The sequence below is a fragment of the Epithele typhae genome (genome assembly GCF_022376455.1).
Source record: "Epithele typhae strain CBS 203.58 chromosome Unknown BXZ73scaffold_47, whole genome shotgun sequence".
Taxonomy (NCBI): domain Eukaryota; kingdom Fungi; phylum Basidiomycota; class Agaricomycetes; order Polyporales; family Epitheliaceae; genus Epithele; species Epithele typhae.
In genome coordinates, this window is record NW_025954238.1 from 1 (window position 1) to 65,054 (window position 65,054).

Below are 65,054 nucleotides of genomic sequence, written 5' to 3' on the forward strand. Positions count from 1 at the left end.
CCGACCGTCCCAGTACTTTTGTGAACGCAGATGCACGTTAAGCCACTCTGTTAATGCCGACGTCAACACGGTCTCTATCATTATGACAGAAGTTCTGACCGAAACACGGAGTCGGTTTGGTGAAGTAAGTGTTGCGAAGGATGGCGTGCATCTCCACCGCCCAGTTGAGCGCCTGAAAAACACAGTCCAACGGCTCATGAGCGCACGGACAGATATGCACAACGGAAGTCTAACCTGCACATAGTCCCCGGTCGCGCGGTAGCACTCGACGAACAGGTTCGAGCACAGCATGATGTTGAGCTTGCACTCCACGTCCATGTCGATGTAGATGGGCGATTGCATGCCCCCACCATTGTGCGACGAGAGCGGGATGAGCTGCGCGACCTGGTGGCCGACGAGGGCTTCGACCGTCTCGTGCAGCTTTGCGATTGCCGCCTGGTAGTGGTGTTCCTTTACGAGCCTTGTGGCTTCTTCCAAGAGGTACGAGCCTTCAATCAAGGACTTCACGAGTGCTCCTGACACGAATCGTGAGTTGTCAGTAGCCTCGTCACTTGAAACGCAGATGGACACCCACCGGTGAAGTTGCGAGTAATGTCATACTCACACAGTGCACATTTGGAGGCATGTATATAGTAGGTCCTTTTCAGATGGAGAGCGCGAGCGATAGAAAGCAACACTCGCCTGAGCAAGACGCCGCGCACGCCCTCGTTGGGCGTCTAGTAATGCCGGCTAACTCGGTAAAATGTTCAGGCATCCACTAGTGCGACGCTACTTATAGTCGTTGGGCGTATGAGTATCCATCACTTGTTTCTGTTACACCTCAGGCCTCAGTGTTGAAGTGGAGCTGAGTGAAACTGCTGAGTCGGGCTTCGGCAATCGCTCTCACTGCTTCGCTCAATACAATGTTGGCGCTTCCCACGAGATATCATAAGCGCAGCAAATCTGAAGCTTGACTGAACACGTCGCACCAATGCAGGAGAGCCAAGATATAATGTTGCTGAGATACGAGTTTCTCTACAACGGTTTTACTCTGTCCCAGTGGCTAGCAATACATTTATGATGTAGATAGACTGGCAATAACAGCAGATGTCCTCGCTCATCTAATTCCATCGCCCGAGTCGTGTGCGCGGAGAGCGGCAGGCGGCACATCCGAGCCTCTTGGATGCGCCCGCCTTTGTGCTCTGGCCCGAGGGTGCGTCGCGGACGCGAGCAGAAGACGGAGGCGTGACCTATCTCCGTCCTCGACGCGGACGCCCGCAACGCGCCAGCCTCCCACATCCAGCCCGGCGCCCCGTCACGTACCCGCGCCGCGGGCCAAGCTTCCTGCGTGCTACTAGCAGGAGGCGAGGCGCGAGAGAACGTGGGCGGTGGGAGACAGGCCGGCGGCGCACGCAGGGGTGGTCCTCCCGGCGCGTCGAGCGCGGCCGGGGAAAGGGGTACCCTCACGCGCGGACGACAGCGGCGGGGGCAGGGGCAGGGGCGGCGAGGCACCCGTGCGTCGCGCCGGTGCGGCATGCGCGCGAGCACCAGTCGTCGCCGCAGCGCGCGCACGTGGGGTAGTTCGCGCCCGCGCGCTTGCACCCGGTGCACACCGACGGCTTGCTGAAGCGCGACGTGCGCTCGATCTCTTCGAGGGCCGCGACGCTCGCGCTTGGCGATGGAGAGCTGCGGTCGCGGTGCTCGCCGACCCGTGCCTCGTCCAGGCCGACGAGGGACGCGCTCTTCGGCGTGGCGGGCGCCTCAGAGGAGGACGCGGTGGCGAGGGAGTCGACAGAGGAGCGACTGGAGGAGCGGCGGGTGGAACGGGAGCGGCTGGCGGAGGGCGAGTCGCGCGCGCGGGAGGCGAAGGGGAGGATCGAGGACGAGGCTTCGGAGAGCCTCGAAGCCACAGAAGTGGCCGCGGCGCGGGGGCGGGGGCGTGGCGGGGGTCGTGGAAGGCGCGCGTCAGGGCGCGAGAGCGGCGTTCTTCGGGTTCCACAGTGCTGATGGTGGAGAGGGGGGGCTCGGGCACCACGCCCATGCAGTTCAGGAGCGACTCGCGCGCGGAGAAATACCCGCGCGGAGCTTGCAAAGCCGCTTCGTGGGTTCCGAGGTCGATGATCGAGGCCGCTGGGCTCTTGAGAGGAAAGCCCGACATCTTCGAGCAGGACATGGTTCGCGACCTGCTCTCGGGGCGCAGTGAAGGGCCGGCGGCGGCCTTGATGGGCTCCTGCGACGGGGCGCGCGCCTTGTCGAGCTGCAGGGAAAGGGGAGGATAAGTTTCATGGCCTCGTGAAGGATCTGAGATCGTTACTCACCGCTGTCGAAGACGAGGCCTTTGCGCCTACACGGGAAGAAGACCTCTCTCGGCCGTGCGCGTGGGTGTGGACGTGCCCCGCAGCATCTAGTGATCGATGGATAAGACTTCGTGTCTTTGGGTGGCCACAAAGTTACTTACTTGGGCGAGGGACGCAGCAGACGCTTGCGAACTCGGTCTTGGCGCCAATCTCCGGAGGAAGTCCTCGAAGTGGCTCAAAGGCTGGATGGGTCCGTGCCCAGGCCAGGTGTGGCAAGCCCTCTGCATAGTCGCATTAGCTCAAGGGAGGGTCGGCATATCAGTGGTTGAGCGCACCTTGACAATGGGGCGAGGGACGGCTGGGGTGTTCGAGGTGGAAGGCATATTGAGGTCGGGGAGGAAGATGGATGAGACAGTTTGTTGGCCAGGAAGGCAGAGGAGGAGGTGGTGAGTACAGAAGGATGGGCCAGAGTTGGCGTCCTTATATACGTTGAAGTGCAGTGACGGAGGATTCGCGAACCTGGGCTGGGCACGGCGTAGGATCACACGAGTCGATAGAGCGTGTCCCTGTGGCCAGCGGAAGGCCCCGTCAGGCCACGGGGGCAATCGGCAGAACTGCGGCTGCCACATTGGGTGCGAGACGATAAGAAAGCACTGGAGGGCGCGCTGAACCAACGAAGGTCCTGCGGCGCGTCGCGAACCTCAGATCGTGACCGCCCCACAGAAAGATGCAAACTCATTGCAGGCGGGCCTCGATTACGAATCGCCCAGGCCCCAGAAGCAAGAGAGTCCGGGGTCTACACGGGGCGTGGTGAGGCTTTCGGCCACAATCGAAACCCCCTAGTGGAGATTGGTGTTCTCCGTCGCCGCTGTGTAAATGAGGAGTACCGTATCCAAAGCTCTATAAAAGAGTGTTTTGGAGGGCCTCGCAGCTGCTTTGGCGTCATGCGCCTGCGAGTTAGATTCGACTAGGGGAAGCCAACATGACTTGAGCTCTCAGTGGGCCACAGATTAGGTCGGGAACTCACTGCGAGACCCCGAAAAGCCCCAGATTTCTCCGACGATTGAGCATGATAAAGGGCGTCCGTTCGCGTTACGACGGTAAAAGGCCGAAAGGGAATCGGGCGACGGGGACCTTCGCGTACAAGGCTGTCGAGACGCCTTCATAGATGGCCGTCCGATGGGTGCGCTGTTGCTCAGTCCCCCGAGGAGGTGGTCGTCCGACCTGGAGCGTCGTGGTGGCGGAAGCAAACGAACGCCGCTCCGCCCGCAGTCACGGGCACTCTGTCACGGCGGGTGATCGCGCCCGCCGTGTCACTGTCACCTCCTGCGAGGCTTTCTCCGCTCTCCCATCGCTCCTCATCAGAATACCCACAGAGCCTTTTGGCTTGTGCTCGTCGATACTTCGGAAACCGGGTACCTTGGCCGACCTTTGTCATGCACAGAACACAGCCCAAAAATTTCCAGGTTCGTCGTCTTCTCGACCTAGCCATTTGAGCCACAACTACGTCTGCGACGCCTTCTCATGCACGGCTTATCTGTGCCATCCATCTCAGTCTTGTTACGTATGGACTGACTATGTCGCGATTTAGCTCGTGTGACTTCTCGCATATGACATATCTGCATTCGGCGGAGCGCAGAAACTCTCGACCACAAGCACACTACCAGTTCAACGACCGCCCCTCTCATCAGCATCGATCTTCCGGCCCCCGAGAGGCAAGCAACGATCCTCGTGACGGTCCAGACCTAGACTCGAGATGCCACTACCCCTTCTCTGTCAGGCAGGCTACATCCTAGAGCACCGCGTACGCACGCGCTCGGTAGCGCAAATCATGAGCCTTCCGAGCCTACGAACGGCCCTCCGAGGGCCAACTGCCTCCATGTTAACGGATCATTGCAATTCTTCTACCCTCCACCGCGCAATGTGGCATCCCATCTGACGCTCCACGCCGTCGTGTGCAGTGTACTGCCTGATGTGCGCCCTTCCGGGTTGGGCCTCTGGGAAGCTTGGCCGAGCCACGGCCCGCTCGACCTCCGCGTCGGAAAGCATGGGCCGCAGCTACGCCAACGAACGTTCGTAGGATCGTCGACGCATCCATTTGGCCACACATCTGCGGAGATGTACTCTTTGTTCCTCTGGTACTTGTTTCCTTCCCCATCTAATGGAATGCTTTGGCGGGGACACACGGTGGGGTACCTGAGGTCGTCTTGGTCTCTCACAATCCCTGGTGCGTCTGTCAGCCTGCGAACATCCTATGCTGATATGTTGCTTGTAGGGCAAGTACGGCATCTTGCTCGGATTGTGATCCACCCCAGGCACGCGTGTGGCTGATGACATGGCGCGTCTTGCGTCGAGGCCTGCTCAAAAGAAAGTCCGGTACAATTGGGGCAGATCACTCGTCATCCGCTCGTCACCCTTTTCGGCCACCGAGCAAACGTCAACGACCTCGAGTGCAGCGATCACGATGCTCTCAATGATCCCCCGCCTGTTCAGACATCTCCGCCCGCCGCTCGACATTGTCGACTCCCGTCCTAGAGCGTCGCTCGTCGTGCCCTGGGATCACCACGAACGTGCGCCGCCCTTTCCTCGGGTGCGTGCAACATTGGAGTAGGGTATGTCGCGCTTCACACCACGATGTGGAGCAAGAGCGAGACACAACAACGTTGCACTCGGCAAGCATCATGGGCCTCCAATGCTTTGTTCAGGTGCGTTTCACCTCCTCGCCTTCGTTTCGCCTGTCAGGGTTCGGCCCCGCCCACGAGTAGTTGATCCCCATCCCAATCATGCTCTAGACTCTCGGCATCCCCGTGAGTACATCGCTTGTGGTATGGGCGAAGTCAGTCAGCGCCCGGAGTTTGAAAAGCGCGTGCCTCGTGATCTATCCCCACGTCATGGTGTTTTGGACGTTCCGCCGCCTTCTCGTTTTCATTTCCGAGCTGGCGAGCGCGCAGCATGCACTAGCTGACAAGACATGCGCAGGAGATATGGCTACTATTAGCCGGCATTCTCGGTGCCTTCTAGATTGCTTGGAGAGCGCATAAGGTGAGTGCTTGCCTTAACCGGTGATCTAAGAAAGTAACTGACGTAAGATATGGACAGATGACAGAACGCAACCTGAACGGAGGCATTGACTGCTGTCGTCGCGAGTGTGGTGGCCATGTTCTCGTGCTGGGTTAGAGGCACAGCCTTTGGAGGGTTTCACGAGGAACCGTCCCCGAGGCTTCGAGCACGTCTACAAGCTGTGACCACCTCACCCGCCATTCGCTTCGGATGGACGCAAACGCAGCTGATGAACGCGAGAAGCGGATACACACGGACTACCGCTCGTGGAAGTTCGCCGCCCTGACACGAAGCGGCCCTGTGCGCGGCTGCAGGGTCATCGATGGCGGAAGCTTTACCTCAGACGTCGGAAACCGACCGCTTGGTGTCGCCATCGGAGGGAGTGGGCGTAGAGGAGGATGTGTTCGGGCTATTCTGCAACGAGGACCAGGATCGAGAGTGCTGAGGTCGTGTGCCATCAGGTTGAGGTGGCCAACATCCTCGTGCAGGGCACGCCTACTTCATAACCCCGCCCGCGCTGTCCGTTCATTGGCTCGGAGGCCTTCTGTCCCGAGGAAATAACCGTCACACGACCAGTATTGTGCACTGACTCGTCGAGGCATCGGTGTGAAGTGCTCGTCGCCGTCGCTCCCGCCAATCCTCAGCACATCCTGAGCACCAACGGGAGATCCGTTCGGAAGTTCTCTACACTCGATTGCCTGCCTTCCAGTCGTCGTGAGGAGGCCAAGACCCGACTTGTCCCGCACGACCGTGTTCGGCGCGTCCGATTGCAGCGCTCCCGATGCTTTCCTCCGCACAGATGTCGAGAGCCCGAGCCGCGGCAGAGAGCCAGTTGAAAACTTGAAGCTAGCGCCACCAACCCGCAGACCCGCGGAGCAACGAGATCACGTGCCTAGGAACACGCGACAAAGCCGTTCCTGATTGGGAAATCAACAGCGTCGGTGGCTGTCGACCTCCCGCCCGCCTCCCCGACGCCCACGCCGCCATGGACGACCGCCGCGGCCCCCGACGTTCAAACCGCCGCCCCCGCGCCCCCAGCTGATCACGCCCTCCGTATCTCCCCCCATCATCCGCCCCTGGCAGCACACCCGCGACATCCCACCCGCCGCGAAACGACGCCGGCTGTCTTCAACACCCTCCTCGTCCTCGATCCTCCGCGCGTCGACGTCCCGGCAGCCATCCGTCGCGCCCGCGCTCGAGTCGAGCAACCGGCTGTTCGAGTTCTGGGACTCGCTCGCGGTGCGGTACAACAAGCCCCTGGACGAGGATGACATCGTAGACCTCCGCGACCTCGCGCTGCTCAAGGACCGGGGCGTGACGCGTGCAGCCGTGGGTACGTACGAGATCGGGAGCCTCACGGCCCCGCCGGTGGAGGACGACGCGGCGAGCCACGCAGGCGAGGCGGAAGAGGAGGAGGATGAGGAAGGCGAGTCGGTGGACGAGTCCGCGGATGAGCTCGATCTGTTGGCCCAGGCGCCGCCGCCGCCGCCGGTGGCGACGAAGCTCGAGTATTACAAACGCTGGGTCGTGCCACCTGCGGACGCAGCGAACCCGGAGGACTTAGAGGCGTTCAGGGAGTTTGAGGAGGCAGAGAGGCAGAGGCGGGAGCTGGGTGGTTTGGACGTGGACTACGACGACGGGCCGGAAGACTCGGGCCCGCCGGCTTCGTTCAGCTCTGACCCGGGGCCGTTCTCTGCTCTCACAGATCTCGGCGATGACAAGGAGGAGGAACCCTTGGACCTGCTGCCGCCCCGTCGTCGGTCGCCGAACCCACCGCCCAAACCCCGTCGAAAATCGAGGCCGCCCCCAAAACGCGGCGACTCGTCCTCCGAGGACGAGCTCGCGGCCTGGAAGATCGACGACACGCCCATCCCCCGGCGCCGCTCCGCCCCGCCAAGCGATGTCATCGACTTGACCGGCTTGACACCCTCTTCTCCCGTCCAACCACCACCCACACATGGCCGGCCGTTGTTCCGTGCCCGTTCGCGCGCGCGGTCGAAGTCCAAACCACCTGCGCCGGCTCCTCAGAAGCGGCCGGAAACACCGGACCCTGACCCCGCGCCCCCGTCACCCATCGAGCCCGTGCAGCAGCTCCTGACCCCCCCGCGTTCGACCTCTGCCCCGGATAGCGCGCGGCCCGCCCAGGACGCTAACCCATTGCCCCGTGAGTCACCGAGCCCTCAGTTCCCCAAGGTCCGCGCGCGGTACACGCCTCGGCCTCGGCCTCGCACCCCCAGCGACGATGAAGACGTCCCTGCGGGTCCTAGTTCGAGGCCGTTCCCTGCACCGTTCCCCATTGGGCCCCCGAAAAAGGCGAAGAAAACGCCTCGAAGGCCCCGGTCGGAAGTGGAAGTGGTGATCACGACGTCTTCGAGAAAGCCAGGTACGAGCCGCGGCCAGCCCCCGGCCGAGCCACCGCAGCCCCCATCTACACCTCCTCCGAAGCGCAAAAGAGCGAAAGGGAAAGCGAAGGTCGCCGAGGCGCAACCGTCGCCCCCTGAAGATGCCCCAGTTGCCTCCAAGCCGAAAAGGCGCTCTCAATCGCAACCTAGGGCCCCGAGCAGTCGAGCCAAGACCCCCGAATCCCCTCAACCACTGTCACCATCGATTCCGAGGGGCAAGAAGCGTCGCAGGGTGTCTTCGCTGTCTGCCATGTCAGACATCTCTCCAGTCAGGGCACAGGTGGCATCGTCTCCTACCCACTCTGTCCGTAGTTCACTGCGCGGTCGGAACAATTTTCCTGCTGGTTCCCAAGATGGTTATTCCTCGGACATTCCTCCTCGGATATCGTCCGACCCGCCGGACGTGGAAGACGGTACGTTGTCACAGCTCTCGGATCGCCCTCAGATTCTAAGGAAGATTCCACGACCTTTTAGACGAAGACGAGGATCCCCTTCTGCATCTCATGCCCCCGGTCCGTGCTCCGTCTCGCGCGCGCAGCTCCGCGCCCCAAATACCCTTGGCTCCCGTATACCCCCACATGGCGCATCCGTACGCTTCACGGCACGGAGACCGCACTTCCTTTCCTGCTTCTGCGAGCGGCCACGGTCGCAACGGCAGCGTCCCCGACGCCCGACACATGTACTCGACCCCCGCCCCGCCGCTCCAGGATCCGCAGGCCCAATTCATGCTTGCCCAGGCGTGGCACAGCCTGTCGTACCTCATGGCGTCCGGCGCGCTCCCTCCGCCCCCGCCCTCGGGCCCTGGGTACAGCTTCCCCACCGTTGCGCCCCGGCCGCCGTACACGCCAAGCCACCAGCGCTACCGCACTCGCCCCGCGCACGGGCTGGACACACCCTCATCGTCGTCCGAGGCCGGGCCGTCGCGCGCGGGGCCCGCGTACGCGACGCCCACGCACCACGCCCACTCTTACGCCCACTCCCACCCGCACCCAGCGCACGGGTACTCGTACGGGTTCGGCTCTGGCTTCTCGGACGGCACGCTCCCGCCGTCGTCGCCGATCTCGTCCCTGCGTTCGTCGCCGATGCTGCGGCCCGCGTCGGTGCCCCCGGGGCAGCGGAGCCGGTCGCGCGGGCGAAGGGTGTCGTTCAGGCTCGACGCGGACGATCGCCCTCTTCCGCCGCCACCACCTTCGAGGCGCGAAGAAGAGGAAGAAGAAGAAGAAGACGCCGACGACGACGACGATAGCGAGCAAGGACCGCATTATGCGCGCCAGGCCCAGCCAAGGCCGCAGGCGAGGAGTAAAGGCAAAGCTCGGGCCGCGTTCGTTCCCGCAGAGGAGGAAGAGGAGAGCTGCGACGAGGACGTCCCGTCATCCGCGTACAGGAACGGACGGCCGCTCCCGGTCGCCGCACGCCCGCCGACGCCCGCGCGGGGAAGGGCGCCACAGAGGGCGCAGACTCCTGCTCCGCCGTCGTACCGCGACAAGGGCTCGTCGGCGCGGGGCGCGCAGTGGTGATGCTGGCGCCCCCTTCTTCCCTTCCGTGCGTCAGACATCCTTGGACCATGTCATCTTCTCGGACCATGTCCCGGCCCATGCCGGCCTTAAAGCGGCTCACGCATGCCAGTTACAAGCCAAAGAGTAGAGACTGTCAGCCCGCAATCGGTCTGACGTGAGGCAGCCCGGTGTTCAGAACACGGCTGCGCGTATTTGTACAAGATTGTAATGCTGCCATTTGTCGTTCCTAGTGTGACACTAATGCTGACATGTACGAGAGATGTAGCTGTACGATCTTCTTGCTAATATGAGTAGGTGTGTCGCCGTGACTGTCATGCGTGGGACTACGGAAATGCACACAATTGTCATCACCATCGTCGGGGCGTGCAGCAGGCTATACCTGTTTATCCTCGTCGTCCACGAAGAAGTCGATTTGACGTCGACCGATGGGGTCAGGCTCAGCCTTCCTGTGGCAGGGTACCATCGCATCTCCCATGCGTATTCTAACGGTGTCATGGTGACTTTTGTGCCGATATGTTTCTACACCGCCGATGGCAGTAATAGTCCTGACGAGCGACAACCTGCACGTCGGACGCGGTCTACCACACATTCTCATATCTCCTGCAGACAAACCACGCAGCGCACAGCGGACAGAACTTGCCGCGCTCTTCGTGCGCTCAGCCGACATCTACATGGGCCGGGGCAACCTCGTCATTTCTCCTCGTTGCCATATATTCAATCTTGATACCATCGCGGCACCCACGGCTCCGCATTATTCACGCGAGAGTTGTAGTTTAGTTGACGTTCTATCGTCAACGGCCAGAATGGACATGTCATCAACTACAGCGATCACTTACGAAGACAAACGTGTAGATGTCGCAACCAAAGCAGTACATGTCCCACGCATGTTGCAGTGGGTCCAGCGGCGATTCACCTTCTGCTGTGCAGCAGTTTGCTGTACCATCTACACTAATCTGCACTGCGCCTGAAAGTAGGCAAACGGCCTCAATGCGTGGGTGCTTCGCCATTTGGTGACTGCGGATGCTAAGCATTTTTCGAGCACCCACGTACTGTCATAGTCCGATCCCAGACTGGGCGCGATAGTACGGAAGGGGGAAAATGCGAGGAGAGCTGATAACAATATTAATGGGCTTATCTACATAACTTCGTGAATCGTACACAGCCTATGCGACGTCGTTCGCGGGCAGAACGTGGTCGGAGAACTTCGGACGCCATGTCGCCTAAGCGTAAGGGTCGGTGTCAGCATTAATAGGAAAGCCTGTGGATCCGTGCCCCAGCAGGTCGATGGGTCCGCCATGTCGCCGCAGCGGGCGGGTGATGGGCAGCCTGCTAGAACGGAGGGCCGCTGACGGCGGAAACTGTATATGCCGCGAATTGCAAGAACCTGCATGCACGGCAGCGTTGATAGAACGGCAGAATTCATCGAGGCGGGGAGGACGTGGCAGGTTGATTGACTGTGTCTGCGTGGGGTGGAGCGCTGGATCTTAGGCGCGCTGACTTGAAGGGTGACTGGGGCGAGACGGACGGCAATTGCTGAGTGGGTGCTTTCCGCGGCAGGCGGAGGAGGACTCGGAGAGAGCAATCAAGAGCAATGGGCGGAGGGGCCCAAAACAATGGGCGATCTTATCTGGCGATCCCGGCGGACGTGGGAGGACTGCCTAATCGGGGATCACCACCAGCGAGCAGGGAGAGATTTTGCTCCGCAAACAGCCGTCAACAGATCCCTGACTCGAGACACCACACGACACCTCCCACCTCTCCCCCGCACGCCTCGCCACGCCTCGCCAGCCCTCCGTTCACGCCCACGATCGCCACGACCAACGACCGCACCCCCCGCCACGCCTCCCCCGCCCCACGACTTTGAAAGATGGTGCGTGATTGTCTTCTGCGTCCTCGCCTGCCCCACCCTTATCCCTATGGCGAGCGCAGGGTCAGACACTCTCTATGCCGGGTACGCATCATATCTCGTGTCCCCACATCTGCCGCCCTGACTCCCCTTTTTTTGTCTTCAGCGACGGACAAGTCGACCGAACAGGGTGCAAATGACAAGTATCACTACGGAGTTTCGGAAATGCAGGGATGGAGAATAAGTGAGCATCTCGTTCTGATCTGCTGTCACTTCTGCGTCCATATCTGTGCTTGTGTTACGGATGCACTCGTACTCGTTGCGTCCCAATTACCACTTGGAACGCCCTTGTTCCAGGGAGCGTCCTCGGATTTTTGTTTCGTTCTATCACACATTCTGTATACACACTACGTGCACTGTTTATGCGCTCCGGAGTTGCTCCGAATATCGTTCCGAGTTGTGCCTGCTCGTGGCAAGTGGGCTAATCATGCCGTCCTACAGGCATGGAGGATGCGCACACCACTGTGCTTAATCTAGATGAAGATTCCCCGGATCCCAATACCTTCTTCGCTGTTTACGATGGCCACGGCGGTGCGTTTCAACCTTCTCTGTGTCTTCCCGTTGATCCTTATCGCTTGCTCTGTATAGGCTATGCAGTGGCGAAGTATGCTGGTCAGTTCGTGCACAAACGCCTTATTCAAGACGAGGCGTATCACAAGAAGGATTACGCTCTTGCTCTCAAGAACGCGTTCCTTGGGACTGATGCGGACATGAAGTCGAGTACGTTGCAGCGCATCTTTCCAACAAGATGCCAGTAACTGATTGAGCCACTTCCGCTGCGTTCCATGTTCAGGCCCTGAGTTCACTCGCGAGCCATCTGGATGCACGGCTGTTGCTGCACTAGTCACGAATGATGGCAGGATCCTTGTGGTACGTTCTTCGCGGATTAGACTCTTGAAGGCGATCTCATCGTTGGTTGTTGCCCTGCAGGCGAACGCTGGAGACTCACGTTCGGTAATCGGCGTCAAAGGCGATGCGAAGCCTCTGAGTTACGACCATAAACCCCAAAACGAGAGTGCGTCGTCATTTCTCTGTGCTTGCGATCTTTCTTCGAGCGTTTTTCGTTCTAGAGGAGAAAAGTCGTATTGTGGCTGCTGGTGGATACATTGAATATGGTCGGGTCAATGGTACGTGCATATAACCTACGCTTCCCCACGCTTGTTCCCATAGATATCACAGGTAACCTGGCTTTGGCCCGCGCCCTCGGCGATTTCGAGTACAAGAAGAACAACTCTCTTAGTGCCGAAGCTCAAATCATCACTTGTGACCCTGAGATTATCGAGCACCAGGTCACAGAGGAGGACGAGTTCCTCATCATTGCTTGTGATGGTACGTTCGTTCTACATTTCGCGAAGGCACACGTCCTAATACATTTCATCAGGTATCTGGGACTGCTTGTCATCTCAACAGGCTGTCAACGTTGTAAGATTGCTCATCTCCCAAGGCCGCCGTCTACCTCAAGTATGTGAGGACATCTGCGAGCTGTGCCTTGCCCCCGACACGGCCTCCGGCGCGGGAATTGGTTGCGACAACATGACGATCATGATAGTGGCTATTCTCAACGGCAAGTCCCAGGACCAGTGGTACAACTGGGTCACCGACCGCGTGAAGAATAAGATCGGCTTCCAAACACCCGAAAGCCTCCCACAGCTCTATTCCACGAGCCGGCTTATGTCGTTCAACGTGAAGCGCGAGGCGTATGAGAAGCGTCTAAAGGAGAGGCGAGAGCGTGAGGAGCGGGATCGGGAGAACGGTATTACCTCTGTTGGTGAAGGCTCAGCAACGTCACTCTTCGGTGGCTTCGCGAACATCCTCAGTGGCGATGGCTCCTTGGTCCTTCACCATTCCGATGTGGACGATGGGGACGACAGCGACGACGACGACATTGAGAGCCATGGGATCAGTAGTGCCGGATTCCTTGGCGCCGCCGGCATCGACGTAACGAAGAATCTTCGAGAACAGTTGCAAGAGCTCGACCAGATGGGCGCGTCTCCGGATCACGACGTCAACATGAATGACATCGAAGACGAGGAGTCAGGCCAGGAGGACGGCATGCATCACGATGGTGACGGCGAGCAAGACCCGGAGTCTCCAAGCTACACGCTCAAGAGTAGTGCGAACGGCATCTCCTCATCGGGCTTGTCAACTCTCGGCTCTCGCGGAGGCGAGACACCCCCACCCCCGCCTACGCCGCCAAACGGGAATGCCGCGGTCCCGGCGCAGCTCAAGCATCTACCCGACGGCGATGCTCCGAGCGCGGCGGTGAAGGCGGAGGGTCTCATGGACTCGAGCGAGAGCCCGCTCAAGGTCTAGAGTCGCGACGCGACGCTTGGTCTTGGTTAGTATAGCACTGTATTAATCTCGCTGTCCTCGCTCCTCGCACCCCGATGATTCATCCTCTCTCGCGACACGACACACCTCCCACTCACGTCTCACCCTCCCCACTGCCTCCCCCGATATCCGCACTCGTCGCCGCCTCTCCGCTTCTGCACTTCCTTCCTTTCACTTTCACCTCCACTATTGGTGTTCCTCGTTCGGGCTTTTGCGTCGGTGATCGCTTCCACGGACTCTCACAAGCTTCAGCTTCCCGTAAATATACGGCGGGTCCTCCTTCCTTCCTCACCTCTGTCCTTCACTGCGTCCCGCCCTCACTGCCTTCGTCTCTCTCTCTCACGCCCAAGTGTCGCAAACGCATGTGTCCATAGCGTCCATAGTGTCTGTCCTAGTCAACGGTCCCGGTGGTCCTCGCATGCATCGTCTGTATGTCTGTACATGTGTCCTGCTCCGTCTCGTGTCTCATAATCTGTGCCTCATAAACTGTTTCCCTCCTCCCTCCCCTTGGTATGCTGTTGGCCGCATTGCATCGCCCCGGCAGCGTCGTTGCGAGATGCCTATAGCCTTCAAGTTGGTGACTGGGCTCATCCTCGCCAATGGAGCGAATGGCAGTGAGCCTGAGTTTTCTCGGCGCTTCCACAAGCTTACTCCGATCACATCAACGGACCGCTCGCCATGGGGGACGAACCGCATTCCGCACTCCAGACCGAGTTACGCTCACTATATTTGCGGCCTCATGTTGTATCCGAGGCGATACAAACACTGGCATGCGGTCGTCAGTGCCTAGTATTCCGCATCTTCCGGCTTCTCCCTTGTCGCTGTTTCCACCATTCACACAAAGTCTCCCTTTCAAGCTAATCAAACGGAATGCCAGGTCGTCCATCGACATTGTCGGGGACTCTACCACCGGGCTCGAGCTGCTCAGAGAGACATTCGACCTCGTTCCATTCCTCGGGCCCCTCCACTTGGCGCTCCTGTACGCCATCGAGGTGCGTTCCTACTGATGATATCCATTCTCCTTGCTGAGTACTTTCTTTTGAGATACAGAAAACACAGAAGGTCTCACGAATTTCGCTCAGAGCGCTATCCTTCTGGTCAAAAGCCAAACAGTCCTCGAAGGTCAACACGCGCGTCAGCTCGATGACGAGCTCCAGACGTCGTCTGACGAGTCGATCAAGTGAGTACTTGGCCAGGTCCACTCCCGACCACACCCTTTTTGACACTTGGCTCTTTGCGTAGACCGTTCTCTGAAATGCAGCGCGACATAGACGTTGCGCTCAGCCGCTCGAAATGGCAGCGGTCCTTATGCCGCGCTTCGGTGGCTAGCACTCTCGATGAGCATACGGGCCCGATTGATCATGCACGGGGTCGGTTCGTGCCTCGTTAAATGTGATGCCCGATGCTCATTCGGACATTCGTATACAGATAGGACGCCTCGTCTGGTTGCAGAAAAAAGCGGACGCGCAAGCGGGCTATGATCCCAAACACCAGGTGAGCACGACCATGCCGCGACCCGTTGCTGATAGAAACCGACGCAATGCAATAAACCAGGTTCACCTTCCGAGATCGGCAGCTTCGGCCTGAAGCCCTGAGGAAAGTTTCGTCCCAGTGAAGCAATACATGAAGATAAATACTGGGGGACGTTCCTAGCGTCCTACTCCGTACTCTGAACTTTCGAGTCACCGACTTGGAGGTGTGTCATTTTTCAATATCCGAAGATGTATCCCGTTAACTTGCGATCTCTCAGCTCGAGGCCCTTGTGCCATATAGCCGTGACGAGGAAGCAACAGCCTGTGCTCTGCGACACGGAACCTATGTCTGAATCAAGGCTACCTTGGGCAGCAGACATGGATATATGACCACATCGCTCGGGTTCTTGCTTACGTCCACCCCAGCATGAAGCGGCAATTTTACGTCTTGGAGAACGATACGTTGTGTGAGCTTTCAAAACTCACTCCTACAGATGATTGCCATTGTCTGATCAAAGGATCCATGCAGTTGGTTTTCAGGTCGCTTCGCCTAGGGATGTCGGTGAAGGAGCGCAGTGTGATAGCAGCTCTTCGACACGTAAGCTCTCATTGGCCGTTCTCCAGACCAGATGGTGTGTATCTCTAGATATAAACTTCTTAGAACCTGACGACACTAATTGGGCGTATCGCAGAGTACACTGCAATGTGTGAAGGATCTATGTTTGCCCGTGGCAAATGTGAGCGGGCTCTCACTCTCGTGTGTCGGTTCGTGCAGTTGATGGGCTCTCATGCAGTACGGGACAGGTCATTACCATCATACCCCTCGTTGGTCGACCTCCCCCCCCCGACGAGACGCTCACCGCCGTTCCCGGTGCAGAGCTACGGTTACGGTCGGTAAAATCTTGAGTGCTGGCGGTGGTTCTGTACCCGACGTCTAATATATTTTCTACCCACTCCAGACGGCGCAGTCCCTACTCGTTCCTCCCACCATTCGAGAGTGACCGCGTGGTGTGCCTCAACAAACTGCGCCACCATGCTCTCATGCACAAAAACAATTAATCCAACGCTGCGCGATTCACGGAGGCGGCGTAGACTAGTAGACTATCTTGCCTAAGCATCGGTGTTGACCGGGACCACCAGAATCCGTGATTTCCTCCTTTGTTTTCAGTATTCTCGGAGAAGGTCGCATACAGATACATAGATCGATTGCTGTCGAGGTTCAGGCTACTTGAACATGTGTGACATCAGCGAGACACGCGCACCGGCACCACAACCGAATTCATACATGCTACACCACGCCATGCAAGACAGCGAGCTCACCCTCGCACAAGCAAAGCACCACCGTCTTCTCTGCGACCCTGACCACGCCGACTCCAAGCAGCGCTCCCGCCGCCCCGCCCCCGACGCGCACGACCGTCTGCTTCGCCCAGTTCTCGCGCGGGCCTGCCCCCCGATACACGTACGCGTTGCCGCCCGCGTCGGACCCGCCCCCGCCCCCGCTCTCGAACGCGACGACCGCGCCTGCGCCCGTGGCCGCCGACGGGGTGTGGTGCACGAAGCGCGTGTCGCGCTTGGACGCGAGCACGAACGCGAGCGCCGAGTACGTCGCGACGTGCTGCCACGCCGGCGGTGCCGCCGGGTCGCCGTCGGGGGCGGGCAGGAGGGCGAAGACGGGGCCGTCGAGCCCGTTCTTGGTGACGAGCGCGACCCCGTCGCCGCCCGCGTCTGTGCCCGGGAACGGCGTGGAGAGCACCTCGACGGGCGCGTCGTCCAGGTGCCCGTCGCCGCCCGCGCCCGGCGCAGCGGCGGGGGCGAGCGTCACGCACGTGGTCTTGCCCACCGAGAGGTCGATCTCGTCGTCCCGCTCGCCCTCCGCCAGGCTCGGGACCGCGCCGCCGATCCCCGCGCCCCCCGCGCCGGTCCTGCCCTCCTCGAGCGCCGCGGTGTACTTCTCCAGGGCCTCGCGGATCGCGTACAGCTCCGTCGGGTCCAGCGTCTCCGGGACCTCGTCTCCGCCCGCGCCGGCCGCGAACACCTGCGGCCAGCGCGTGCCCTCGTGCGCCTTGTCGAGGTGGAGCGCGAGCACGCCGTAGCGCGCCTCCGCCGCGCGGTCGAACGTCCACACGCTCGTCCCCGGGTGGACCGCGTCCCAGAGCGGGCGGAGCGTGAAGCGCGGGTGCGCGAGCGCCGCGGCGGCCGAGTCCGGGTCGTCGCCCGGCGCGGACGCGGGCGCGCTGTCGACGAGGACGGTGAGCGTGCGGGGCGCGAACGCGACCCGGATCCGCGCGGTGGGGGTGTCCGCGGGGAGCGGGATCGCGACCGTGACGGTGTCCGACGTCTGCGTCCAGGAGTAGGGCGGGGGCTTGGGGGCGTCGGGCGGCGCGCCGTCAAGGTTTTCTCCCGCGCGCGGGATGGGTGCGAGCTCGTCGGGAGAGGGGTCGTAGGCGGGAGCGGCGGCCGCAGCGACGGGTCGGTACGCGGAGCTGCCGAGGAGGACGAAGGAGGCGCGGGAGGGGTCGTACGCGGTGTAGAGTGGAACGTCTGCCCCGCGTCGGTGCCAGAGAACGGTCGCAGGAGAGGCCTCATTTGTGGACAACGAGGGAAGAGCGACCTCAACGGCCCAGATGTCGAATTCTACGGGAGGAGGATGCGAGCTCTTGGACAAAGCAGGAGCATGTTTCAAGTGGTGCTTGGCTGAAAGAAGGGCAACGGCCACGGTACCGTCTCTGCTGGCGACTTGGTGTAGTCGGAAGGGGATTTCGGCTTGCCCATGTTCGTCCAGATTTAGATCGATGGGCGCGGAAAGGGTTGGCGGAGCACCGTCGGGCAACGAGAGCGCATATAGCGAGCCGTAGCCATCGGCGACGAAAAGAGTCGTGCTGTTGAGAAACGCAAGAGATGGGTACTCTCGCTGCAACAATTCCGCACCGTCCGTCTGGATGGGTTTCGGGAGCTCGCAAAGGACCTGGAAGGAAGGCTGCAGAGTGCCCTACTTTCACAACATGCATGTCAGTCAATCACCCAGACGCATGGGGAAGTGTTGAAAACGGCAAAAGTACAAAGGCTCATGCCAGTGCCTCGGCGAAGGGAGGGTGATGGTAGCAGTCGAAACTCACCTCGTCCAGTTCTATTCCGATAACCCGCAAGTCCGCGTCGAAATACGCTGCACGCGTTCCATTGCTGCACACGGCGATATGGTTGTGTCTTACGCGACTCTGAACCTCCTGGAAAGAAAGTGGGGCACGACCAGAGACGTTCGCTTGCGAAGGACGGTGTTGAAGGGGGTAGTGCGATGTGACTTCGTCGTACTCGAGAGGCTGAAATTTGTAACCCTCGAAGCGCGGATTTAGCAGGGCACGGTTGGTGGAGAGAAAAGGCATGGTGAGTGCGAGAGCATAGCGAGAAGAGGAAAAGGAAGAGGATCAACTCCAGGCCCGAAACAGTCGGCCCTCCTATCGCACGTCCATTAACGCCCGTTGCATGCTGTCTTTGGGCCAACTTTGGGCGACATGCGACCAACGGCAGTCTCACAACTCAGCTTGAAGGAGAATATGCCCTCTCGTTTGAGCTCATCACCACCCAGTGAATTATCAGAAACTCCATGCCCATCAGCCAAGCCCATAGCACAAATGTGGTGAGTACGCGCATCATGCTCAGAACCGTTTCTACAATCAGCGCTCGGGGATCCTGGAGAGGCAGAACGATGATCTGCCTGTGCACGCGGCCATTGGAACTTTCCAAGCCCTGTGCGGTAGCATTCCGCAAGATTCCATCGAACTCTGCAGATAACTGCCTCGAGGTACGACCCCCGAGGCGGTGCGCATTGAATGCGCAAGTACATACACCCCCACAATATCGCGACGGAGCGTTTTCCCGGGCCTCCTGTAACGTTCAGCCTCGTCCCAGCGGTTCCGAAGGCCGCGCGCCGCCTGCGACGGTCAGACCAGTCTGATCACGCCGTCAACGCGTCCTCGCCGAGTCGCCCGCCGCGTCGTGGAAGAGAGCTAGTGCTACGCAGCCCGGCTCGCAAATCTCCGACTCCGCCCAGGTCCTCCGCCGGTGGGGTTTTTTGATTGATCGCGTGTTCTTGGGCGTGCGTGCCGAGCATGTGCTTGTGCATTTAGGTCGTGATCGCGCGGCTTTGGGCGGGCGTTGGGCGATGGGGGCTGTCAACGGTGCGGAAAACTGGTGGGATGTTGATCTGCTACGTGGGTCGGTATCAAGTCGTCAGGATTTCAGGGGGAACACTATGCTTGAAATTCAGGACAGAGTCGTTCACTCTCTCCGCTGTTGAGACTGCTACGGTTCGTTCAATCATAATCGTTGGACAAGTTGAACAAATATACGTCGAGCCCGATTGGAGACATTACATATAGACGAGTCTACCCATACACACAAACACCCGACAGCGGGTCTGACCGCCCATCACTAGAAACGTAAAAGCGGAGAAAGCATAGAGCATCATCGCAGTGGTATGCAACATGTCCATCATCCCTCAAAGATACTTCACACGCGAGGGATCTCCCCAAATCACCGTACAATCACCCCAGGTCCGTATCTCACGAATACATCGATGAGAACTCGCTCCTGTCGTCATCGTAATCGGCTCGCGTGCTCTCTCCCCCTGCTTCGCGACCCCCTGCGCGGCCGTCCGGGTGCATCACCCCGAAAGCGTGTGCAATATCGTACTGGAGGTCCATGAACGCCGCGAGCGACGCCTCCGGGGGCATCGCCCCCAGCCCCGGTCCTGAGCCGGTGGCGCCGCCCTCGCCACCGTCGCTGGAGGCGGTGGACGCAGCGGGGGGCTCGATGAACGGCGTGCGGCACGTCGGGCACGTCGTGTTCTATTGGAGAGAGAGGCACCAAAGGAGGTGGGGCGCAGGCGCAGTCAGTGAGGTCCAGGTGCGTGTTTTCGGTAGCGGGGGGAGAAGACGTACGCCTTGGAACAGCCATCCACGGATGCTGTATGCACAACGAGGGGCGCAGGTGCCAAGACCCAGCCGGTCGCAGGTCATATGGACAGATCAAAACAGCAAGGCGTCAGATGGGCCGCACAACGGGCACGATTGGCAAAGGAGGCTGTGGGCACTACTCAACTCTTTACGGCAGAAGATGTGACCACAGGTCTGGGCGAGGCGGGTCACACCGAGCTCTTCGACGGGGTGCGCGGGCGAGTCCATTACAGAGGCCATTTCCTCCTCGGAAAGGATAGCAAGGAGTGACGTGAGGCAGATCGGGCACGTCGAGTCTGCGGGGCGGGTAGATTAGCGGTGTGGTTCGTGAGGCGAGGGCGTCGGCGCTTGGTGCGGGAAACACATCAACGAAATTCGACCCCAGGCGGAGGACCTGAAGGTCCCGGGTCGGCTCTAGAGCATCGAAACAGGTGCGACGGACGTCGCTTACAACGGAAGAACGCTCACCGGAATGTCCGAGGGCGGCAAGGTCGCTCTCGCTCAGCTTGGGAAGTGAGCTCGCGAAGCCGTCGAGATGGGCCTCGCGCTGCCTGGGAACCGCGAATTGGGGCGCGGTAGAGACAACGATTAGCAAAGGCCATAACTCAGCAAGCTCGATGAGAAAGCATGATGAGACAGTATCGGTCCTCGTTCCGAGGAAATCGCAACGCAGCACGGACAGACGTCCGGCCGAGCGTGCTGCAAGGTGGGGACATACCGCATTTCTTCGAGCATGCTGACGAGATCACCGCGAGCGACGTTGGCAGCGTCCGGGTTTCGGACGAAGAAGAAGGCATCAGTCATGCTTCGCCGCCGCGGTCGGGTTGAGCCTTCCATAGCGTTGGCAATGCTGGTGGTTGAGGAAGAAGCCTAGGAACGAGGACACGCAAGCCGGCACCTCCGGGCCTTGCTGCCGGGCCGCGCAAGCGTCGTCACGCACGTGGCACTTTGAGCCTCTGTTGCGCTGCCTTCGACCTCCTTCGACCTCCTTCGACGGTCTCTTCCCTCGGACCTCTTTCTTCAGCTTCAGGCCTCCTCCCTCGGGCTCCCTTCCACTCTCGCTACATCCGAGCAGTCACTCTCCGTGCAATGGCGCCGTCACCGCGGGGGCCACCCTCTTTGGAAAGCTCGCGCTTCCCATCAGGAAACTTACGGTAGGGGTGATAGGGCCTCCGTTGGACGCAGCAAATTGGCAGCAAATGCATGAGGCGATGCCGATGAATTCGACAACTTCGGACTGGGCTCCGATCACGACTGGTGCAGTGACCAACGACGCTGGTGCCGCACCCCCTGTCACGCGTACGAGGAACGAGCAGCTCAGGCCTCTGCGTCGGTGAGACCAGCTTCGCCAGAGTCAGGACGGAGTGTGCGTCGATGTGTTCGTCCTCCGCCCCACCGCCGCCTGGGAGACCGCCCGGCGGACGGGATGTGCTCTGATGTGCTGGGCTGGCGCGCTCGGAATCAAATTCATCGGGTGATGATGGACCGGCGTCTGTTGGGCCGTGTTTGGTCGCGCGGTGGCCAAACAGCGCCCGATCTGGCGCCGGAGATGCGGCTGGCGGGCGAAAGGAGCGCCGGCGGCTGGTCATTGTCCGGATCCGAGTGCGAAGTGGGAGGTGCAGCCTTATTGTCTCGCACAGCACTCGCGCCCAGCCCGCGTATAAAGCCTCCCCGCCCGTTCAGAGATGGCCAGCTCGTTGTCCGCTGTGCTGCCAACTGCTTCCTCGTCTCGGTCGCCTTCCTCTATCCTTATTCTCTTCTCTTCGACGCTAGCCGTCCCACTCCCTTGCCTACTCACGTCCTCACGACCAAGCCCACTCCTTAGCCATGTTCTGCTCCTCCCTCCTTGCTGCCGTCCTCCTCGCCACCTCCTTTGTCTCCGCCGCCCCGCTCAAGACCCGCCAGGCCGCTGGTGTCCCCAAGGTCGTCGTCGCTCACCACATCGTCGGCCTCACTGCCGCCTTCACTGTCGATGACTGGCTTTCCGACATCAAGGCCGCACAGGCAAATGGTATCGACGGCTTTGCTCTCAACGTTGGAAACGATCCCTTCACGACCACCCAGACTGAGAACGCGTACGCCGTCTTCCTGCCGCCGCTTTTCATGGACTGATCGCCCATTTGACACAGCTTCCAAGCCGCCGAACAACTCAACTCTGGCTTCAAGCTTTTCTTCTCATTTGACATGAGCTCCTTCCCCTGCCAGTCGGCGGATGGTGCCGCGACTCTGCGCTCCCTCACTCTTCAGTTCGCATCCCGCCCGAACCAGCTCACCGTCGACGGCAAGGCGTTTGTTTCTACTTTCGCTGGAGAAGCGTGTTCCTTCGGTCAAAGCGACGTTCCCACCGGCTGGCGTACTCAGTACACTCAGCACCCCGAGACAACTGGCAAGGTCCACTTCGTCCCGTCCTTCTTCATCGACCCGGCTACCTTCAACACCTTTAGTGGCGTGATGGATGGCGACTTCAACGTCAGTCCTGACAGATCCCAGTTCTGTATCTGCAGCGCTGACTTTGCGGATCTTGCAGTTCAACTCGGGTTGGCCCATCGATCTTCACGTCGCCCAGGCACCCGCGCTGCTCCCCGGCGTCGACCTCAACAACGTCGTCGGTACGGGAGGTGACGTCGCGCTCCAGAAGTTCATCGGCTCCTTCGACACCGACAACCAGCACATCACCAACCTCGCCAGCGTCGCGAACTCGGCCCAGACCTACATGGCCGCCGTCGCGCCCTGGTTCTTCACCCACTTCGGCGCGGATACGTTCAACAAGAACTTCATCTTCGACGGTGACGAGCACCTCTGGGTCACCCGCTGGGAGAACGTGATCGCCAACCGCGACAAGGTCTCCCTCGTCGAGATCGTCACCTGGAACGACTTCGGCGAGTCGCACTACATCGGTCCCCAGCATGGCCAGCTCCCGGTCGGCTCTGACGCCTGGGTGGACGGCATGGACCACTCCGGCTTCCTCGCGCTCACGAACTACTTCGCGACCCAGTTCAAGACCGGCACCGCGCCCGCGATCGAGAAGGACCTGCTCGTGATGTACGCGCGCCCGCACCCGCGCGACGCGAAGCCCGCCGACCCCGTCGGCGCCCCCACCGACTTCCAGCTCTTCCAGGACAAGATGTGGGCGGTCGTGCTCGCGACCGCCGACGGCCAGCTCACCCTCACCGACGGCGGCGCGAACACCCAGACGTTCCCCGTCACCGCCGGCGTCAACAAGCTCTCGCTGCCGATCGCCGCCGGGGGCATCATGCACGGCACGCTCACCCGCGCGGGCGCCACCGTCGTCGACCTCAAGCCGGACTTCACCTTCAACCCGAACCCGGCCGCGTTCAACTACAACGCGTTCACCGCGTCCGCGACCTCCGCCTGAGCGGCGCGGCACGCGTGACCCAGACGGGCAGTCGATGACGATGAAGATTTTACCATCTCGCTCCCCCTCCTCCCACACGCACGCACGCACACCCAACACATAGTTACGGCGGATACCCATGCATCATGTCTGGCTCCCGGCTCGTCGACTTACTCATCGATACCTTTCGCGCCCGCGCGAGCTGCTGCCGAACGCAGCCGCTCGCTCGCGCTTCTTGCTACATCGCCCCACAGGGGCTCTCGGTTTTCGGATATCGTGGTCTCCGCAGGGCGGGGCCGGTATCGAGGACGGAGTCGGGCGGACGGCGGGACTCGATGCGCGCGTGCGCGCCCCCCCTGGCCTGCGCGGGCATGCGTATGTACATACCGGCTCCCTGCTAGCTACGCTCCTTCGCCTCCCACCGGTCACGTTCGGAATCGAAGTGCATCCTGCTCGTTTCTCTCCCATCATTACCGTGTGGTTGTGCGTGCTGCCATCTTTCGAATTTGCGCCTTGCCAAGTGCAGCCGAGGCGGTCGACGTCGACGATTATTTGCTTTCCCCCAGACGACCACCGACCGGCTGACGTTGGGACGCTGACGACGATATCCTTGCAGATCGGCGGAGGTTCGGCCTCGCTGGATCCCATTGCCAATGCACGATGCTACTTACGCACCAAGGCACTTGCCACTCAGGATATCATCCCGGATATCGTTCCATGGTATCCGAGGTACGAGATACGCGCACCTGATTCGAAGCTCCACGAAACCCGAACGGGTCCGGGGGCGCTCTCCCCCGAATACCAATTCCGCAACATGCGTAATGCGTATATGCAACACGTGCGGCAACGCAACCCCCCTCGGGCGCAGCGCCGCGGAAATTTCAAGAAGCCGGCGGACGCGGGGGTGGCCACGTTCGGCGCTACGTAGGCTGTTGAACCAACACAGAGCGCACCAGTCAATATCAGCCCCAACTTGGCGCGGATGTGTGGGCTCTCGCCTGTGATAATTAAGTAGACACACTGGATCTGTCGGCGCATCGCGCGCGCGCGCGCGCATGTCGGGACGCGCGCACCGCGCTGACCACCCGCCGCACGGTCGCAGGCCAAGCCCGGATGTTGAGAGGACGGTGCAGGGGTGCGCGCTCGGACGGTTGGGCGGCGCCGAGCTGGGCCGCTGGTGATTGCGCCGACGGTGGAACGCGCGAGCGTGAACCAGCAATTACATTAGTTAGGCAGATGGAGCACGCCGCGGAGCGCACGGCTCGCAGGGTCGTTCGTTCGGAGCGACGGAAGGCCCTCCGCCGAGAAGACGTACTTACACCGCGATGTGCGCAGAGCCCGCTCAGGCTGCGCCGACCGTCGAGCGTCGCTGGATGAGCGAGATGGCGACGCCTTCGACGCAGCACGCACGCGCGCGCTGTGGCCGTTGTCTGTCCGAGGTTCGTGTGTCGGAAGTGAGTGGGTCGTTTGGCGAGTCAAGTTCGCCGGCGGGCTGCCCAAGACGCAGGCACGTCCATAATGAGGAAATAGACTTAGAACCAGAAGCCGTACGTGACCAGTGGCCGGGGCCGGCCTGGCAGAGCAAGTTGTCAAGTCTTCGCCGTCGGCGCTCGAACCCTCTCACTGTCGGGCTCGGACAGACGGCACCGAAACGTGGTGGATGACGACGGATTGGAGCGAACCCTGTGTACCGAGATCCGAAGGCGCGCAGGGATCCCGGGGTGTATAGTTGTGTTCGAATTGGATCTGGGATGGGTGGTCGGGGAGGCCAGGACACTTTGATTGGGGACTCAGATAATCAGTTGGTAAACAGAAGACTTGTTGATAACTGAGACCTCGGACCCGAATACACGCGAGTGATGAGACGGATGTAAGATGCAGTGAATTAACAGCTGAGGACTGGGGTCTATACAATAGTACGGGATGATAAGTTACAGTATGTGCGCGTGTAAACAAACCTTATTGCAGCGTGAGTGATCCGGAAGTGTTGTCCGATAGGAGGTGCGAAAAATAGGCGTGAAAAGCGAAGAACCAATCTCGGGAGCGTATGCAATAGGGGGACATTCATCTCTACACGAACAAGATAAACGAGGTAAGTTATACGGCAGGCGGTCAAGCCCAATGACGCAGCGCACCTTCTTCGGGATGAACAACGACGGCGCCTGTTTGGCTCTTTTTACTGGCGGAGGTTTTGGACGAGGCTTTGCAGGCCCGCCTCGAGGGGGAAGAGGCCCAGAAGCGCCGGCTTCCTCTGTTGGCGGCCCGTCGGCCCGGCGCTTCTGGCCTGTGTGGGCCTCCTCCGAGGTCGACGCTGCGGTCGACGTCGCAGTGACTTCTGGCTGGACATCGGGCATCGATACGTCCACGTTCGACGCCGAAGCCGAGAGCGCCTTTGTCTTCGCTTTGTACTCCTGCGGCGTCATAAGCTCTGGTATCGGGGGCGCAGGCTTGGAAGGCGGCTTCAAAGCCTTCGGTCGGACTGGCATCGCTGCCGCCGTTTTGGACACGGGCGCAGTGAAGAATCCGACGTCCGCCTGGACAAGGACGCCGGGCCGTAAGTACTCATTGACGCGTGTCGGGAAGCTCGTGGTCACGTACCTGGACGAGGCACTGTCTTGCTCTCGCGTTCTCCACGATCCGCCGCCATGTCTCGTCGCTGCGTTCTAGCGTGGGCGCGTGTCCCAGAATGAACAATGACGCCTTTGAACGCGTCAGCGCGACGTTCATCCGCCTCACATCTGCCGCAGAGGATCAGTCAGCGTTGCTCGAGCCCGATGCCATCCCCCCGACGAACCTCGCAGGAAACCCACAGTCTGCAGCCCCGGGCCGGCACGGACGCACGAGAGGATGATGATGTCCTTCTCCTGCCCCTGGAAGCCATCGACCGTGTTGAAGTCGACGGTGCTCAATGCCTCCTCTCCGAAGCGCTGCTGGAATGCACGGCGGAGCTCGACGATCTGGCCGCGGTACATGGAGATCACGCCGATCTTGAAGTCGAGCGATGCGGTCGGGAAGTCCTTGGTGAGGCGGTTGAAGAGAGCGACCGCGACCTGGACCTCGGTCCGGTTGACGATCGAGTGGCCCGCGCCGGGCGCGGTGGTCTCGAACCCTGACTCGACGTTAAAGAAGCGGTAGGTGCCAAACTTCTCATGCATGTGCCATGGTCGTATCGTCTTTTCCGCCATATCCGGCCCGTCTTGCAGTCTGCCGTCATAGAAGAGGTTGCTCGGGAGCTGACTGATATCCGGATGCATACGGTACTGGATGCTGTCGACGGACGAGGGCATCAGTGATGTGCCTAGTTAAAGACGATACATGGACGCACCTGAGGAGATGCACTGCGCCTGGTTGACTTTTTTGCAGTCGCACGAACAACGATTGATCGTATCCTAGCCTACAGGCCTGCGGACAGGATGAATATCCCGTATCCAGAGACCGTGGGTGCAACTCACCTCCTGCGACTTCACTGTTGGTGGAAGCTGTTGTGGATCTAGGCACCGATCCCACGTAAATCCTCCGGGTTTGCAAAGATGGAGTTAGGTTTAAGGGACGTACCTCCGACCATGATGCACGTTTTGCAGCGGTATTTCATCGGGATCAAGGAACTGAGCTCAATGGCTTGCGCGGCTTCATCAATGATCACCAGTTCGAAGTCGAATGGCTCCAGATACTCGTAAGCCGACGCCGACAGGGTGCTGCAGATTACATCCGCCTCCTGTAGAACCTCGTTCCGGAACCGCCGTCGGGTGGCGTCGAGCGTGCGGTGGTCTGACTTCTGCTTGTCCTTCGCCTTGTCAAATTGGTGGGATAGCATCGCCTTCTGCCGGTTCAGCTTCTGGATATCCTCCCTGAGCGTCTGCGTTTTCGCGCCATTGTCGTGCAGCGCCTCCATCTCGTCGTATTTCTCTTGACGTTGCCGCCGGACAGAGTCGAGCCCGGCGCGGATGCGCGCAAGCTCGCTGCCCGCCTCCTTCGAGTTCTGCAGCTCCGGGTGCGAGTTGAGCTTCTCGTCCATGAGGTACTCGAGCGACACCTCGCGCACAGAGCTGCTCATCGCCTTTGCGGCCCCAATCCGGACAACTTTGGGACGTTCTGCACGGTGCCCTGCTCCAGACACACCGTCTTTCAGACGATTAGCAACCTCGTCGATGGCAGCGTTACTTGGCGCGCAGAGGAGGATCTTCTTCGGCAGCTCTCTGTCGCCCGGCCGGGAGATGATTCTGCTACGGCGTGCGAGGTAAAGCTGGACGAGACCGCAGATCGTCGACGTCTTTCCAGTACCCGGGGGTCTACACGATCTTCAGCAATACGTTCAAAAACCCACCCGACAGGACTCACCCTTGGATCAGCGCAAAGCCCTCTGTGTCGAGAGACTTGAGGATCGCGTTGGCCTGCGGTTCGTTCACTTTGTAGGACTTCATGACCCTCTGGACTTCGTCTTTGTCGACTTTTGGGACGCGAGGCAGCTGCCCGTGTAGGACGATGTCAAGCAGATCGTAGTACTGGAGCGACATGAGGGCGGCATACTCGCGCACTAGTGTTGTCAGACTGGAAAAAAAGTTAGATCAAGAGACTGGAACAGAACGTGAATTCCGCCTCACCTTAGGACCTTCGCGACGCCCCAGCAAGTGCCGACGTGCAAGCCCGGGTCTCCGCCGGCGGGCATGTACCGGATCGTCGCACTCACGCCCAAGTGTGAGTTGCGATAGCTCTGGGCTTTGCCGAGCATCCGCGCCTTCGTCCCCGGGTTCGTGAACAGCACTATATCCGTCTCGGCCAACGCCCACTCCCGCGGCGGGTTGCCCTCGATCGTGACGTCGAGGTCGATGTACTCGTCCGTGTACTGCCGGTTCATGATTCGGCATTCGTACGACTCCAGCGGCTGTTCCTTGGACTCCATCAGCTGGTTCCAGAGCTCGAGGAAGAGCATCGGCTCGAACACGCTCCGGAAGTGCGCGTAGTCCCTGAACCGCCCCGGGACAGACGACAGACGGCGACCGCTGTCGCCCGGGGGCGTCGGCCCATTATGGTCGTAGTTCCAGACGAGCAGAGTGCGGTAGAGGGAGGAGAGGTCGGGCTTGAGGCGTAGATGTGCGCGTCGCGCGTCCTCGTGCTTCCGCGCCTGCTGAAGCCGTGCCATCTTCGGGTGGTGGCCCATCGGGATGTCGATCATCTTGATCTGCCTCCGCTCCTGAGGCTTCTTCGGTGGGAGATCACGCTGCAGCTTGGACAGCGATGCGAGCCCGCCCTTCTCGTCGTCGCTGCTAGCCTCATCTTCGCTGCTTGAGGACTCGACAGGCTTGGCGGGCGGGGGCGCCGCCCGCGCCTTCGCTCCTTCGTCCTTAATGAGAGGCCTCGAACTAGGACGAGAGGGGCCGGCCGTCCGCGAACTTGAAGTCGAGACCAACGTCGAACTGCTGCTCGTGGACCGTACGTCCTCGTCCGCCCTCTTCTTCCCGAAGTAGTTTGTGATCGTCGGCTTCTTCTTATCCACAGGCTTGAACTTGTCTTTGTCCGACGTCTTCAGGATATGCCTCGGCTCCCGCTTCTGGATCTGAATCTCCCGCTTCTCGTGCTCCTTCGGCTTCGGCGGCGGCTCCACGATCTCCACCTCGTCGTCCTCGTCTTCAAACCGCGCCACCGCCTCCTCGAGGCGTCCCACTCGCGCCCCGTCCAACCGCGAGCGCAACCGGTTCGGGTCGGGCGTCCGGGCGTCCTCGATGTGCTTCGCGATCCTCGCCAGCGTCTCCGCACGCGGCCGCGTCTCCGCCGCGCGGAAGCCGTCGAGCAGCGTCTCGAGCAGCGCGAACGATTGGTGGAGGAGCTCCTCGTCCGTGAGCCGGAGCCACTTCGTGAGCTCGAACAGCACCTGCTGCAGGTCGTCTACCATCTGCCGCCCCACTGCCCGCGCCGCGCGCCTCGCCGCCTTGCCGTCCTTGTCCTTGTCCTTGTCCTTGTCCTTGCCGTCCTTGCCGTCCTTGCCGTGGGTCTGCGCGCCGGCAACGGCCCCGGCCTCCAGCACGCGCCGGTGGGCGAGGAGGTCCCGGCCGAAGATGAGCGCGTCCCGCATCCAGAGCACCATCTCCTCGTTCTCGAAGAAGCGCGCCCACGCGGGCGTGCGCGCGAACACGACGCACAGCGCCTCCGTCATGAGCTGCCACCAGCGCGGGACGCGCTCCGCCAGCGCCGCGCCGGCCGCCGCGAGGTACCGCGGCTGGAGCAGGAGCCCGTCCGGGCTGGAGCAGAGGCACTCGAGCACGTCGGTGAGGCAGCGCGCGAGCGCCTGCGAGAGCGAGCACGCCTCGGGGACCGCGGGTGCGTACGCGGTGTAGACTTGCAGGACGTCGGTGATCGCTTGGAAGGTCGCGTCGGGGTGGTGCTCGAGCAGGGCGCGGAAGCAGTCGAGGCGGCCGTCGATGTCGTACGCGAGCCCGACGAGCCCCTGCGCGGCCTCTTGCAGAGCCTCGACGGGGGAGAACATGAGCGTGACGATGTGATGGATAGCGTTTTCCTGGCGGAGAAGGTCCAGGGCGGCGGTGGCGATGCTGAGGTCCGTGTACCGGGTGAGCACGTCGCGGAATCCGTTGCGGAAGACGGCGAGCGCGCTGTTCACGGCCGCGAGGGCGGGCGGGTTGGTCGGCAGTTGCGCCTTTCGGAGCAAGTCCTCGAACGCCGCCGGCTTGAGCTCATCCATGTGGGCGACTTTCGAGAGCACCGAGAGCAGAAGCGCGATCGCGTCCGAGTCGTTCCCGACGATGCCTTCGTAAACCTTCTTCCAGACCAGTTCGTGGATGACGGATTTGGTCTGCAGATGTTCGCTGTCCACTTTCGTGGGGCTGCTGAGCGACGTCACCAGGGCTGCAACTCTCTTCGCGTCAGTGAGCATCGCGTGCTTCAAAAGTCGCTTTGCGTGTCGTCTCGCTTCGGCCCATAGCTCGGCGTCGTAGTTCCTCCCGAAAGCCACGTTGACGAAGACGGCAGAGTGTACCCCGAGCAGATGAAAGGGGAGTTCTTTCTGGAGTGCTTGATCCTTCTTCTCTGACCCGAACACTGCTGACAGGACCTGTGTATAATGTAAGTTTGATTGAGCCAGATCGAGGCGACGAGCTTACCCTGGTCGCGATGCTCATCGCAGTAGGACGGGCCATCTTGAACCGCTCGTGCTGCAACTCCTCACACAGAAACTGCAGGATCGAGGCCGCAATGTCGGGGAAGACCGGCAGCGACACGACCGAGGCCGTGTACAGCTCAATCCACCGCAGCAGCCCGTCGTCGTGAGGCACAGCACATAGCACGTCCGCGTAGCGACTGTTGTCCTTTATGGAGTTGAAGACGACGTGCGCGTACTCGGAGCTTTTGTTCTCCCACATCTTCGTTCCAATTCGCCGCAGCACGAGGATGAAGCTCTTCAGAACGTCCATGAACTCTATTGCGAATGTATCGACAGGTGATATGTACAAGCGTTATGTCAGTGTACGATAACGAGCTACGAAGTGGTAAAATAAGCTGACGGTGTTCGGTGTTGTGCAAGTGGCCTACAATGACGTGCCGGATGTCGACTCCGGTCTCGTTCTCGCTGAGGAACTTGGGGGGAGCGAAGCGTATGAGGGTGACGTAGCTCGCCCACACCGATGACTGTTCTTGCAGGGAAGTGAACTTGTATTCCCCACCAAAGCAGTCGCTCAGAGGACGTGACGACACCAAAGATTCCGATACCATCTTCAACAAGTCGGTGTGGCCTGATAAGAAATTCTCCGCGGGCATAGGTTGGACTTGGCAATGGAGCGACTGCTTGCGTGCCCAATCGTGTATCTGCGGCGCCTCAGCGAACAGAAGGGCGAGCAATCCTGCGGGCGGCACGTCGCTGGGCCAGTTTTGCAGCACTTCTCTAGGGCAGTAGGTATGGATTAGGGCGATTATACGAGAATCTTGTAGCATGTGGGGATCATGAGGTAGGTCACTGCAGGGGGCGCATCGGAGAGAGATCGTAGAGAGTTGCCAGAGTTTGGTGTTGGAGTAAGCCCCTTCTCCGCCAGAACTTGTACAACAGTGTTCGTCAGAAATTCGTGAAAGTTGGCGTAGAAGCCGGAAAGTGTCTCGTGGCTGAAAGTGTTGAAGTATCTGTTTATGTAGTGTTAGCACTGTCATGCGATATTTAGATAAGTGGAAATGTGAATCAGACATGCTGCGGTACTACAAAGGGTGGCGCATGCGAGCGCAACCGACCCGGGCAAGGTCTAAAGCGGCAGAACAACTGTCATGCTCCACATAGAAACTATCTCTGAGCGCATATATGTTCATGGCACATAGGCACATATATGCGCTATGAGATGGACGACACCACGCACCAGAAGCATGGTCCGACGTGACACCAAGCAGAAACAAACACTCACGTATGCCGCGACGTAGTCTCTGCCTCGTATATCCCCCTGACACAACAACAGCACGTAGACAGAAGCTGTTTGAGCTGCGCTCGCCATAAAGTGACCGTTGAGCTGTTGTATGCGTGCAGCCTGATGCAGAAGGTGGCCGCCTCCTTGACGAGCACATCCGCTTGAGAACAAAACCAGTGGCCATGGTGGAGCTTAATCTTGGGATCCTTGTGAGCCGCGAGATTTCCCAAGAGAAAGGTCGAGAGTAGGTGGAGGGTGGAGTCGGGAGGGGCGGCGACCGAGCAGTCACGGAGGTTCTCGAGTTTCTTCCGGACCTCATCGAGGGAAACGGTCTGAGAGCCCATAGACAGGGTCGGCAACCCCGATCAACGTGTGTGTGCTTACGGGGGATGTGGAGGGGGGATATTGGGGGAGATGTAGGAGGAGAAAGCGGAGATATCCCTGTGTACGTCGGACGCATTATTTGCTTGTGCTTGCATCGGCGCCTGACATGATGCCCTGACGTCTTCGGCCGTCGGTCGATGCATTCTCCCTCAGACGATACTAACCGCCACCATGGACGCGCAGAATCTTGAGGCTATCAATGGCCTGCTGGATGAGGATGTCGCGATCAGAGAGGTAAGTAATCTGCTTCGAAGCGGGGATACTTCAGCGAGGTTGATTGAGGTCAGATATCTTCGTAGAAAATAAAAGAGCAAGTCACGGAGTTCGACAAGAAGGCCCGGACGCTGTCGGGGATACTCAACAGGATTCATGCAACTCGGGCTGGACAACGTAAGAGCCTGTTTTATGCGAATTCGTAGCTTGCTCATAGTAGACATCTCAGTACCCGCGTTATTCGACACCGCACGTCCTATCCTCGACAGCTGCAAGGAGAGTACTGCAGCACTCGCGGACATTGTTCCTCCGAGCCAATTCTGGCGATGGAAAGAGATGTGGCACAATTCTCTACGGACAGCCATATTTTCCGCCACGCTCATGGAGTTCCTCCAGCACGGAGGTCTGATGACACTCCCGGCTGTCGCGGAGACGTTGGGCAGTGAGACCGATCCAATTGTCAACATAATTCGCGGCTGATCGCCATGACGATCTTTTTGTACAGTTAAGCCCGAATGGCAGGGGCGCTGCGCATTACCTGCGGAAGATTACCTGCACGGCGTGATCTCACTTGTGAATGAGCTGGTGCGTGCTCCTTGAGCTCTTGTGGGTCGGAGGCATAGCTAATTTCCTCGCTTCCTCTCGACAGTCGCGTTTGGCTGTCAATGCTGTGACCTTGGGCGATTTCGATCAGCCCATCAAAATCTCGTTGTTCGTCAAGGACGTGTTCGCGGGCTTTGCCATGGCGAGTACAGTAGCTGTCCCAGGGAGTGGTGGCGCTGACTTGCTCCAGCTTAACCTCAAGAATGATACTCTCCGACGTCGTTACGATAGTCTCAAGTATGACATCAAGAAGATCGAAGAAGGTGTGTGTCCCCGATATAGCCACCGGCAGACGTTAATCATCTGGCGATCGCAGTGGTGTATGACGTCTCTCTGCGCAAGCTGGCTCCTTCGGCGAGCGACAAAAAATAAAGCGGGTGTCTTGATGAGGTCCCGCATGAGTTCCCTGAGGTCCCAGTGTTTCAATCATGTACCGAATATGCCGAGCTCCTGTAAATGTACCTTCTGTATGACCACTGTTCGATTTTTAGCATAAAGTAGCGTTGCATGCCACTCAATCTGCTCGTCACACGAAGCTGCCCAGGCGAGGAGAGGACGAGGACAGGCGCCCAAGATGGTTTGCAGCTCACGTGGGGTGCTCCCACGGGGTGATCTCGATCGGAGGGGTTCGCGGACATTGTGTTTGTCGCGGAAACGCCCCGGTCCGCGACAAGTCCAACGCCGTGTCGTCGCCTCGCGCACGTTCCGCCACTTCTTCCGCGTCCCAGCGCCCTTCCACACCTCTCCTCTCCTCCGCCACCCGCCACCCGCCATGGCCAGCAGACGCGCCGCCTCCAACCGTCCTGCCGCCTCCGAAGGTCCGTGCCCTGGCCGTCTGAGCGCGGCTCATGCCCCTCACACGACGCCACCCACATCCTCGCTGACCTACTTTCATCCCACAGAAGTCGAGTGCTGGGCGCAGGCCTCCGCGTCGCTCTCGCGCCTCTCCGGCCTGCTCGACGAGCAGACCAAGGACGACCCGCTCGGCCGCGTCCACCGGCTGCTCTCCCAGTGGCCCTCCGACGACGCGCTGCCCACCGAGGGCATCGAGGGCGTCAAGGGCGTCTACAAGAAGCTCGTCTCCAGCCTGAACGACGTCAAGGCCAACGCCGAGCGCGACGCCGCGTCCGTCCGCTTCCCTTCCGCGCCCATCCACGCATGCCCTCTGACCAGCAGCCCCCTCCGCAGGCTCATCGACGAGGTCCTCGAGCGCCTCAGCATCCTCCTCGCCCTCCGCACGGCCTCGGAGAAGACCCCGCCAGGTAGGCACACACCACCCCCTCCGGGACGCCCGCGTCCGAATCGGGGGGCAGTGTGCGCGTCGCTGACACGCGCCTCCTCCCGCCTCCTCCCCCACAGTCGAGAAGCGCGCGAAGCGGCAGCGCGCCCACTCGCCCGCGGCGCCGCCCGCGGGGGCGACGCCCGCCGTGCCCTCGGGCGCGACCCCGACGCGGTCGATGTCGATCACCCTCCCGCCGACGCGCCGGGGCTCCGTCGGGCCGCAGTCGTCGCTCCCGTTCTCGCGCGAGCCCAAAGCGCGCCGGGAGGCGCTCGCCCCGCAGCTCCCGCTCCACGAGGGCCGCAAGGTCGCGTTCCACCCGCCGACGAACACGAGCAGGGGCGACGGCGCTGCGGGGGCAAGGACGAGGAGTGGATCCTCGCCGTCGTCACCAAGTGCATCAACCAGGACAAGAACCGGTGCGTCGTCTGCGGGCCGGCTGCGGGGATATGCGGGCTGACCCACGGACAGATACGAGGTACAGGACCCCGAACCGCAGGAGGACGGTGCGCCGGGGCAGTGAGTCGGTTCCTTGCTGGTGGCCGGTGCCCGTGCTAATCGCTGCTGTAGGCGATACAACACCACTCTCCGGGCGATCATACCGTTGCCGGACCCGAACGCGCCGCCTGAAAGTGCAGCGCACCTGAATTCGTATCCAGAGTTCTTGGTTGGGTCGACGGTCATGGCGCTGTACCCAGACACGAGCTGCTTCTACCGAGCAGAGGTCATTGCAAATCCTCGCGACCTGAACACAGGACGAGTAAGGGGTCCTACATTCGATGGCAGCATGTGCCTCATCTAACCATCATCTTCAGGGCGCGGCCGGGAAGCAGCCTCCAATGTACAAGCTCAAATTCGAGGACGACGACGACCAGGAGCACATGGTACAGGCCCTGTGGGTGGTCGAATGGCCCGGCAAAGACTAGTCGCCGGCTTCTTCCATTTCTGTCCGGTGGTGTACAGTATGTGTATTTCTATAGACTTCTGGATGGTGACACCCTGCCTTCCAGCAACATTAGGGTTATCGGTCTATAGTTTTCCATGTGAGGTTTTCACCCTTCTTTTTTTTCCTGGGGTCTTCCATCCGGAGATGTTTTCGGTCACACCATAGACTGCACAAGACAGGAGCTTCCCATCCAAAATCTATCCGGGAGCGGTCACGGTGTTAGCATTGAATTCGGTGCATCTGTCGGCAGGTAGAGCCTGCAAGCGGGTCCTGTATGACCGGGGCCCAGATGGGGGCGTTCTGAGGACTCGGTCGATCCACGCAGCTACGGGACCGACCTCTGTTCTGGCCGAGTTAACGAAGGCCAACCTCGCGCGGAGCTAAATGTCATTCTCGCGCTAGGTCATGGACACCTCGGCGCCCATTGGTACATTCAACCTTCAGTGCTTCAGCACCCAGTCCCCAACGCGGGTGCCGGAAAACAAGGTGCTCAAGCGCGCTTCGACTTTCTGTCTCCCAAAGCTCGCAAGCGCACCATATGCGAATTTGAAACTTGTGTACTTATTCACGGATCCTTCAGGACCTCGCAATGCCTGGCACGCACTCTCTGTCTGAGAGGAGAGTAGTTCCGGGTTTCCTCAGCGGCTGGATGAACGCTTATGCTAAGCCACGTGTTGGGCGCCTCTCACTTCTCCACTTTCTAGGACTGTCCATCGCGAGTCGGCCGACGACAGCAGACCCGAGACTCGCCTCGAGCGCACACGACATGTCGAGAACGCGCGAGGACGGACATCACGCTACTCCAATGTATTCCTAACACGCCTGCGGTTTCCAGACTCTTCCCACCGGCGCACTGCTGCGTATAATACGCCGCCGCGGCGAACGCCAACCACCCCACTGACTTTAAAGCACACACATCTTCCCGACGACCACCCTCTCAAGGTCTCACCTCTGCTTGCACACTCCCCCCTGAGCACCGACCCACCTCCCGCCATGTCCCTCACCCGCCAGTTCTTCCGCGAGCTCCGCCCCTTCTTCCGCCTGCTCGACGAGCCCATCCACCGCGCCAGCCCCGCGCCCTTCGGCGCCCTCCGCACCCTCGACCGCCTCACCCACGACCCGCACCAAAGGCTCTTCGACGACCCGTTCTTCGCGGGCGCCACGCTCCGCCCCGCGCTCGACGTGCACGAGCGCGCGGACGCGTACGTCGTCGAGGCGGAGCTGCCCGGCGTGCGCAGGCAGGACGTCGCGGTGCGCGTCGCCGACGGCGGCCGCACGCCCACGATCGAGGGTCGAGTCGCGTCGCGCGCATCCGCGCAGGCTCCTCACGGTGCTTCGCCCGCGTCGGAGCCCGCGGGCTCGAACTCGACCGGTGGAGGTGAGTTGCCGCCCCCTCGCGAGTTTCGCGAGAGTCGGAGAAACTGACGCGAACCCCTCGCTCCGCAGTGACCGAGCAAAGCGCGACCACCGGTACCGCGCTCGCGACCGAGCGCGCGTTCTCCGCCTCCGCGCGCTTCACGCGCACCGTCGTCCTCCCCTCGCCCGTCGACCCCGCGGGCGTGTCCGCGAAGCTCACCGACGGCGTGCTCACCCTCGTCGTCCCCAAGGTCGCGGACGCAGGTAGCGTCTCGATCCCGATCGAGTGAAGCTTACCCGCACTTTCTAGTCTCCATCCTCTGTCAACCAAAATATCTTGACGCACTCGCGTCTCGCCGGAAGAGCATGTACGATAGACGCATCACAGTAGTGTACGGTACGCTCGCGAACGTTGCATGATCAATGACATGTATCATACACATGAATTTGGACCATGATCCCACTGATGACATTCTCTGCCTTCGCATTGCATACTCAACTGAAGGGTCTCCAGCTGCTGTCCAGTTAATATTGATTCACGACGAGAAATGCGTATATTATGAAAATGCTGCTATGGTGTATGAGAGGGAGCTGGAGACCGACTCGTCTGCGCTGCGAGAGCGCACACATACCAAGATGCGAATACAGGACTTGGGCGAAATACAGCGTAATGTATGCAAAAGTCTTACATGGAACCTGTGCAGCCGTATCACGCGGGAGAGACAACAGCGGGAACGCGTACAACACAACAGGTGCATACATCGTTTCGGAAGTTGAAAAGGGAATGATGCGAACAACAGCGTTGACTACGCACCTACCTGGTGGGCCTCGGGGACGCCCACCAACCCCCCAATGACGATCGCACTGAGCACGAACGCTATAAAGGCGCTCCTGACCACGATCTCCCATTGTCCGCGCGTGACGACCGGGTTTAGCACCGGCGTCAAGGGCGATGCGAAGGCAGGGACCTGCAGCACTCCTCTGAGCCGTTTCCTCCACGCGCCCTCCTCCTGCGGTACGGGAGCCGCGGCCTCATGGTCAGTCGCCGGTTGGACCGAGGTCGAGGTCTGCCACGGCGAAGACGGGGAGCCTGCGCTTGACGCCGGAGAACCTGCGCTTGCTGGAGCCTCGGGCAACATGGAAAGGTTGGCATCCGGGGCAGAAGCGTTGGGGTACTTGACCATGACGTATGAGGAGATGTGGGTCGGTACGCACTTCGTTTGGAGCCTTCCGATTGCCCTGCCTATCGGACCAAATTGCAATCGCCTCCGCGCAGGCGAACACGACTGGGGTCTCTCGCTGCCCTGGCTTCCAGAAGAGGATTGTGATCCGTGAGGCCGCTTCTCCAAGATGATGGGAGGGCTTGGAGATGCAGGTGGGTCCGATAGGGGGTTCGCTGGAAGTGGGGAGTCGGCGTCGAGCTTTCTGGGGGGTCGTGGAGGCAGTCCGTCGAAGTTGAAGGCACCCATCCTCTGGGACTCTGTCGCGAGTTGTGTCTGATACTCTATATCACATGTCCGCGGAGGTCTAGCGGGACCATAAGTCAACACTCGTTATACATCGTGAGGGGGCACTTACTCGACGACGCTATCCCAACTGAAGGGATAAATGAAGGTAGCACCCGTCATCGATGACCGACTTTCAAACTGTCGCATGGGCTTGTCTTCGAGCTCCAGATCCAGTTCATCGTCGGATGGGTCAGCGTCGTATATCACGTCGGACACAAAGACCTGAGGCGGTGGTTGCGACTTCCTCCTATTTTCACGAGCAGTCGAAACGTCAGATACTTCAGATGCCTGCTCGCAGTCCTCTTCATCCGCAGATTCTTCCTCAAGGGCATGGCCCTGGAACGAGGTGGAATAAGGCGAAGAGAACAGAGGTCTGTGGGAGGCCTGCGTTGAAAAAGATATCGAGGAGGACTCAGACAGCATGTGGGCGTGAGAGGCGGATGCGCGAGACGTGTGGACATGATGGGACGTGTGGACAGGTGGTGGCGTAGTGAGTCGTAACTTGGGAGGCGGCGAACGGGGTGATGGGGCGGTAACAGGGCTGACAGAGAATGGTGCTGGATGTCGCAAGGCCGGAGGTCTAGTCAATGGGGTTTGAACATTAGGTCTCGCGGAGAGACTTGGTGAGTCCACCAAGGTCGCTTTCTCCTTGTCGGACCCGTGGACGCTGGGCACCCGGGCAAGCTCGAACGAGCGGAGTTGCCGAAAGTCACCAAAGACGTAGATCATCATGCAAACCTAACTCAGAGTGAGCGGCGAGGGTCACGCGTGAGAGCGAGAAGCGACTCACGCCGTAGAGAGCGGAAATGACGATCGTCATTCCCAGCCAGAGCCCCGGAAGGGCCGAGAAACGCCACCAGCGCGATCCGCCCGTTAGGAAGTTGGCGACTAGGATAGGGACACTGAAGAGCACATGTCAGTCTGCGTGCCCATAAAAGTCCACACCGTGTCCCACGTCCGACGGAGGCGAGAATCAAACGGCGACGGGCGGCGACGACGCGGGCCAGTAGTGCCCGCCGCGTGCGAAAAGCAGGCAAAAGTACCGCTTGTCAGGTTACTGCTGCTTCTGTGACCAGCGCGATCTCCGAGCAGGCTCCGAGCGAAAGGCGGACGGAGGGAGAACAGCGGAGGAAAAGGAAACGAACCTTCCCAGAAGTCCTATGACCGTGCCGCCGGCACAACCGCAGTGTGCACGCGGCATGCCGACATTGTGGAACGTCGCGACCACGAAGCGGTCGAGGCTATCCGAAAGCATGGCCAGTACGCGCTCCTCCACCTCCGCGAATGTTTCAGGACGCGGGGGCACAGGCGGTCTTCCTGGAGTGCCGAGACGGTTGGCGACCGGAGAGTCGGTGGGGACGAAGAAGACGGCGAGAACATCGAGAGGCAGAGGGAGTGCGTAGGGAGCGAATGGGGTAAGGAACGTGTCTTTGGCACGCGCGTAGAAGTCGACGAGAGCGGGGTTGGGGGGCGGAGGGAGAGACTCGGAGCGATATGTGCGCGCGTCCGGGTTCGATGCAAAACGGATAGGAGAACTCAGCCGAGACTTGCGCATCCAGGCGGTGTAGCGAGCCTTGTACTCGCGCAACCAGAGAATGAAGTATCTGAGGGCGGAGAGGTGAGGAGACGGGTACGGATGCAACGGCTGGGAGAGCACGTACAAACACTCTGGTTTGCGGTCTATGACAAGCATCCATTCCTCGAAGTCCTTGAGGCCGAGGGGAGGAAGATGCTTGCGATCGAGAATCTCTTCAAGAGGGATGCGAAAGTGGGGAGTGATTCCCCATGGCGAGGCCTTTGGCTGAGATGGAGGAGGATGGGAGAGGCGGTAGGGAAGTCGAAGGAGATTGCGGGAGCTGAGCTTGACGGTCTTGGGAGGCGGGGGCGGGGGACGGGAGGGAGAAGGGGGCGGAAAGGAGGGCATGGGGAGGCCCGAGCCCTACGGGCGCATGGAGGCAGAGGGACGGAGGGCGTTGACGGTAGCCGGGTGGTGGGGTATTATGCCCAGGGCGCGGCGGGCTTCCCTGCCTGGTGCCGCGGGGATCCGGCGGGCTTTGGCTCACGTCGCAATTCGAGCACGCGTTCAATCAGACCGCGTCTGGACTGTGGCCGTGGCGTCAGCGATCGCCTGCAGCACATTCCAGACCGCCTCTGCGCTTCAGTCCGAGTCCGAGCTCATCGTCCGCGGCCCGGACGCAAGCACGGCGGCCGCTGATCCATCCCCAACCTCGCTGAGCCCACCTCCTCTTCGGCCATAGTACGAAAAACACAAAGCCTCCCTACCGCCCTCGTGCATACCACGCCCACGTTGAAACGAGCTTTCTCTCAAACATATGAAGCTTCCCTGTCGCGCGCCCGCACGGAACGGCGCCGCAGGGCGCGAGCTGCAATATTGTGCGTGCATATCAGAACACGCCACGCGGCCTCTATTCCTCGATGGTAGCCAAGTGCCCCCTCAAGCACTCCCTCGGACATCACGGGCCACTCATCGGTTCAGAGTCCGCGTCCACCACGGCCATCCTCTGGCTCTACCCAGGTTGTGCCGATCCTTTCCGAGCTGGTGTCTGCGGTGTCTGCGTATATATCGACGCTTCAAGCTACATGTACGACTCAGATCGAAGGCGCCCGTTTTCATGTGCTCCGCAACAGATTCACGCGCACATCGGCCACATCCCGGATACTATAACGAGTTGAAAGTTCGCCGCAGCGGGGGCTTCGCGAGTCGCCCCCCGCCCCTCCCACATCGCACCCGCGCACTCTTTTTTCTCGCCCAACTCGGCCTCGCTCGTTCCTCTATAGCGGTGCGGCAGCGCGCTCCAGTATAGCAGGCTCCGGAGGGCGTACCGTACGGATGCCTTGGGCGCAGCGGCGCGCCGCGGTCCGCCCTCCGGGCGCTCGACCTAGCCTTGATCGACGACTTCCGACTCACTAGATCTGGACCCATGGAGCCAATCCCGCAGAGTACACAGGAGGCGAGACCCTCTGAGAGATTCATAGTGGTGCTGATAAGATAAAGTAGGAGGATAAACGCGTATCTAGAGCTTCCGGCTTGCGAGGCTCGACGACACACCGACAGCCTTCACATGTGTCTATAATGGAAGAAAATGCAAATGACGCTTTCCAGTGGGGGTTCGAATTTTGGATCGCCCGGTGCACAACGAAGGTCGTGGCGTCACGCCTCTATTGGGAACCCGTCCAGTGAGCCCGACGGTCCTCTTCCCCTTGGGCTCAAAACAATATTTCCTAAGGGAGATTTGCGGCTCTAAAAGCTAGTGCATGCTTATGAACGAAGATTGTATCATGGTAACCCGACAGTGTCATCCATTTCAGCATCATTGCGAAGTTGATACTGTACTTCTTACGACTCATGCTGCCCATCACAGGCCTGGCGGGTACCATGGCGCCTATCGTGGACGAGAACGTGGTGAAGGGATGACGATGACGGCTGCGGCGTGGTATTTGGACTAAGGGAACTTGCTTATGGCGACAGAGCGGACGTTCTTATCGCTTATTACCAGGTTTCTTTCCACGTATCGAACTTGGAGCGTAGCTTGAGGTGTCCGGCATTGCGGCATATGAGACTGAGCGTGACAAGAGGGATGCTGGAGAACAGGCATGCATTCAACCAGCAGCAACTGGCTCCAGTAACCGAGAATTAGCTGCGGTCCACCATTACTTACTTCATCTTCTCATATGGGCACACTCGGACAAGCTGTACAGAACTGAGTGCTGAAACATCCAAGTTCACTTTCCCCACGATCCAGAAGCGGCTCAGTCCATAGAAAAGAATACACGTACTACAAGGGGCAGATGTCTAACTCCATAATCATGAGTGCGGGCTGTATTCTGTGGGCGGGGATGCGGTGTAGGTGTAGTGGGGGTAGAGGATGGGTGGAGGGGGGTCATATGATACAAATAATTCAGCCCAATTGGTACACGAGTGGGAGGTAAAACGGGGCGAAGTAGCGTCATGATGTGCACACTCGTGGGCGCGCGGGTGCGGAGCACGGCGGTTTCAGAGATAGGCCAACGGAATACAGAAGAGGCGGAGAGGGGTGCGCGCGTGGGTAAAGTACGGAACGAAGTGCTGGTATGATGGTCTTGTTATGGTATGGTAGTGGAGGGTGCGGGAAACGCGCGGTACGCGCCGAAAATCCAAGGGCGGATCAACCGAAAGCAGTAATCACCTAGAGAGAAGAGAGTGCCCGAACAAGGTGTGCACGAGGCGACACATGCTCCGGCCGTACGAGATGCGCGGCCTACCCAGGGAGATGCGCTGGGTGCGCGCACGCACGTCGGAGGAGACCGCGCCGGGAGGCACTTGAGCCCGAGTCTCGGCTTTCAGTCCTCCGACATGGGTTCTGGCGACGGTGTCTTTTGTGGGAGAATCCACGAGTGCTGGATGCGGCGCGCAACCATGACCCCATGCCGAATGGTCGTCCGCGCGAAGGACGGGTTGAGCGCCGCGGAATGCAGTGTATCGTTATCGTGCAGGAGCACGAAGTCGGCCACCGAGCCCGGTGTGGGCGTGATTGACGGGTGGTGCGAACCTTTGTGATACCCCCCGATCGCGAGCCGCGCGTTGAGAGTCACGGATTCCTGCCCGTCCAAAGCGGAGCGCAGGTAGATTTAGTGAACCCGGCTCTCAACGACTGACAGGGAATTCGTGATATTACTCACCAGCAACATGCGGCAGTCCATCTTCGTGCCCGCCTGGAAGATAGCAACGCCCATCGGACACAGCGCGAGCGGGTCAATGGGACCCTGTGGCGTGAACGCGTTCTCGACGTTGTTCACCGCCATCGCTGCGCGGATGTTGTGCTCCGACGCGAGCCGCGGGATGTTGAGCGTCCCCCGAGGCGCGTGGTCCATGTTCCGGCCCATCATATACAGGTCGCTCGGAGGCAGGCCAACGAGCGTGACGGGCAACCGCTCGTCGAGCAGCGCGGATCGAAGCGCATGCCATTCCTCCGGTGAGAAAAGTGTGAGGCGCGTTGCATGCCCGACGCACACGTGCGCGCCCGCTCGCCAACGGCCCGCGCGAATGCGCTGTCGGAGCTGCGCGAGCAAGTGCCAGATGAGCGGCTCGGCGGATGGGTCGAGGTTGTAGTCGAGGTGGAAGTCAGCGTGGACGCCGTGCTCGGCGGCGAGGTCGAGGATGAGCTCAATGTTGCGCTTCGCGTGCGCGACGCTCGGCTCGACGTACGGCGCGGAGCCCACGGCCTCGATGCCTGTGCGCCGGAGCGCGGACTGGAGGAGAACGTAGTTGAGGCCTGGCCGGTCGTCGCCTGCGGACGTGAAGAGGGGGTCTTGGGCGAAGACTGGCGTGCAGTATCCATTAACCACGGGCGCAACACGAGGAGGACGGAACGTGCTTCACCTGCGATCTGCACGTGACAGAGATCCCGGAAAAGCTTGCGGAGGCGGAGGCCGGCGTCGACGCAGACGAAGTGGACGGTCTCGTCGACCTCGACGTGGGCGCGCATGAGGGTGACGCCACACTCGATGCTCTGTGCGATCAGCTTCCGTCCACGATCGAAGAGATCGTCGGGATCGCAGGGGAACTTGCTCTTAGCCTTTGTCGTGACACGCAAAGCCTCCGCGAAGTTGCTGTGAAGATCAGCGGCAGCGGAAATGAGCTATCAGCTCGCGCTTCCGGAAGACGAGGTAAATACGCACCCAGTGACGAGCTCGTCGCACTGGTCGAGCAGAAAGCATTTGTCTAGGTGGATGTGGGCATGGCAAAGGCTGGTGGGGGTCGCGCGTCGGCGATCGTCGGGTCGGCAGAAATCGAGGGTACGTACGCTGGTAGTAAGATCCCCCGACCCTGCGCGTCCAGCTCCCCGTGGGTGCCTGTAGAGCGCCCTTTACCGCCGCGTGGACTGCTTCCTACATGATACTCGGGCGGTGGAGCGGGAGAGTTGCGGCCGCTGCTGGTGCCGCTGACGGAGCGGCTTCCGTTGGAAGTAGCGAGCTCAACACGGTCCACGCGACCGGCGACACAGTAGACGTTGTAGAGGGGGTCGGCAAGGGTGGGGTCGTCGGACTCGAAGGGCAAGTGGACGTTGCGAATGACAAGTGTGGGGTAGGGGTCGGCGGCGGCGGGCGCGGAGTGGGACGGCGGGGCAGGGTGGGCCTGGGTGTATGCGGGGTGGCCGTGGCTGTAGGGGTGGAGGAGGGAGTGTACGGAGTGGCCGGGCATCTTGGTGTTTTCGTCCGCGGCGTCGATGTCCATGCTCCGGGGGAGGCGGCGCGCGGCGGGGGGAGCGGGGGTGTATATAACCCTGGGCGCAATTTTTCGTCTTTGCCCGCACAGGGTCGCCCGGAAAGTCCGGCGAAATACCCGCTCGCGAGGCGGCGTTGCCACCGGCCCCAGCTGCGACTCGCAGATTCACCAGCGGCGGCCCCCCGGCCCCGGCCCCGGCCCCTGTCCCGCCCGCCCGCGTGCCCCGTCCGCAGATGCCAGTGGCGACCCCGCGCAGCGGAGCCATTCCCCTCCCACGCGACCGCGTCCCGGTCCGAGCCCCGCCCGCTCCCTCGGTCCGCGTCCCGTAACGCGCGCGAACGATTACCCTTCTGGCCACACCGCCGACTTATCGTCCGCCGTCCAGCCTCGCCCGGACAGTGCATACACCCGGGCCAAAGCACACAGACCCTGTCGCGAGCGGTCGATGCCAACCTCGAAACGCGGAGCCCTAGGTTGAACAGCCCTGACTAGCCGCGCAAGCAACCTGCCAATCCGGGCGAGAGGGATGGGGGCGGGGCGTGCCGTTGTCGTCTGATGCTCCGTGCGTACGCCCCCCAGATCCCCGCCCGGAGATGCCCACTACGGACGACTGGCTGCGCGAGCGGGAAGGCCGAGGGCTCCGAAAATATATTTTGCATTTGTGCTGCGAACTCCTTCCATGGCGTCGACCCAACTGAGAGTTCTGTATGGCCGCTCTGACCCCCGCGCCGCTTGAGATCACGCCCCGGTCCCCGACCTCGCTCCGGGGGCCCGACCTGGGCTTTCGTCACCATCGCCGCGGGCGGAGAATGGGCGCGCCGTCGTCTCGAACAACACACGCACGCGTCGCGACGCTCTCGGCGTGATCCTCCGCGAGCGAGCTGAGCTTTCTGTCAGCCGTCGCCAATCTCCCGCATTCCATGATGCGGCAGGCCTCGCCTCTCGTAAGCGCTTCAGCCCTGTTTTATCTCGCAAGCGAACGGGGATGCCGTCATGTCTAGACTCGTGTTGCGATGCGCGCAAGGGTCTCCAAGGACCACCCATGTCGTGCCACCCGGCGCTCGGCACGACGCTCCGGTCCGAGATTGCAGGGCGCCTATGTTCCTGCCGGTGGCGATGAGAGTCAAACCCTGCTTGCGAGTCAGACAGCGAATAGCCTCACATTCATAGCCCTGCAAACGTCACGTCTCGGAGACCGATGTTGACAGGAAGACTCGTGCATCGCCATTCCAATGGTGTGTTTAGGCTGTAAGGTAGAATTGTGTGCGCCCAGGCGTTCAATAGGCGGGTACGTCGAGCACGAGGGACTTGATTAATAAGCAGTACTACACGCCCGAAGATATCGCCGGTGAAGAGATGTGACGGTAGGCGGCGCAATAGTGGGTGTAAGAAGCTGTGGTAAGACGGATGTTTCGTGTGTCCGAACGTGGGTGGGTCGTGAGATACCATGCAAGACCTTCATTACGGAGAACTATGCGATACTAGTATGAGATGGGGGGAAATATGTGTATGGAACAACCACAAAAGACGGAAAATGAGATGAGGCAATGTGTGGTAATACCGATGCTAGGGGGTCCATGTTACTCTGAAAGGCGATGAGAAAGTGCGGGGGGGCGGACCGTGGGTCCGGAAGCCCACCCGTCTAGAACTGGCGTGAGCCGAAAGCGTTCGGCGTCTGAACTCAGAGTGAAGTCCTGCACCGCTTCGGGCGCCACGACCGATACTCCTCGTCGACATCACTGTCGCTGTAGTCCTCGTCTGCGACATCTGCGCCGTACAACTTCTCGCGCTTCGTCTTGTCTATGCGACGCAGACGCGGCAAGTTGCTCGCCAGAGATCTGTGGAACTCGGTCTGAAGGGAGCAAAGAGAACGCGACGATCAGCCGCACATCCACAGGCCCTATGGATGCTACAAAGGCACGCAAAGGGCGACGACGTAATGAACACGCACCTTGGGCACCTTGACCTTAATGCCAGGGGGTGAGGCCGCGTGAAGTCGGCGTTTTCTGTCATTGAACTGTGGGCCCGGAAACCAAGGCCATAACAAGATCGACCGTGATACACGAGGCGGGATGGACAAAAGGGCCGAGATGGGGTGGCGGCGGCACGAAGCAGAGAATCAGGTCAAATCTCGCCTACTCGAAGGAAGCAAGACAGACGCACCTTCCTCTGCTCCTCCTTCAGGATCACGGCGAGATGCTTTATCCAACGCTGCAGGTTGGTCTCCACGCGCCGCTTCTCCGCGAAGCGCTTGAGCGAGGCCGACCCGCGATAGTCCTCCATGATGATATCCTCATCATCACTGTCGGGCACCACGTATGACTTCGCCTTGGCGGTGCTTCGCCGTGGCCGCTTCTTGCTCCCACTCGGAGTTGAATTAGAGTAAGCTTCTGGTTTCACCTCCGCCTGGATATCCGGGACCGCGCGTCGCGAAGTGGAAGAGCCAGCTAACACAGACGTCAAGATCAGGGTGGCGCCGGATGACGGCCCGGGGGCCGGACTCGACTCGCATTTCACCGCGGGAGACCGATTAAACTTCGCCCTCCCATCCGCACGGGCCTTGCCGTTGTCATTACGCGAATGGTCCAGGGCTAAGGGGACCACGGTTCCGTTGAGCTCTTCTGGGCTGAGATAGTCCTCCTCGCTGAAGTAGAACTCCGTGCCGTGCTCGATGTTCTCGTACATGCCTGGGCTAGGCATGTGTCCGAGCCGTGCGAGGATCTTGAAATGCTTCAGCGTGGTCGGCACACGAGTGAGATTCCCATCGCCATCGGGGGTAGACGCAGTGTACAGGTGGTTGTTCAACACCTTCAATCAGTGCCAAGATGAGCGAAACATGACGGAACTTCGGAACGGGATTCCGACACATGTGGTGACACGTACGGTATGGTTCTGATTGATCACTGCATGAAGCTTGACAACGGCAGATACTGCGTGAAGTTGCCCGTACTTCTTCTGTAGCCAATTGCCAACCTGGGTGTAATCTAAGGGTTTGCAAGCGTATCAGACTCCGACGCAGACTATTACGCTTATGAACGTCCACATACCAGCTGGATAAGGAAGCTTGTTGATGCTATCGTGATATGTGTTGTACAGCTCCTGAAACCGGCGACGACGTATGGGCGCTAGATCATCCTTGCGAATCATAGCAGAAAGGGAGTCCTGGCCAATTGCACCCTGCACGATGAAAAACGGCTTGATCGTAAGCGGGGCATCACGAAAGCCACGGGACGGTACATACCAGTTCCTCTTCGTCACCGTCGCTGTCAACAGCAGCATCATCGCCATCTTCAGAGTCAGCACCTTCCGCATCTCCCTGTACGTCCATTTGGTTGCCTTCCGGAGTTTGAGGTGGTTGAGGAGCATCGGCAGAGATGATAGGAGGCGGATCTTCAAACATCCACGGATTGGTTCTCCGAAGGATCCCGAAATCTGCGCAAAGCGGCGCGCTGTAGCGCTTGATGGCTTCGTCATCGTCTACAGGAGGCAAGTCCTCAAGGTTGACGCGATAGTTCTTCAGGATATGAACAGCTAGATGCTCATAGAGGAAAGGATAGGCGTCGACGAGCTTGTCGATCATGCGGCCCTTGCATCCGATCTCTAGGCAGCTTGTCGCGACGTCAGTAACCAAGCTGCGCATCTCATCGTCGTTCAGCTTCATCATGACACGAGCATATTGGAGGATGCCGACGAAACGGTCGGGTACAAACTTGCTGAGGAGAATGTCTGTGATGTCTTTGCGTGTGAGCGGGTTGAGACTGAGATCCTCTATCTCCTCGTGACACGTTCGCACGTAACGGGCGACGATTCCTCGGGTTTCTGAGCTTGAGGACGAAAGAGTAAGACTCGCAGGGAGATGGGTGGGCGGGGCGGGTTCGGATAGGAAGGTAGTGAGCAGAAGAACCAATCGGACGACAGGATCCTCGGAAGGGAAGTCTTTGTAGAGCACACGCAGCACGGCCGCGGTGTGAATCGAGGTCAAGGACCGCGTGTTCAAGAAGAGCTGTACGACCCATCAGCTTAGCCGCTGCAGGAGTGCTCTCAGAAACCATGCCTTGATCAGTCCCTGCACGATGGAGCTGTTCGGGAAGGTTGAGCCCTACGTCTCGGACACGTGAAGTGGTGCGGTCACGTACGAGAGCTCGAAGCGCAATACGTCTTCCTTGTCAAGGCGTTTTAGCGCTGAGTAGGCAGGCTCATTCGACTTCGCTTCCATACAGATCTCGGCAGCGACGGTCCGACTGAGGAACATCCTGTTCCCACGAGAACATGAGAACATGAGCGAAGGATATAAGATAACAAATAGGGTCGCAGAGAGAGGGATTCGTACTCAGGGTCCAAGCGCGAGAGTTCGCGTACGTTGTGGACTATTTCGTCCGCTCGGGATTCAAACATGATCGCCGGCTTCTCAAACATTCTTCGGAACACAAAATTACGGTACTAGCGGTATAGCAGGATAAGCAGACAAACTGTGGGGTGCCAGCTGGAGAACCTACTTTGCGATCCATGCTGAAACCGTTTTGTCGCGCTAATGGCAGCAAGCGTGGCTCAATGGCCAACACGAGAGGAAATTGTGCCATCATCGGATCCTGGGATCGGGGAGATCAAACCTTCGCTCAAAGTCCACGACGGAGATCGTGGTGCTTACCTTATCCGAAAATGGAATAAACTATCCCCACGTGTGGTTAGAGCCGCCGCATACGCAATAGGCAGACCTCCCACGCACCTTGTATTTTTCTATTACGTCTCTCACCTGCTCCCACTTCGCCGCTCGGTATTCCGTCGGGAATCTGCTCTGCTTGAGATACAGAGTCAAGAGCGTGCCATCGTCTTCACCCTTGGCGACCGGTATATCTCCGTGCATCGTAGCCGCGATGTACTGGAAATGCACAAAAACGGGATAGGACAATGTTCGCACCCATTTCGCCTTGATGAAAGGTATCTGTGTTCGGCAGTAGTGATGTACCGCGCATTGCGCCAGATAGCGAGAAAGATGTGCGCCGCTGCGCATCATGATCTGCGCGGGTCCATCGTGAGCGGACGTCACGAATGAGAGATGGATGAGATAGAGAAGGGGAATTCCGACCACTAGCCAAATACCCTCGGCATGCTTTCCTTCGATTGAAAACATGGGAGGTGATATCTGGCATGTAATGCATGGCAAACCGGGCCAAGGAAGTTCAGAGAGAGCGCGGCGCGGAAACATGATGCATGGAGTGTCCTCACGGCAGAACCAGGCTTCCACAGGTCAAGCACCGAGTTCCTACTCGGAGAAACGATCTACCCCGATGCGCGCTGCCTCCGAGCACCGCGCGCGCCGAGTAACGAGGATGGAGGAACGTCGCATGTACCATGTGGATGACTTCGGATTTCAGCCACTCCAATGTCCCGAACCACGTTTCGCGCCTTAGCCAGGTGGCTATCAGAACCACCCCGAAGACCTGACCTTCCACTCTGAGTGCACGGCGCCGGTCGCGCCTCTTTTGCGGACGCCGAAACACCCTGCCGCAGCCACTCCAACGTTCCAGGAGTAGAGGTGACAGCGGAGGCGGCCACCACTCTTCTGGGAACGTGTTGGCCGAACGGGCAACGGCGGTCTTCCTGTGCGATCGCAGAGCCCCCCAGCACGCGCACGCGCCTGCCACAGCGGCGCAGTGCCGGCCACCATGCGCAGATGACAAGGACCGGAAGGAGGACTCACATCGAGTACCCGCTCGTTCAACAGCTTGCCCCTCCCAAGTGCCCAGAAGAGTGCTTGCATTCGCCCATAGCGAGCGAGGAAGTACATAGCCCGGACATAAGGATCATTCGAGAAGTCTTTGATACGTTTGGAGACCACGGTGAGGGGGGCGGGGTTGCTGAGCTCGTTCAGGACGAGCTGCAAGATCTCGTCTGCATACACACGAGCATGGGATGAGTGTGGGGTGCGCGGGGGTGGTTGTATGCGGTACTCACCGCATAGCTGGTCCATGGTGGGCGAGATGGATGGGAGTCGGGTTGTCAGGGGTGGGGATGAAGTGTGAGCGTCTGGCCGGTGTTGAGGCCGTCGGGCCCTATGACGACGGGCAGACGTGGGATAGGGCGGGGAAGAGGGAGGGGCGGAGGCGAGAGGGAGGGGCGGGGCGGAGGGAGGAGAGAGGGGCAGGTGGGGGTCGGAAGGGAAAGGGAGATGGCGGGATGGCGGGGGATGGCAGAGAAGGGCGGACGTGCGATCTGCCACAGTCGCGCTGGACGAGAGGCAGGCGGACCTCCAAAACTCGCAAACCCTCGGATCCGGTGGCAGATCGGCCTGCGCAGACGCCCCGTCCTGAGACACTCGACTCCTCCGCACGGCGCTCGCCACCGTCCGCCACACGGTACCCGGCAAGGCACGCGATCCCATTCCCGCGTCGCCTGCACGCGCCTCTGCTTACGACATTGTCTACTACCTCATCCTCAAAAATCGCCTTTGTAGTATCCCCGCCAGACCTTCCACGGCAACTTCCAGTCCCGCAACTGCAGCGACGGCGCGAACGCGTCAAAATTGGCCGCCTCGAGGCGTCCGAGGTAATCTTGCGTCGGTAGCTGTAAACCCATTTCCCCGTCAGCTTCCTGCTTCATCGCGTCGCCGCGGCCCCGCCCGCGTGGCGAACTCCAAACGCTGGGTTGATACACTCACCCCATACAGAAACACTGACATTGCTTGCCGGGGCACCTTTCTCCCGGCCGCCGCGTCCTTGAGCATCTCACGCGCAGTGAGCAAGTTGTCATTGGCCACCGTCGCGAACTCGAACACGGCGTCCGAGATCCCATCCGCATTCCCACCCCGACGGAACACGTCCTCTTGGCGCACCCCATGACGCGCAGTGATTTCGGCGGGAATGACCATCCTTCCCTTCGACGCATGATAAGACAGCGCCCGCAGGAGAATGTGCACACATTGTGCCACGCCCAGGTGCGATGCTGCGTGCGAAAATGCCGAAGACGACGACAGGTTCAGCATTGACAGCAACAGGTAGAGGTATGTTGATGTTGTCGACTCCGCGTGCGCCATGAGCGACTCCATTGTCAGGTGCATTGGAGTGTGCAACTCAGCGTCCTGTGGAATCCGTCAGATAGTCGCGCCCACAATCCCAGACCCCCATTGGTCATAGTACTAACCCTAGCATCAATCATTCTGCGCAGATGATACGCAGGCAGGTTTGCGCGACGCGAAGCGTCATGTAGTGCGAGCGCAATCGGATGTTGTGGGGGTCTGCCCTACGATCCACGGAATCCACGGAAGTCAAAATCTGAGCGTGATGGTTGTGGGGAAACGTACATCAGCGTTGCTCTTGAGAGCGTCTCTCCAGAATTGCAGACGCATCTTGCCTATCACGGAGTTGGAGACGTTGTCCTGTACGGAAGCTAGTTCCACCTTGCGCGTGGAATCACGGTCAGTCACATCGCAACATGATAGATAAACCTGCAAGTAATGGGCGAGAGTCTCCCAGGGGAAAATACGTCTGGAGGCAGCGGGAAGCGGAGCCTGTCTGGGAAGCGCGCCTCGAACAGGTGCCGCGCCATAATCGCACTTCGGGAACAGAATGGACTGGGGGCTGTCTGCATACGCATGGAAACGCGAGGAGTCTAGGATTCTGACTGTGAAACTTCATAAAACCCGAATGTTCGAAGAAACGCGTGGACATAGCACCCAGATACAAGGTTCATACCCATGCCAGCCTCAGAACATTGCTCGTTCTCGTACCGGTTCGCACCATGAAATGATGGTATCGAGGAAGGATATAATGACATATGCGGCTCGCGAATCGCCTTTTTTCGCGGGAACCGATGAAAACCAATATGAAGATAAAACTCACATAGAAAGCACGCAGTGCGAAAAACGCCCCTTGCAACTCCCGCGGATAGAAAGATCCAATGAGGTAGCTTTCGTAGTCGCGTGTCCGTACCAAGTCCTTGCAATATGCGGCTGGATCCGTGACACCGGCTTCCGGTCCACTAGTCGTTGTTGCCAGTCTCCGTCCAGCAACCATAGATGGAGGACGTAGGGAAACGCGTAACGGGAGCCATAGGTGGGATGGGCGTAGGTACTGGCCAAGCATACATCCAAGAACAAAGTGATGAGAGGATAAGACGGTAGGCAGTAGATGCGGAGGAGGTGGGGGTGGAGTAGAAAGTGAGAGTCGAGTCGGACGCAGCATTCGAGGCTTCGATGACGCGCCAACGTGACATCGACGCGTTTGGTCACATAATGTGACGTATCATGACATGACGTGTTGGGAGTGAGTTCGGAGTCGGCGATGCTCGGCCGCACTCGGAGTATGTCCTCATTGACCCTCAATCAGTTCGCATAACATCCTTGCCACACCCATACAACTGCCATCCGAAGATTGCAGAGGTGTACAGTTCCTACCTAGCTGACTGAAGATCATGCCGCTGCGTCGGTCGGGCCTGCAAAAGGATGTCCTCTCACTCTATCGAAGGTATGTGGCCCTATATTGCGTCCACTTTCCTCTTTTCATGCTACACTCAAAGAGCACTACGCATGGTGTCCACCAAACCTGAGCACGCGCAGTCAAGGTTCCGAACATTTGTGCGGTACACCTTCAGGACCGAAGCAACGTCCGTATCTCCGCGGGATATTGGAGCGATAGAATTCCTCCTCCGACGCGGCAGGAGACAGTTGGAGTTGTACGAAAATCCGAAAGTGACCGACTGCTTCGTAAGCCCGGAGATGTATGAGTGGGATGCACAACATCCAGGTCGACGCGAGCACAGAACGTGAAGACGAGGCCGGCTCCCAGTCCGTAGACACGTTACATAGGCGGTTTCCCGTGAACATGTTTTACCGGGTTGCAACATTGTACCATATTCCTCTACCGCCCACGCTCTCCTTGCCATTATCCACCCACATCGGCAACAGACCTCGGCGGAAGAATAGCGATGATGGATAAGCTCTAGCAGAGAGATATCGCGAAGCGGTCGAATTATGAGTGTATACGCATAATACTCATCTGGTCCTCTCTACTACGCCTTTTGCTCGACTGGGCTTTCGAACAAGGACTCGGCCGCAAAAGAAGAAGCATCCCGCTTCCTCGGCTTCGTCTGTGCTTGCGTCTCGCCACCCTCGACTGCCTCAACCTCCGCCTCCTGCTCAGCCGCCACAGCCGCCTCTTCCTCGCTGCGAATCTTCATAGCACCCTCGTACGCGAGGCGTCGCTCGTTGAGAACAAGCTTGATGCGAGCCATGGACTTACGAACCTATATCCGGGCGGACCCGTCAGCGCAAGAGACAAGGAGAACGTGGGGGAGAAAGAGTAACGCGTACCACGTGTGCCCTTTTGGACGTGATGGATTCGGCGTGGTTGATTCTTGACCGGCGCATTTGCTCCTTCTGCGTCGCGAGCAGATTGCGCTCTCGTACTAGGACGTACCAGAGCGTGTGGAGGTCCTTGAAGCTTTTCCTCCTCAGCTCTGCGGCCAGCCACGAGCGACCTGGCGAACACAGGTCAGACATACGAGAAAGAAAATGGGAATAGAATGATACGCGCAACCGAAGCTGCTCGAGAGGGTCACTGGGTAATACGTTACTCACCGCTGTCTTCCCTCAATTCCTGAGCCTCCAGGGTGACATAGGATACTACGCCGTCCTTCTCCTTGCGCCTGTAGAACGCATACAAGCCGTGGTTGGGGTTGACCTTGACATCGAGGAGGGGTCTCAATGCTCCGTCCTTGGCTTGAGCGAACGCTGGGGCGGAGGACGTAGAAGCACTACCACCTGTAGGGACTGGGACATGTGTTGCCAAACAGCGCGCCTGACGCGAGACGGAAGATGTAGCACGCGTCACCCGGGACGCCAGCGCAGAGAACATGCTTTGAGAGAAGGTCGACCAGGGGAGAGTAGAGTAGCAGTCAAGGGAGAAGCGCCGCCTCTGTGGTGCTGTCACCGACAATCACGTGATCACACATCCTCAAAGCAAACTTCAAAGTATTTGGTACAACACTCGATTTAGAGATTGACTCTTAGAGTAGCAAATGTACGGTACAACCCCGTTCGACCCCGTCGTTTATTCGATGATATCCTCACCCTCTTTGTCGCTGTCCTCCTCTCTCGCACGCTCACGACGTGCCGCTTCTGCTGCGCGTTTGGCCAGATCCTTATTTGGCTCCAAGTCCGAGAGTCGAAGCTGCTGCCGACAGCCGGTGGCGGGACATATCTTGGGCCCTGGTAATAGAAATTCCCTAACCGCATCGGCGGAGTAGGAGTGCTTGCAGGTTTTCCTACACATAGGTGACCAATTAGTTAGACATTATGACATGCATACACGCGACGCACGACGTGAGAGGTTCTTTCAGGAACTGCAACGACAGGGGGCATTTGTAGTCCTGAGTGATACCACCCATCTGGATGTCGTCGTCATCGTCATCGCTGTCGTCGCCGTCCTCTATAGCGCAAGTTGAGCGGAAGTAGACAGCCTTTAGATTGAAACTCGCCTTTGGGAATGAGATCCACCAGCGGAGGCATGGCAGAGTCCGGATGCTCGACGTTCTATGGCGATGACTTTCAGCAAGTAGATCATGTATAGCTGCGTGTCGTCATACCCAAAGGCCTTGCTTGAACGTCAGGTACCGATTGTTTTTCGCGTACTTCTGTCTCGGCGTCTTGGCCTTGTACTTCTCGGTGTAATCCTGAACTCCAGTTTTGTAGACATCTATTACAGCGATCTGTAAGCTGTCAGTGCTGGAAGCATTCTCGTAAACGAAAGACTTACCACAGCTTCACCGGCGGCCACGTTCTGGTGGATCTCCTGGAGTGCGTGTTCATGTGCAAGAAGCTCTTCTTCCGTGTCAAGCCACTCTCGCATGATAGTATCAATCATAGTCAAGGCCTGCACAAACTTCAGAAATTGGCTTAAGGAAAAACCGATCGTGCGTACCTTCTCTTTCTTCTCTCCCTCTGTGAACTCAGTGACACACTCCCCAATCTCGCCAAGGGCCGAGAATCCTTCACCTGAGAATGCTTGTGTGCGCAAGCTTGACCAGTCTCCCGCTAGCCCCTGGATCATCTTCCCCTCACTCCGGCTCAAAGGCTGCTCTCCAATGTCGGCGACGGGGGCCACCTCAATCACCCTTTCCCCCTCTGAGTCCTCAGCCCGGAGTCGTGACTTCTTGCCCTTCTTGACTCTCCGTGGTTGCGGCTCATCCATCTCGATAGCGTCTTGCGTCTGGTTTCGGGACGCGGCGGTTTGGCTCGGAGCGTCTTCTTCGATGTCGGACGAGGGCGCGCGTCGGTGGCGCCTGTTTCCACGGGACGAAGAAGCGACGGGCATGTTGCCGAGAAGTGAGTCTTATATGCCGCGTGCAGAAGAGGAGGCAGAGGTTTGGCAAAGGTTCAAGCACGATTGTCGGTCGGCGGCAAAGTCACGACGACGCGTCGGAGAATATTGGAGCGTGTCGCGAGACGTGTGACTAGTTTAGGGCCGGCCGCACCGCGCCCCCGCACGGCGCTCGCCATCTGGCGGCGACCAGCACACCCTCCACCACTGCACCCTCGCGGCCGCAATGCTGTCTGTACTGCGATTGACGGCCCAGGCGGCCAGGACGAGGTCCACACAGTCTGTGGTGCCTTGTGCCCGCTCGCTCGCCCTCACCCATGGCCCCACACGCACCAGCACTTGCACTTCTCTCTTCACTGCCCGTTCCTTCCACGCATCCGCCCCAGCCATGAGGACCCTGAATCAGTCTATGCGCAACACGTACAAGAAGCCGGCGCGGGAAACAAAGGCTGCCGCTCTCGAGGGCTGTCCACAGCGCAAAGGCGTTGTCAGCCAGGTCGTGATCGCGAAACCGAAGAAACCCAACTCAGCCAAGCGTAAAGTCGCGAGGGTGAAGCTTTCGAACGGGAAGACTGTACAGGCGTACATTCCTGGAGAGGGCCACAACCTCCAGGACCACAGCGTTGTGTTGATCAGGGGCGGGCGTACACAAGATTTGCCTGGTGTTCGGTGCGTGGTTCTTCATTGTGGTCGGTTTACGTGTCCTGAGCGATGGATTCAGCTACAAGGTGGTGCGTGGTGCGCTCGACTTCGGGCCCGTCGTGGGCAGGACAACGTCGCGGAGCAAGTATGGAGGTGCGTGCTCTAATTTTTTCATACCCGCGGTGAACTGATTGTTTGTACGCCTCCGTCTGCAGCGAAGATGCCGAAAAAGTAGCCAGTTGTGCGGCCATGCGTTCTCTTGCTATCGAGCTATACGTATATTACGCGCCAATACTATTTGCACTTCCCGGACGACAATGATAGAGCTTGTAAAGTAAGGGGGGTATATGGGGTATCTCCAAATCCTTCCAGTTCAGACGAACAAGCAAAACCAGCGAATGTTCAATGTTCAACGTGCGCCCAACTCAATGCGCTCGACAAGGAGGGAGGTTCCCCGCCTGCCTTACCGCCTCCTCGCGCTCCCTCGACGCCCGCACGAGCTTCTCTATCTCCACATTGATCGCCCACACCCACGCGTCGCGCTCGAGCTTGCTCCGCGTGCGGAAGACCGCAACGCTGCGCTTCGCTGAGAGTGGAGGCACCTCCGCACCGTTGCTGTTGCGGCGCACGCCCGGCGCCGCGCCGCGCACCTTGCGGAACCAGAGTACAAACAGTGTGTCCTCCTCGCAGTCGTCTGTCTCGAGCCCATCTTGGTACCGGCGCGCGACCGGCGGCGCGTTGGCATCGTACTGGCCATCGGGCAGGTACTGCGCCGCGAAGTAGCCAGAGCATACGTACGCGTCCAGGAGCGTGAACACCTTGTCCTTGCGGTGGTACAACGAGGCACGACCGGTGATGTGGAACTGCACGAGGTGGCCGGCGATGAGCACGAGCTGAATGTGTCTACGCGCACGATGAGCCTCCAGTCAATTTGAGTCGGGAGAAAATGTGGCTCACTTGTACTGGCCGTAGAGACCCTTGCGACCGTACAGCCTACCGGCCTTGAGAATCGGACGGCAACCCTCCAGCACGCACCAGTTGTAGAAGAACGAGAGGTCCGGTAGCGCTGCGTCGCGGTCCGGCGGCGGTTCTGTCGGCATCTCGTGCGCCCCGGCGTGGTGGTGCTCCTCGCGCGGCTTGTGCGGGGTGATGCGCTCCCGCCCGGTACTGACATGCGCGATGTCCATCTCGAGCCGAGCGTCGGCCTGATGACGTTTCTTCCAGTAGGACACCAGCTGTCGCAAGCGCGTGATCCACTCCAACGCGGCCGAGCATGAGTACGCCTGCAGTCAATACGTACTGTCAGCGGGTGTTCTAGATTGGCGAAAGTATGGCGCACCTCGAACCGAATGACGCGACCTGAGGCGAGCACGAGCTCGAAGGAGCGGCGCATACGCAGGTGCGCCTTGTCCGTGTGCACATTCATGGGTGCGTCCCCTCCCGCGTCCTCGTCATCGCTCTCGCTCCGGTCCACCGCGTCCCAGAATTCGGGTGAGTCCTCCCAATCCGTGAGTTTCCTGATGTTTGCGTTCTCCCGGGGTTGCGGGACCGGCTGAAAGGCGCGCCGAACGAACACGACGTTGCGCAGGTCGGACACCCCGGCGGCCTGCAATATTTGCATGCGCCCACGGCGGATCTCCGCACGGTGCCGGGTGTCTTGGGTATGCGAGTGGCTGTGGAAGCTGGTAACGCTCTTGTCCACGTTGGTGATGTCGACAGGGGCGCCTGGTGGAGCAGGAGGGTGAGCATGCAGAGGCGCGACTGTGAAAATGTATCCGTCGTGTGTGGTGAGGAAGAGGGATTGCCGGGTCTGCGAGTTCGGGCGTATGCGGTCGACGTAGCCTTCTATTCCATGAGGCTCGTCGAGGCGCGTCCGGTCCTTCATGTACATCGTGGTGTAGACATGGCGCTTCTTGTGGAACTCCAGGTGGGCGGGTCGGTCGGCTTGTCTAAGGGCCAAGCCACTAAGCATGGCCCACTTGCGAGGCTCGTCCACCACGGTGCGCTCCCGCCAGACCCAGTCGAGGTCGGTGTCGTGACGCCACGCGAACTCGAACTCGGTGCCTGCTGCTTGTTCGCGCTCGAGAAGTGAGCGGTACTCGGGTGCTTCCCTCAGACGAGTTTCGATGAGCTGCGTAATGTTCTTCTTCTGGAAAACGTCGTAGGCCGCGTCGATATCTCCCGCGTCGTGGCCCGGTACGTCGATCGTTACACGAGTGTCCAGTGCAGTGATGTTTATTTCGATTGAAGGCGGAAGCTGTCCTCCCATAGCTCGCCTGCGCTGTTGAGCGTGATGTGAAAAACGATACACAAAATGCTCACCACATTTGCCACACCCAGTCCACGGCACGAGTACGACTCTTCAGCTTGAACACGAAGATATTGGTACCTCTGGAAGTGCCGAAAATGCGATGTCGACGACTAGATTCCCCTTGAAGTGGTACTGGAGGGCAAGTAAGACAGAAGGAAAGATCAAGGAAGGAGTATAATGAGAGCCGAGTTGCTGCGGAGCTGAGTGGTACCACGAAAGCTAGACATTTTGTGCCTAGAAGCCACTCCTTCCCTGGAATTACCTGTGGTGAGTGGGGTCAGTGTTGTGCTGCAGTGTGGACAAGACACATACATGATCCCTGTAGATCTCGATCCTGCCCTTCCGCCAAGCCACCAAATATTCCTTCCAGGTATTGGTTTCAAGGTGCCGGGTGGTTCGATTCTGCCGTTCATCAAACGTTGGAGACACTGAGTCCTCCGTATATGATATCCGCACGAGCATACGATCTGTATAATTGGAGCATAGTGAACAAAATATTCTGGCCTGCAACGATGTCTCGCACCTCTCATAATCACCCCTCCCCAAGGTACGCTCTCCTCGGGATTTTGCTGTTCCGCCGCGCCTGCACTGGTCGTCTTCACAGCGCTTCCTGTACGGGCAAGTACCTCGCGGGGAGGAGCTGGGATGTCCTGACTGAAACGAACATCCTTGTTCTTCCCTTTACTGGACCGACGAGCGTCATCAAGAGGCGGCCTCCTGGATGCATCATCGACGCCAAGTCCAGACCCAGAGGTATTTGGTTCGAGAAAAGAACTCTGCTTTGCGGGGGCCAGGAAGTTGGAGCCGGAAGGTGAGAGCGGTGGCGAAGGAGAGTTCGGAAACGGTGCACCGATGAGGGGCGCAACTCCGGGCTCCGAGTGAGTGTCGCGAGCAGCCTCAGCGCCGGAGGCCGCGAGCAAGGCGGTCGATGAGTTTGGGCTTGAGTCAACGATCCCAGCATGCACCTCTGGAGGTCGGCCGTGGGGGATAGGTGGTCCTGTAGATGCGCGAGACGGCGCCGTTACGAACGTCTCTGCTTCCGCCGAGGGTGACTGTGTGCTGATTGGAGGTCGAGCCGAAGGAGAGGGCTCGCGAAAGACGATGTCCGGCGGAGATGCGGGAGGAAGGGGTAGCTCTTGGTCCAGCACATCCACGCCGAGAAATACGCCGACATCGAAGGAGCCACCCACCCATTTCTGCCCGGTGCCAGTGCCCTGCTTCTGCTGCTTGCGAATACGCCCCCACTCGCTCTCTCGCCAGCGTTTGCGCATCTCTGTCCTAACGCGCTTCTTCTGGCTGGCACCCCAGTTGTCGCGCTCGCCGCCGTGCTTAAGAAAGAATTCGAGGGCGTATCGGTGGATGATGTCTGAGAGGCTGCTTGAGTCCGAGTCCGAGTCCGAGCTAGAATCGCTGCTGGAAGACTCTTCGCGCATGCGCCGGAACATTCTACGCTTGCGTGTCGGCTTCTTGGGGCTGGCCGCCGGCTGGAGAGCAGCGGCTGGCAGGGGCCCTATAAATCTACGGCGAAACTTGTGGCTGTCGTCATGCTTCACAACGTTCTTGGACGAGCTAGGCCCAGCAAGAGGGGCAGGGGCCGCCGATCGTTGAGGCACCATCGGCGCGGACAAGGATGGAGTTAACAAGTCAGGGGGACAGCCTGAGTACTCCTCCTGAACCTTGGGGACGGAGTTGTGCAAGCGCTCTCCGGCAGTCTCCGGCCCGCCCCAAGCTTCAGTTCCACACAAGCGCCCGTCCGAGTCGCCGATCCGGCGGAATCCAATCGCGACTTGACTCTCCGTTCGGGCTCTCGTCTACACGACATCAACCGTCAGGTACCAGCTGTGCCTACGGACGGTATCGCGCACGGTCCAACAGCACCGCCGATGGATCCTACCGAAGACATTGAAGAGCACAAGCAACATGCTAGATTTGAAAACAAGGACGAGTTTGTAGCCCTACGCGATCAGCTCTTCGCACTCGATATCCACGAAACGGAGGCACCCGACGATGGTCATATGGTAATGCAAAAGCTTGTCAACATCGTGAGTGATCCATGACAAGCATCGGAACCAGCATTGATCCTTCTACTCCCAGTTCAGCTCGTATCAGGAGCAGCCTTACTTATGGGATCCGTATCTCGAGGATTTGTTGGCTCCGGCTGTGAACAGGCTCAAGGACCACGTTATCGAGTTTCACAAGGATCCCAATAGGAAAATAAACACCCTTCGGATGCGTATGTTCTCCGAGTTCTTGTACAACTTCATGAAACTGCGAGGCTACAAAACACTCAGTACGCCTCCATTTTTCAATGAAGCTTCGAGCAACTCTGACTCATTTCTAGCAAGATTCTTTCCTCACGAAATCTCCGATCTCTCCATCACTCTCGACTATATCACCTCCCCAGAGTCGCCAGCCGAACGAGTGGACGCGTGGGCACTACGTTACATCATCCTTCTATGGCTCTCCCTTGTCTGCATGATCCCATTTGATTTGGAACAGTTCGATGAAGTTGGCAAGGCTGGAGAGACAGCATCACGTATTGAACAAGTTGGCAAGCAATACTTGACTAGGGCTGGTATCGATCGCGAAGGAGCAGCAATACTGCTCTCCCGATTCTACATGAGGTGGGCCCAACATGCACAGTCACCATGAATGCAGTGCATATTGATTGCGTGTAGGAAAGACACGTCTTCTAGGCTCCCTGAATTTCTGACCTGGTCGATTTCCGCTGTCGAGAAGACATCTGAACCTTTCCAGGCGAGTCCAGTTGTTGCTCGTACCGTCACAGCCAAAGTTAAACTCACTGACCTAGCCTATGGGCATCTGTCGAGCCCTGTGTGAAGTAACAAAACTCGGATCAGCGGAGCAAGTGAAGGATCATAGAGGACTCCTGCTAAGTTTCTCCGGCATACTGGAAAGCAACGAGAGCCTTATGGGTAATACGATCATCCGCAAGTTCCGCACCAAACTCGTATCTCGGACTGTCATCCGTCTTCTCCCCGCGAAGACACGGCGTTTACGTGCCAAAGGCAAGAACTCAACACTTCCATTCATATTACTGGCACTCATGCTCTCTTCAGGGCGAGCTCTCGCAGACGAGCATGGCGCTGACTCAGAGGACGTCTTCGAGGAGGACGACTTTGAAGCGCCTGAAGAGGTCGAAACGGTCCTTGAGGATCTGTTCAAGGCGCTTCGGGACAAGGATACAATCGTCCGCTATTCCGCTGCCAAGAGCATAGCTCGCATCTCTGAGCGTCTTCCTGCCGACTTCGCTGAACAGGTACTGGAGCAAGTGATGCACCTCTTCACCATCCACTCAGCTGCTATCGCGAGCTTGTACGACATGCCGAGTATTGCGGAGGCGACATGGCATGGCGCGTGCCTGGCGTGCGCGGAGATGGCCCGCCGCGGTCTCATACCTGACGAGCGTCTCGCAGAGCTCATCGGATGGTTAGGAAAGGTGAATACGTTTCTCGCATGATGGTTGACATGTCGACTGATGGAGATTATAGGCACTGTACTTCGATATCCGCAAGGGAGCTCATTCAATAGGCTCGAACGTGCGAGATGCGACTTCATATGTCCTCTGGTCACTCGCTCGAGCACAGAGTATAGATGCACTGCGACCGCATGCTCTGGGCCTTGCAAGGCAGCTCGTGATAGTATCACTGTTCGACCGCGAGGTCCATATCAGACGCGCAGCAAGTGCAGCCTTTCAGGAATATGTGGGAAGAACTGTGAGTTTGTTGCATTTCCCGGTGCTACGCAGCTGACACCTTTTTCAGAGCCTGTTTCCGCATGGCATAGATGTCCTGCGAAAAACAGACTTCTATGCGGTCGGAATTCGCAAGAATGCTTTCCTAGTCGCCGCTCCGGAGGTAGCGGTGTAAGTTCCGCACCCTGATCGAACCATAACTTGGGTTCACATTCCCTTAGACACGACGAGTATCGCGACGAGCTAGTGAATCACCTTATCAACGTCACACTACGACATTGGGATCCAGCCATGAGGCAGATGGCGGCGCAATCCCTGAGCGCAATTTGTCAGCTCGACTTGGTCAACCTTGGACCAGCTGCTGCCACCCGAATGGTGAGTGGCATGCAACGTTGTGAAACGACGAGCTCACTCGCAGTGCACCAGATCCATCTCCTGCATCCGCGTTCAGATCCGGGTGACATCCATGGGGCCCTGCTAGCTCTCACAGAGCTTGGATCCGCTTTCCATGGATCGCCTTTCAAGGAGCAACTAGAACCGGAGCGTCGCAAGGTCGGTCTCCCTTCGCTCAACAGGTGGCTTGAAATTCTAACCCACCTTTCACAGCTTTTTTCAGCTCTATCTAATGTTCCACTCACACTGATCAAGTCAGTACGCCAAGACCTCGTCGCTGCCGCCGCCTGCCAGCTCATCGCCGCCGCCATTTCCACCTCCGAGACACAACATAACCACACGTCCGTTCCGTTCTGGCGCCAGGTCGTTGACACTGGTCTTCGGAGCAAGACACAGACGGTTCAGGAAGCTGCTGCGGTTGCACTTGCGGCAGTCAGCCACCTCGTCAACTGTTCCGCCGTCCTCGAGCGGCTCGTGAAAGAGTTCGAAAAGGGAACATCACACATGCAGCAGAGCCTCGCCCGCGTCCTCGGTGTTCTGGATTACGCGGCCTACCCACATGGGGTTCAAGCCGCCGTTCAATGTCTGCTGCGGATGGTCGACCGGAAAGTGGGTGGACGACCACATCTCCTATCCCTACGAACCATAATCTGATGCGCCACGACGTTCGCAGGGAGGCACGGCGAGCGCCGACATCGAGGCCCGGCGGAATGCATTCAGCGCGATGCCGCTCATCCTGTCCACCGTCTCCGGCGATCTACTCTCCCGTAAGCCCCGGCGTCCAAAGGAGCCTTCCCGCCGGCTCCAGCTCACCGCCCTTCCCCGCTTTTCCCCGCAGACCTCCCGCCGGCGCTCGTGTGCGCGATGACGGACGCGCTCCTCAACGGCCTCACGGACTACTACAGCGACGAGCGCGGGGACGTCGGCTCATGGGCGCGCATGGCGTGCGTGCGCGCGCTGACCGCGTTCGCGCGCACGCTGTGCCCGTGCGCGCCCGCGCTCCCGCTCGCGGCGTACTTCCCCCCGGAGCGCTTCCACGACGCCCTGGGGGGCATCATCAAGCAGGGCGTCGAGCGGCTCGACAACGTCCGGCAGGCCGCGGGAGAGTGCGTATCCGAGCTGCTGGTGCTCCCGCCGCCGGCGGAGGCGGACCCGGGACCGTGGAAGATCCGGTGCGAGGAGAAGATGAAGCGGCTGCTGTTAGAGTGCGTCTCGCGTCCTTCTTGCGTGGACGATCCGGTCCAGGACGGGGTTGCTGACCGCAGATGGTGTTCGGGTTCACAGCGAAAAGGAGCTTCCGCAGTGGAGCAACGGGGCATGGCTGTTCCCGAGGGCGGTGCAGGTGCTCGACATCGAGCGGTACCGGGCGCAGGTGCTCGCGGGGATTGTGTTGAGTGTGAACACGAAGACCGACAGTACGGTGCGTCGATTCAGAGCTTGTGTAATGGTTCTGCCAGGTGCTGAATGCGTTCGCAGCAACGGCCGGTGACGTCTGCACTGGTGGGATGGGCATCGAAGCTGCCGGTTGCAACCTACGAGCCGGACCGCTACGATCTCCGGGGGCTCGTGCGTGATCTGTTGGCGCAGGCCATGGTTAACACTGCGTCAAATGCTGCGGTTATCCCGGTGATCCAGACATTCAACGTCCTGTTGGAGGCCGATGTCTTCGAAGAGCTACAACATGACGTGGAGGGTTTGAAAACGTTCGGGGTCTTCTTTGCTCCGCGCTGATTTGCGCTGATGTCGAGCCCAGAATACGGTCCTTGCACAATCTTGTGACGAGGAACGCTTCGAGGTTGAAGCTCCCGCAGCGCATAAACGTATCCATGAAGTGGTAAGCCCAAGGTGTCGTGATGAATTTAATGTCGCTGAAAGCCACTCTAGTTTGGTCAACCTGTTGACCCTCTCTGAGGTGCAAAAGGAATGTATCAAACCTCTTGAGGCATATATAAACCATCAATATCCCAGGGTCCGTCTTTTCTGCTAGGTGACTCGCGCGAATGCTAATCATGTGGATATGCAGATACGAATTGAGACGGCCGAGTACTTGTATCTCACGCTGTCTAGCCGAGAGACCGGCATGGAAACCGAAGACGTGGAAGAAATCTTGCTTGAGACAGAGTGGTCAGTTTACTCCCCCCATTGTTGAAGAATGCCAAAGTTGACGATGAGGTGGTTTCGTAGGGGTTTGAAAGAGGAGCCTGGAGGAACTTCCGTGTCGCAAGCTGCCAACAAATGCCTCGCTTTGCTCGCAGAGAAACTGCCCACGTAGTCTGTGTACTGTATCCGTCCCATGTGTTTAGAACATATATGTCATTTTCGTCGTGACGGTGGCCAAGAGAGGGAAGGTCAGTGGCTGAGGCGGCCCTGGAACCACAGTCGTGCCAAAGCGTGGGAATCGGGCCGAATCTGTGCCAGTGCGGGCGGGCGCCTAGTGTTATGTAGCCGCTGGGCCGGACGTCACTCTTTCGAGAGGCTCGAAGTCCCGTCGCTGTTTCC

At 59.4% G+C, this 65,054-nt stretch overlaps 21 protein-coding genes across 21 annotated transcripts; 9 read left to right on the plus strand and 12 right to left on the minus strand.

Annotated features, from left to right (window-relative positions):
• Positions 1-5: 5 nt before the first annotated feature.
• BXZ73DRAFT_79610 (uncharacterized protein) lies at positions 6-615 on the minus strand (the record flags this gene model as incomplete). Its single annotated transcript, XM_048023132.1, has 4 exons — positions 6-74; positions 100-172; positions 235-550; positions 605-615. Coding segments are annotated over 4 exons (469 nt in total), but the record flags the coding sequence as incomplete, so codon positions are not given.
• Positions 616-1,442: 827 nt separating this feature from the next.
• Positions 1,443-2,659, minus strand: BXZ73DRAFT_104004 (uncharacterized protein; the record flags this gene model as incomplete). Its single annotated transcript, XM_048015775.1, has 4 exons — positions 1,443-1,812; positions 1,890-2,236; positions 2,438-2,557; positions 2,612-2,659. The coding sequence occupies 4 exons, from the start codon at positions 2,657-2,659 to the stop codon at positions 1,443-1,445; spliced, it is 885 nt and encodes a 294-aa protein (XP_047875066.1).
• A 2,081-nt stretch (positions 2,660-4,740) lies between these two features.
• BXZ73DRAFT_104005 (uncharacterized protein) lies at positions 4,741-9,255 on the plus strand (the record flags this gene model as incomplete). Its single annotated transcript, XM_048015776.1, has 3 exons — positions 4,741-4,866; positions 6,375-8,151; positions 8,213-9,255. 3 exons carry the CDS (start codon positions 4,741-4,743, stop codon positions 9,253-9,255), a joined length of 2,946 nt encoding a protein of 981 aa, XP_047875067.1.
• Positions 9,256-11,199: 1,944 nt separating this feature from the next.
• Positions 11,200-13,474, plus strand: BXZ73DRAFT_79613 (PP2C-domain-containing protein; the record flags this gene model as incomplete). Its single annotated transcript, XM_048023133.1, has 9 exons — positions 11,200-11,206; positions 11,268-11,345; positions 11,603-11,692; positions 11,750-11,881; positions 11,955-12,031; positions 12,092-12,176; positions 12,232-12,288; positions 12,341-12,490; positions 12,543-13,474. The coding sequence occupies 9 exons, from the start codon at positions 11,200-11,202 to the stop codon at positions 13,472-13,474; spliced, it is 1,608 nt and encodes a 535-aa protein (XP_047875068.1).
• Positions 13,475-14,048: 574 nt separating this feature from the next.
• Positions 14,049-14,924, plus strand: BXZ73DRAFT_79614 (uncharacterized protein; the record flags this gene model as incomplete). Its single annotated transcript, XM_048023134.1, has 5 exons — positions 14,049-14,270; positions 14,350-14,484; positions 14,575-14,672; positions 14,735-14,866; positions 14,921-14,924. 5 exons carry the CDS (start codon positions 14,049-14,051, stop codon positions 14,922-14,924), a joined length of 591 nt encoding a protein of 196 aa, XP_047875069.1.
• Positions 14,925-16,252: 1,328 nt separating this feature from the next.
• Positions 16,253-18,344, minus strand: BXZ73DRAFT_51304 (uncharacterized protein; the record flags this gene model as incomplete). The annotated part of the gene is made up of 2 exons (XM_048020601.1): positions 16,253-17,953; positions 18,081-18,344. 2 exons carry the CDS (start codon positions 18,342-18,344, stop codon positions 16,253-16,255), a joined length of 1,965 nt encoding a protein of 654 aa, XP_047875070.1.
• A 1,179-nt stretch (positions 18,345-19,523) lies between these two features.
• BXZ73DRAFT_51216 (uncharacterized protein) lies at positions 19,524-20,753 on the minus strand (the record flags this gene model as incomplete). The annotated part of the gene is made up of 5 exons (XM_048020586.1): positions 19,524-19,808; positions 19,902-19,926; positions 20,062-20,212; positions 20,385-20,467; positions 20,635-20,753. The coding sequence occupies 5 exons, from the start codon at positions 20,751-20,753 to the stop codon at positions 19,524-19,526; spliced, it is 663 nt and encodes a 220-aa protein (XP_047875071.1).
• Positions 20,754-21,743: 990 nt separating this feature from the next.
• Positions 21,744-23,292, plus strand: BXZ73DRAFT_51151 (glycoside hydrolase; the record flags this gene model as incomplete). Its single annotated transcript, XM_048020570.1, has 3 exons — positions 21,744-21,991; positions 22,046-22,385; positions 22,444-23,292. 3 exons carry the CDS (start codon positions 21,744-21,746, stop codon positions 23,290-23,292), a joined length of 1,437 nt encoding a protein of 478 aa, XP_047875072.1.
• A 2,043-nt stretch (positions 23,293-25,335) lies between these two features.
• Positions 25,336-31,209, minus strand: BXZ73DRAFT_79618 (SEN1 N terminal-domain-containing protein; the record flags this gene model as incomplete). Its single annotated transcript, XM_048023135.1, has 11 exons — positions 25,336-25,341; positions 25,407-25,805; positions 25,870-26,009; positions 26,066-26,538; positions 26,597-26,673; positions 26,724-26,761; positions 26,827-27,560; positions 27,610-27,819; positions 27,873-30,334; positions 30,384-30,697; positions 30,783-31,209. The coding sequence occupies 11 exons, from the start codon at positions 31,207-31,209 to the stop codon at positions 25,336-25,338; spliced, it is 5,280 nt and encodes a 1,759-aa protein (XP_047875073.1).
• A 1,010-nt stretch (positions 31,210-32,219) lies between these two features.
• BXZ73DRAFT_91505 (Translin) lies at positions 32,220-33,236 on the plus strand (the record flags this gene model as incomplete). The annotated part of the gene is made up of 7 exons (XM_048025994.1): positions 32,220-32,282; positions 32,348-32,438; positions 32,491-32,703; positions 32,767-32,846; positions 32,911-33,006; positions 33,055-33,127; positions 33,181-33,236. The coding sequence occupies 7 exons, from the start codon at positions 32,220-32,222 to the stop codon at positions 33,234-33,236; spliced, it is 672 nt and encodes a 223-aa protein (XP_047875074.1).
• Positions 33,237-33,636: 400 nt separating this feature from the next.
• BXZ73DRAFT_91506 (SGF29 tudor-like domain-containing protein) lies at positions 33,637-35,069 on the plus strand (the record flags this gene model as incomplete). Its single annotated transcript, XM_048025995.1, has 8 exons — positions 33,637-33,682; positions 33,767-33,989; positions 34,053-34,126; positions 34,224-34,450; positions 34,507-34,562; positions 34,615-34,662; positions 34,714-34,903; positions 34,959-35,069. 8 exons carry the CDS (start codon positions 33,637-33,639, stop codon positions 35,067-35,069), a joined length of 975 nt encoding a protein of 324 aa, XP_047875075.1.
• Positions 35,070-36,034: 965 nt separating this feature from the next.
• Positions 36,035-39,877, minus strand: BXZ73DRAFT_91507 (uncharacterized protein; the record flags this gene model as incomplete). The annotated part of the gene is made up of 6 exons (XM_048025996.1): positions 36,035-36,510; positions 37,260-37,972; positions 38,024-38,691; positions 38,744-38,855; positions 39,099-39,557; positions 39,615-39,877. The coding sequence occupies 6 exons, from the start codon at positions 39,875-39,877 to the stop codon at positions 36,035-36,037; spliced, it is 2,691 nt and encodes an 896-aa protein (XP_047875076.1).
• A 2,417-nt stretch (positions 39,878-42,294) lies between these two features.
• Positions 42,295-44,188, minus strand: BXZ73DRAFT_91509 (Metallo-dependent hydrolase; the record flags this gene model as incomplete). The annotated part of the gene is made up of 6 exons (XM_048025997.1): positions 42,295-42,552; positions 42,634-43,274; positions 43,334-43,563; positions 43,633-43,701; positions 43,758-44,089; positions 44,141-44,188. The coding sequence occupies 6 exons, from the start codon at positions 44,186-44,188 to the stop codon at positions 42,295-42,297; spliced, it is 1,578 nt and encodes a 525-aa protein (XP_047875077.1).
• Positions 44,189-45,860: 1,672 nt separating this feature from the next.
• Positions 45,861-50,150, minus strand: BXZ73DRAFT_91510 (uncharacterized protein; the record flags this gene model as incomplete). Its single annotated transcript, XM_048025998.1, has 13 exons — positions 45,861-46,031; positions 46,131-46,196; positions 46,343-46,987; positions 47,063-47,163; positions 47,227-47,356; positions 47,421-48,182; positions 48,294-48,432; positions 48,510-48,619; positions 48,676-48,768; positions 48,828-48,848; positions 48,906-49,196; positions 49,881-50,071; positions 50,135-50,150. 13 exons carry the CDS (start codon positions 50,148-50,150, stop codon positions 45,861-45,863), a joined length of 2,736 nt encoding a protein of 911 aa, XP_047875078.1.
• A 464-nt stretch (positions 50,151-50,614) lies between these two features.
• On the minus strand, positions 50,615-52,260 carry BXZ73DRAFT_51225 (isoprenoid synthase domain-containing protein; the record flags this gene model as incomplete). Its single annotated transcript, XM_048020587.1, has 5 exons — positions 50,615-50,743; positions 50,838-51,257; positions 51,320-51,418; positions 51,480-51,575; positions 52,018-52,260. The coding sequence occupies 5 exons, from the start codon at positions 52,258-52,260 to the stop codon at positions 50,615-50,617; spliced, it is 987 nt and encodes a 328-aa protein (XP_047875079.1).
• A 328-nt stretch (positions 52,261-52,588) lies between these two features.
• On the plus strand, positions 52,589-52,943 carry BXZ73DRAFT_51194 (uncharacterized protein; the record flags this gene model as incomplete). The annotated part of the gene is made up of 2 exons (XM_048020579.1): positions 52,589-52,641; positions 52,694-52,943. 2 exons carry the CDS (start codon positions 52,589-52,591, stop codon positions 52,941-52,943), a joined length of 303 nt encoding a protein of 100 aa, XP_047875080.1.
• A 242-nt stretch (positions 52,944-53,185) lies between these two features.
• On the minus strand, positions 53,186-54,030 carry BXZ73DRAFT_91512 (MRP-L47-domain-containing protein; the record flags this gene model as incomplete). The annotated part of the gene is made up of 3 exons (XM_048025999.1): positions 53,186-53,419; positions 53,487-53,653; positions 53,754-54,030. 3 exons carry the CDS (start codon positions 54,028-54,030, stop codon positions 53,186-53,188), a joined length of 678 nt encoding a protein of 225 aa, XP_047875081.1.
• Positions 54,031-54,225: 195 nt separating this feature from the next.
• On the minus strand, positions 54,226-55,365 carry BXZ73DRAFT_91513 (uncharacterized protein; the record flags this gene model as incomplete). The annotated part of the gene is made up of 6 exons (XM_048026000.1): positions 54,226-54,439; positions 54,495-54,587; positions 54,649-54,707; positions 54,761-54,883; positions 54,931-55,047; positions 55,096-55,365. The coding sequence occupies 6 exons, from the start codon at positions 55,363-55,365 to the stop codon at positions 54,226-54,228; spliced, it is 876 nt and encodes a 291-aa protein (XP_047875082.1).
• Positions 55,366-55,720: 355 nt separating this feature from the next.
• Positions 55,721-56,327, plus strand: BXZ73DRAFT_51335 (ribosomal protein S12; the record flags this gene model as incomplete). Its single annotated transcript, XM_048020607.1, has 2 exons — positions 55,721-56,163; positions 56,216-56,327. 2 exons carry the CDS (start codon positions 55,721-55,723, stop codon positions 56,325-56,327), a joined length of 555 nt encoding a protein of 184 aa, XP_047875083.1.
• Positions 56,328-56,561: 234 nt separating this feature from the next.
• On the minus strand, positions 56,562-59,718 carry BXZ73DRAFT_51228 (Pleckstrin homology domain-containing protein; the record flags this gene model as incomplete). Its single annotated transcript, XM_048020589.1, has 7 exons — positions 56,562-57,039; positions 57,094-57,419; positions 57,476-58,412; positions 58,459-58,709; positions 58,760-58,914; positions 58,971-59,223; positions 59,314-59,718. The coding sequence occupies 7 exons, from the start codon at positions 59,716-59,718 to the stop codon at positions 56,562-56,564; spliced, it is 2,805 nt and encodes a 934-aa protein (XP_047875084.1).
• A 612-nt stretch (positions 59,719-60,330) lies between these two features.
• On the plus strand, positions 60,331-64,827 carry BXZ73DRAFT_91516 (ARM repeat-containing protein; the record flags this gene model as incomplete). Its single annotated transcript, XM_048026001.1, has 19 exons — positions 60,331-60,489; positions 60,542-60,737; positions 60,789-61,071; positions 61,205-61,208; positions 61,260-61,476; positions 61,528-61,907; positions 61,960-62,184; positions 62,233-62,333; positions 62,384-62,537; positions 62,589-62,714; positions 62,769-63,164; positions 63,229-63,322; positions 63,394-63,760; positions 63,840-63,975; positions 64,032-64,258; positions 64,309-64,389; positions 64,440-64,524; positions 64,579-64,679; positions 64,740-64,827. The coding sequence occupies 19 exons, from the start codon at positions 60,331-60,333 to the stop codon at positions 64,825-64,827; spliced, it is 3,420 nt and encodes a 1,139-aa protein (XP_047875085.1).
• Positions 64,828-65,054: the final 227 nt, after the last annotated feature.